The 72089-nt window shown below is 37.0% G+C and overlaps 7 protein-coding genes and 3 pseudogenes across 9 annotated transcripts in view; 4 read left to right on the plus strand and 6 right to left on the minus strand.

Annotated features, from left to right (window-relative positions):
* The first annotated feature begins 23200 nt into the window (after nucleotides 1–23200).
* Nucleotides 23201–25150, plus strand: LOC143547185 (putative glutathione S-transferase). The gene is made up of 2 exons (XM_077038670.1): nucleotides 23201–23802; nucleotides 24647–25150. The coding sequence occupies exons 1-2, from the start codon at nucleotides 23482–23484 to the stop codon at nucleotides 24986–24988; spliced, it is 663 nt and encodes a 220-aa protein (XP_076894785.1). The 5' UTR covers nucleotides 23201–23481; the 3' UTR covers nucleotides 24989–25150.
* A 4802-nt stretch (nucleotides 25151–29952) lies between these two features.
* Nucleotides 29953–30704, plus strand: LOC143547186 (putative glutathione S-transferase parA pseudogene; annotated as a pseudogene). The gene is made up of 2 exons (XR_013137731.1): nucleotides 29953–30067; nucleotides 30263–30704. The product of XR_013137731.1 is annotated as a putative glutathione S-transferase parA pseudogene (transcript).
* A 1076-nt stretch (nucleotides 30705–31780) lies between these two features.
* Nucleotides 31781–33463, plus strand: LOC143547187 (putative glutathione S-transferase parA). Its single transcript, XM_077038671.1, has 2 exons — nucleotides 31781–32137; nucleotides 33011–33463. The coding sequence occupies exons 1-2, from the start codon at nucleotides 31817–31819 to the stop codon at nucleotides 33353–33355; spliced, it is 666 nt and encodes a 221-aa protein (XP_076894786.1). The 5' UTR covers nucleotides 31781–31816; the 3' UTR covers nucleotides 33356–33463.
* A 152-nt stretch (nucleotides 33464–33615) lies between these two features.
* LOC143547189 (plastidial pyruvate kinase 1, chloroplastic-like) lies at nucleotides 33616–38728 on the minus strand (annotated as a pseudogene). Its single transcript, XR_013137732.1, has 5 exons — nucleotides 38620–38728; nucleotides 38340–38530; nucleotides 38129–38244; nucleotides 34164–34630; nucleotides 33616–34079 (listed from the first exon to the last, which is right to left on the minus strand). The product of XR_013137732.1 is annotated as a plastidial pyruvate kinase 1, chloroplastic-like (transcript).
* Nucleotides 38729–48594: 9866 nt separating this feature from the next.
* Nucleotides 48595–49949, plus strand: LOC143547190 (uncharacterized). The gene has a single exon (XM_077038672.1). The coding sequence runs from the start codon at nucleotides 48595–48597 to the stop codon at nucleotides 49810–49812; it is 1218 nt and encodes a 405-aa protein (XP_076894787.1). The 3' UTR covers nucleotides 49813–49949.
* Nucleotides 49950–50576: 627 nt separating this feature from the next.
* Nucleotides 50577–51276, minus strand: LOC143547191 (pathogenesis-related protein 1B-like). Its single transcript, XM_077038673.1, has one exon. The coding sequence runs from the start codon at nucleotides 51160–51162 to the stop codon at nucleotides 50629–50631; it is 534 nt and encodes a 177-aa protein (XP_076894788.1). The 5' UTR covers nucleotides 51163–51276; the 3' UTR covers nucleotides 50577–50628.
* Nucleotides 51277–57616: 6340 nt separating this feature from the next.
* Nucleotides 57617–59762, minus strand: LOC143547192 (putative pectin methylesterase CGR2). Its single transcript, XM_077038675.1, has 7 exons — nucleotides 59666–59762; nucleotides 59348–59496; nucleotides 59231–59270; nucleotides 59093–59125; nucleotides 58158–58532; nucleotides 58031–58086; nucleotides 57617–57959 (listed from the first exon to the last, which is right to left on the minus strand). The coding sequence occupies exons 2-7, from the start codon at nucleotides 59471–59473 to the stop codon at nucleotides 57807–57809; spliced, it is 783 nt and encodes a 260-aa protein (XP_076894790.1). The 5' UTR covers nucleotides 59474–59496; nucleotides 59666–59762; the 3' UTR covers nucleotides 57617–57806.
* A 2821-nt stretch (nucleotides 59763–62583) lies between these two features.
* Nucleotides 62584–65152, minus strand: LOC143547193 (squalene monooxygenase SE1-like). The gene is made up of 7 exons (XM_077038676.1): nucleotides 64648–65152; nucleotides 64353–64464; nucleotides 64097–64271; nucleotides 63641–64028; nucleotides 63277–63552; nucleotides 62920–63198; nucleotides 62584–62757 (listed from the first exon to the last, which is right to left on the minus strand). The coding sequence occupies exons 1-7, from the start codon at nucleotides 64870–64872 to the stop codon at nucleotides 62653–62655; spliced, it is 1560 nt and encodes a 519-aa protein (XP_076894791.1). The 5' UTR covers nucleotides 64873–65152; the 3' UTR covers nucleotides 62584–62652.
* Nucleotides 65153–66734: 1582 nt separating this feature from the next.
* On the minus strand, nucleotides 66735–69215 carry LOC143547194 (L-type lectin-domain containing receptor kinase IX.1 pseudogene; annotated as a pseudogene).
* A 388-nt stretch (nucleotides 69216–69603) lies between these two features.
* The window catches only part of LOC143547212 (oligopeptide transporter 4-like), a 7178-nt gene continuing 4692 nt past the window's right edge, over nucleotides 69604–72089 (minus strand). Inside the window, exons 3-6 of the mRNA XM_077038695.1 lie at nucleotides 71074–71637; nucleotides 70720–70972; nucleotides 70451–70633; nucleotides 69604–70371 (exon numbers count right to left, since the gene is read on the minus strand). Coding sequence (XP_076894810.1) covers nucleotides 69757–70371; nucleotides 70451–70633; nucleotides 70720–70972; nucleotides 71074–71637 — 1615 coding nt within the window. The 3' untranslated portion in view covers nucleotides 69604–69756. The remainder of the gene's footprint in view (nucleotides 70372–70450; nucleotides 70634–70719; nucleotides 70973–71073; nucleotides 71638–72089) is intronic.

A 72089-nucleotide genomic window follows, 5' to 3' on the forward strand; every position in this document is an offset into this window, starting at 1 on the left:
AGAGGATACCTATTTTTGATGGTTAACTTGTTCAATTCCCTGTAGTCAATGCACATTCGAAGGCTTCCGTCCTTCTTTTTCACAAATAGCACAGGTGCACCCCACGGGGAATAGCTGGGACGTATAAATCCCTTATCCAACAATTCCTGCAACTGGTTGGATAATTCTTGCATCTCGGACGGTGCAAGTCTGTAAGGGGCCTTAGCAACAGGGCCGGCTTGAGGTAATAAGTCGATTCTGAATTCGACTTGTCGGGTTGGCGGTAATCCAGGAAGTTCCTCTGGAAAGACTTGTGGAAATTCGCGCACCACGGGAATATCGTCCACCCGTTTTTCCTCAGAATCAGCGGCCGTCAGGCTCGCTAGATACGCCACACATCCCTGACGTATATATTTCAACACCTTGAGGTGGGATATAAATGGTATCATGGTGCCGGATTTTTCTCCCTGCACTAATACCTCCTCGTCATCCGACACCCGGATCTTGACGGTTTTCTTTTCACAGTTTATTTCTACCCTATTACGAGCCAACCAATCCATTCCCACTATCACGTCAAAACTACCCAATTCTACCGGTAACAAGTCAATCCGGAAGGATTGTTCGCTCAGAATAAAAGGGCAATTCCGAACAATCCGATTAACTATCATGGTTTTACCGTTAGCGACCTCTACGGTGTAGGGTTCTATGGTTTCACCAATAGGAAGGTTTGCTATCGAAAGGAACCTAACGGAGACAAAACTTCTATCGGCGCCTGTATCAAATAATACAGAAGCGTAATGATCAGAGACGAGGAAGGTACCTGTCACTACGCTGGGGTCCTGGCGCGCCTCGTTCGCTCCCATCACAAATGCTCGGCCTCGCGCCGGATTGGAAGTCGATGGCTGACCCGCGAGTTGTCTCCCGTTTCCTCCCTGATTCAGTTTCGGGCAGTTCCTTTTGAAGTGATCCGTGCTGCCGCATTCGTAGCAAGCACGGATAGTGGTCACCATCTGGTTTCCTTGCGGGTTCTGCTGTCGGGCTGGTTGAGTTCTAAATGGTTGCGCCCGAATAGGTTGTGGTTGACGGTTCAGGTTGTTCAGATTTGTCTTACAATTTGGTGCGTAGTGTCCAACCCTGCCACACCGGTGGCACACCACCTCCTTGCACACGCCACTATGGTGGTAACCACATTTCCCGCATTTAGGAAACGTTCCCCTCTGCGGTTCTTGCCTTCCGCCCGAACTAGTCATGGCATAGCTCTGGGCAGCGGGCCTAGCTCGTTTGTTTTGCTGCTTCTCTCGGATCCTATTGTCATACGTACCTCGCTTTCCCCCAGCCGACTCTCCCGTCGCCTTTATCGATCCGTTCCTTAAGAAATCATATGTGACAATACCAGCCTGTGTCACTGCACCCTCATACGTCTGGTGCCCTCCCGCGTTAACTATGCTCCTCACTACTGGAGTAAGTCCCCAAATATAACGTTCCACCCTTTTTGACTCTGGGGTGACCAACCACGGCACTAATCGTGACAGTTCATTAAACCGGTTGGTATATCCCAAGTGGTCCGCCCCATGCATCTCTAGGTTCCACAACTCATGTTTCAGTTTCTGCAATTCATTCTTTGGGCAGAAATGTTTCAAAACAAGATCCTTAAGCTCTGCCCAGGTCATGCGGTTTGTCGCCGCCTGACCTCGAGTCTGTACTATGGTGTTCCACCATGTCAAGGCATGGTCTGTGAACGTACAGGTGGCGTACTTAACGACACAATCCTCAGGACAGTTGCTGATATTTACCACTGATTCTATTTTCTCTAACCATTTCACTAACCCATTCGGTCCTTCCGACCCGTTAAATTCTAAAGGCTTGCATAACATAAAATCCTTGATTGAACAACCCCTGGATGGTCCAGTGCGGTTGGTCTCTACAGCAGGGATTGGGCCATTACTGTCGGTAGCGACCACCGTAGGCGGTGCGTCAGTACTCGGCATAGTGTTGTCATTCCTTGGAGGATTAGCGTTATGTTCCCCATCATTATTTATGGGCGTTTGATTGCTCGGAGGGGTTGGATTGGTCGAGTTATTAATACTGGCGGCGATGCGCGATACTATATCCGGTATCGCCGCCTCCAACTGTTGAGCAATCAAACGGCTCACATCTACTTCCGATACTTTCGTTGATCGTTTCGGTGCCATTCTACACAATCATCAAAGAAATACATATAATCAATACCATCTCAAAATATAAAACACAATACATATTTCATTCATTAGTAAACATTGATACATATTACACAACACCAATTTACATACTTTCAGTCAACATTACATAACTAGGTTTTAATACAAAGGGCCTATGTTGGTATCATCCTCGACATAACCCGCAATGGGTCAGTGCTTGAATGATACCCAAAAGTATCGATAATGATGTGCCCTACAAGAGACCCCCTATGGGCCAGTGGTTGTATCATACTAAACAAGATTCACTCCATGTTAGCATCACCACTAACTGCTCACATGGAGTATCAAAAAGCGGTTCAAGATTCTACTATCAACACATCTACACATGGTGATAAACCAACCCCACCATCACCGCCACCAGCGCCACCAACACCGCCACCATAACCCGCATTCGGGTTTCCATCCGCTCGATCAACCAGTGGGAGTATGAGCACTCCCTCTTTAACTGGTTGATAGCATACTGGTGGTCCAGTATGTTGTCCCCTAGGTACGCCCGCCGCTGAACCCCCACGACCAGGGCAGCAGAGTGCTCGTTCACCTGCTCGGTGAGAACACGTAGCCACCCCGTCAAGTCCCGTTCCTGTCTTGGGAGACCCCACACAGGTAGGGTTGCAGGCTCGGGCTGAGGGCGGGAAGACTCGCCCACATGGTAAGTGGATCGGGGTGGGGTAACAGTGGGCGGAATATATGGGGCACTGATCCGCGCCGTGAGGCGAGGACCGTGCCTAAGGGGAATCGGGCCAGTCTGTGGTGCGGGCGGGGTAGGAGACCTGGTAACCCTAACAGGGGAGGGTATACTAGCACTCCTAGCTGGGGTGGTCTGCCTAGAGGCACTAAGACTAGCCTCTGAAGGCTCGGAGCTGGGTACTTCACTTGGGCTTCCAGAGGCCCCGGAACTGACCTCTTCCGGGTCCTCTTCCGTCGACACACTAGGGTTTCTTTCCATTATTACCTGCACACAAGTTAACAAACATATAGTCTTTTCCATAGTGTAATTCATAATTAAATAAATCATGCACTACTTATACAATTTAGCCACATAATAATATTATTATACATTTACACATATGTTGCCAGTTTTACCTATTTAAGTCCCCCGTGACTTCCCCTGAATTCACTCGTGCAGACAAGTCTGTTATTATGTTCCGGACCATAATAACCCACTTGTCCATCCAAGTTCATCCCGATCTTGTCACAATATATTATTAGTTGATATTCAGATCCTATAATACTTGAGCTACTGGTTATATTTTAGGTATCTTTTTCAGACATCCTAATTCTTTATAACCAATGGCTCTGATACCAAGTTCTGTAACACCCCGTAACCGCAGCGGAAACGTACACGGGATGCAACAGACACATCTGATATCAACAGCATTGCTTATAAAGAAAATACCACTACATTAATTTATAACATATTACATTGTTGCGAGTTTCATTACTGTCTAGATGTTACACACATATTTTACCGATAAGACATTAATAAATTCATTACAAAACAAAGAGCAGCAAGCTTCCAACAGGTAGCACAGATAGTTAAGCACACATCAATCAATCCAACTTGGGCATACCTAGAAAACATGTAAAGAAAACGGGTCAACTACGAATAGTTGGTGAGTTTCACTAATTTAAATAAACACTGACAAATCATTTTAATAATCATTTATTAACAATATAATCATGCTGGGAGCTATGTTACCCCAGAACATTTCCATTAACTTCCTGGGAACTATGTTACCCCAGAACAATAATAACCCCTGGGAACTATGTTACCCCAGAACAATAAATACCCCTGGGAACTATGTTACCCCAGAACAATCACAACCTCTGGGAACTATGTTACCCCAGAATAATAATAACCTCTGGGAACTGTGTTACCCCAGAACAATAATAACCCCTGGGAACTATGTTACCCCAGAATAATAATAACCCCTGGGAACTATGTTACCCCAGAACAATAAATACCCCTGGGAACTATGTTACCCCAGAACAATAATAACCCCTGGGAACTATGTTACCCCAGAATAATAATAACCCCTGGGAACTATGTTACCCCAGAACAACAATACATTATAAACATTTTATATATTCTATGCATCAGCCCATATATATATAAATGTACAAGTATTTCCATACGATCGGTATGTACTTAAATACTTTAAATAAGACATGTTTTCCGCCCCGGGAAAATATAATTAAAACAATTCATTAAAAGGGGCTCGTGAAAACTCACCTTGTCGTGAGTTGGTGAGTAATATAAGGAACAGCTACGTGCCTGGATCTGTAATATAATATCTAGTCGTTACTATATAATTCCCATAACTTAAATACATATCAATCGGTACATCTGGGAACATTGTTAACCCAGTACTGTACTCGATTCGGGGACAATGTTAACCCCGTGACACTTCTAAGGACTCAGATTGACATTGCTTAGAGCTTGACAGTCAATTTAGTTAAGGTGATGAAATTATAGCTCGGTTTGACACCCCGTTTGGCCGTGGGGCCCGTTTCCGGTATTTCGGTGCCGGAAACGGTACAATCGGGTAAAATTACCCAAATCATCCGGATTATTTTCGGATGATTTATTTTTACTTAATTTACTTAGATTTATGAAATAGTCTATTTTTAGAGTTTTTCGTGTACCAGTCAGCTCGCTTATGCGAACTTTGCCGGTTTACACGTTTTAAGCTTTAACTAATTGTTTTTATGTTCATTTTAGCACAAATAATTACCCGTTTAGTCTCGGGTCTTGAAATTTTGCTCAAAACTTATTTTGACAGAAAGAACATTTTATAAAATTTTCCAGATTTATTTTCCTATATTTGCATTTATTTACTTATTTTTAAATCTCATTAAAACACTAAAAATATAAAAAAATACCAAAATACTTTAGGAAAATCCCAAGTTTTTCTGGAATGATCCTTGTCATTCTCATAACTCTCTGGAATTTTTCCAGATTTATTTTCGTAAATTTACATATATTTATCTATTTTCAAATCTTATTAAAATACTAAATATATCAAAAATACCAAAACACTTTAGAAAAATACCAAATTTTTCTGGGATGTTCCTTGTCATTCTCATAACTCTCTGGAATTTTTCCAGATTTATTTTCGTAAATTTACATATATTTATCTATTTTCAAATCTTATTAAAATACTAAATATATCAAAAATACCAAAACACTTTAGAAAAATCCCAAGTTTTTCTGGGATGATCTTTATCATCCTCATAACTTTCTGGAATTTTCCCAGATTTATTTTCCTACATTTACATTTATTTATCTATTTTTAAATCTTGTTAAAACACTAAATATATCAAAAATAACAAAACACTTTAGAAAAATCCCAAGTTTTTCTGGGATGATCTTTATCATCCTCATAACTTTCTGGAATTTTCCCAGATTTATTTTTCCTACATTTACATTTATTTATCTATTTTTAAATCTTGTTAAAACACTAAATATATCAAAAATACCAAAACACTTTAGAAAAATCCCAAATTTTTCTGGGATGATCTTTATCATCCTCATAACTTTCTGGAATTTTTCCAGAATTTAAAACTTATTTTTCAAGCCATTTTCACCCAAAACCGAGCTAGAAAGCCCTAGAACTCGTATCACCGAAAAGCCTACTTAGACTTTTCCAACTGAGCTCAAATTTTGTGGGTGACTTTTATATGTTATAAAAAGCTTATCTTAAATTTTCCGGAATTTTTCATCATGTTTTGCTATTTTTCACTATTTTTGGCCAAAACCGAGCATTAAATTCACCAAATATTCATCTTTTATCCAAAAATTACCAAAAATTCACAGATCTCATATTTTCATGTGTAGATCATCTCTGTGAAATTTCGTGACCCAACTCTAAGCACACGGAAATCTGTCCATTTTTCATAAACACCCGAAAACCGAACTATCTTGTGTTTTCTAGCTTTAGATCGCAAGGATCTCGGTTTCTAGCCTTTGCTAGCCGCTAGATACAACACTTTCAAGCACAACAACACCACACCAAGCAAACTATACCAACAATCAAGCCATTTCTTTCCTAGAGTCGGTTAAAACATCAAAACAACGATTTCAACCGTAAAAATTCGTTCTAAACACTTTTAACTAATTACTTGGATCAAGATCCTTTGTATAACTTGTATACATCCTTTGATCACACAAGAACCGGTTCCATCTCGGGTTTTCACCCATATTTCATTTGGAACCTTTTTGTTCTTGCAAAAACAACTCAAACTAAGTAATTAACACCAAAGATCATGTATTATAACATGTTTATACCTTTGTTCTTGATTAGAAATGATGGAAATGGATGGAGGATCAAGGGTTTGTGATGGGTGATGAATTGCTTGAGAGATGGAGAGAGTTTTGAGAGAGTTTGTGTGTGTTTTTGTGTAAAAAAAAGAAAATGAAAGATAATGTTAACCCATGGGGGGTGGCCGGCCCTTTGTGGGTGTGTGTGGGGGCCCCACATCTCCAATATTGTCCACATATCTAGATTACGCAATCTGGATAATGTTGTGGATAATCTGGTTCAGTTCGTTTCTCGTTTAAACTCGTAATTCGGCTTAAAACGAGCTTAAAATGGTTGTTTTTCGGGTTAACACAAAATTTATATAAAACTGATTTAAAAACTTTAAAAACTTAACCCATGACATTAAAACATCATATTATTAATAATTACGCATCTTTTTCGGCTTGATTGATCGTCTCTTGCTTGGTTTGGTGTTAAAGGTTTCGTTTAGCGTACCGACGTACCATTAAATCGAAATCCTTTTTCTGTGCTATAATTCACCTATCCCGAAGCATTAATACTTCGTAAACATCACTAAACATTATATACTTCGTCTATAATGTAATTCCCGATTCGTTCGGGTTTCAATAACCGATCATTGGTTGATCGAAATTCCAATATGATTCACTATATAATTGAGTATGATTCATACTGTGAATCATATATACTCGTATAAACGTACTATAACTCATATAATCAATATTAAACGACACGTAAATAGTATATTCCGGCTAGGGTATACCTGAAGTTGCCGGAATCGTTACAAAAACATACACCTCCGGAAGCTTGGAGTTTAATCCAAACTGATAACCTTCTTGGAAGCCTAGTTGGCGACCGGCCTGTTTAGAAGCTTTGAGGAGGATAGCAACACAATTCCCAAGCTCGTCACTAGCCCGGACATCAGCAATGACCTGTCAAAATTATCACGCATAAATAACTCTAAACACTAAGATTATGTGGCTAGAATAAAATACATACCTTGGGAATAGCTTCCGCCAATAGCCATTTTTGATCCGCCTTGGCCTGAATAAGCTCCATCTTGTGTTTGGCGCATTCCAGGGCTTGATCACGATTTCTGACATTAAGATCAGCCAGGCGCTTGTCCTTGGCTGCTGACTCAGCCTGCAGGGTTTCCAGCAACCTGGTCTGGTCAGCCATCATATTGGATTGTTCATCCAGTTGCTTTTGGAAAGTAATCTTGGCTTCCTCGGCAGCAGATCGGGCAGCCTTCTCCGCCTCCAGGGCCTGGTTGGCTTCCCTAGCTTCATTGATAGCCCTAAGAGCTTCTTCTTTGGCATCGGAAGTAGAGGCCGCCAGTTCGTCCCATTCTTCATTCATCGCCATCCAATCTTTGGTTATCTCATGGGTAGTAGAAATAGAATTTGCCACATAGTAAGTATGGGAGTTCAGCAACTCCTGGCGGACACTGAGGCGGCGTCTTTCCTTTTCACCATGCGGAAGACTCTCCCGCAGAAATTCATAACATGCGTCCACGTCACGGAATGTCGAATCCCGACGTAAGGTCCAATTAGGTTGATGCGGGGTAGGGTCTTCCTCTTCAAGAGTAGGGGAAGTTTGGGAAGCACAAAACGTGCTCATACCCCCTTGATCCCTGTAACGGTAAACATTATAAGAGGGCGACACCTTGGCATGATCAGTCGTGTCGACCCCCTTATCCTTCAAAGGCGAATCATCCGCCACAACTACCGGGTCCTTGGCAGTATTTGGAGGCGGTGGTGGCGGACAAACAGGAGAATCCTTCAAACCGGAAATACTTTCAGAGAGGTTACCCAGGTTCACTGAAAAACATCAACAAATGAGTTAGAAACATTCTAATTCACAACAATAAAGATTTACCTTACCTAACGAAGGATCGTCAACGTCGAGTTGATCCAAACGAGCTCCCAAAGCAGCAGGGTTTGTCTTTTTAGATTTCTTATTCTTTGAAACAATCTTGACTGGATTAACCTTGCGTTTTCCAGCCGCTTTGGAGACGCCCGCCTCACTTGCTTGACGATCACCCTCAGCAGTGACGTCATCAGACATAAGTCTCTTACCTTCTGCTTCAATTGTAGCATCATCTTGATTCGTTGTTTGGCTAGACGCACCCCTCTGGCGAGTAAGACCTGCAGATGAGTCCACAACACTATTAACATCAGTTGAACAAGCTTCTTCACAAAGTGATGACTCCTCGCTAGACGAGAAGAGCACAATCACTCCACTGGAAGTAATAGCAGTCATAGGTTTGGGTTTCAAAATGCCCTCACCTTTCTGGATACAATCTTTAACATATGCCTCACCTTTGGCATACATCGCCTCGGAAACTTTAGGTTCCGGGCGGAAAGCTGTGGGGAATATAAAATTATGACGGGTGCGCTCAAGGAAAGGCGCATCCCTCTTATCGATTGGGTGTCGCACCATCATTCCCCTCTCGCGATCCAACAAAGTACTAAAGGCGTAACCTTCACCTACACAAAGCAAGAAAACAAAGTTAGAAAATACTTAATGACAAAATAGAGATAACAACAAACTTACTCTTGTTGGTCTCCTCGTAGTACGGTTCCAGACTTGGAAACGGCCACAGGCGGCTCATCTTTGCACACACCATCGCCCCTTCATGAATTGGGCGTAGAGGAGTTGGCGTGGAGATCCGTGTTTCATGCTACGCCTGATCCTCGTGAGCGCTGGCAAGAACTAGGGCATGGGAGCGTCCGCCTTACGTTTCGTCATCTTGAACGGAATGACGTCCTCATGAATCCAGAAAAACTTTGGCTTCCAGCCATGAAGGCTACGGAGCCCTTTCGTGCCTATAATCCTCTTCTCGATGGAGGCAAAACTGTACCATCCATCACGAAAGGTCATCTTATAAAAAACGGCAAACATGCCAACAGTCGGTTCTAGGTTATGAGTTTGGCAACAAAATTCGAAATGTCGAATCCTCAACATCCCAAAGGGATGGATCTGGGATAGATGAATCCCATAAGTTGTTAAGATTGATTCGACAAATTCGGTAATCGGAACCCGGAAGTTCCCAGTGGTAAAATGGTCCACGTAGACAGCCATTTTATTCGGAGGAGGACTAGTGGCAATAGAACCACTAGCAGGACGTTCCGGTTTCCACTCCGTCGTTAATCCGTAAACATTAACAACGTAATTATAATCTTCTTCTTTAAGGCAGACGACAACGTCGTTGATGGTGGGGGTATTCTTCTTCTCTTTAGCCATTTCAGTTTCAAGATAATTAAAGAATCTCAGAAAGTTGCAGAAAAGATTCAAGTGTTTGGGAGAAATTTGAAAGCGATAAAGATTAAGTGGAAATCGCAAGGGCTATATTTATACCCATCGCAATTAATGCGATTCATAAAGTGACAGAGGAGAGAAAAACGGCAGACCGCCAGATGGTTGACACGTCAGGCGGGAATTTCAAGATAATGCAAACAGGCTGTCACTGGCGTTCTCCACGTCTTGTCAGTTGTTCTCAAAGAGTTTCTCTCTCCGCCACGTCGTCATAGTTATCCAAACGTTTAAACATTTCAAATAAGCTGTAAATTTCAAAAATATCTTTTAGAGATATTTTCTCCAAACAGTTGATTGTCCACAAAATTCAAAGAGGTTTTCTCATTAATTATTTAAAAGATAATTACAAAATGAGAAAGAAAAATTACAAGTGATAAAAACCTAAGAATATCCTAAGGGTTCGCGCCTGATGGATCTTCCGGAGCCTTCTGCGAAGTATCCTCTGAGGAATCATCCTCAGATTCCTCCCCAAGGTAACTCTTCAAAAGTTGTACGCCGTCGTATACGGAAGCAAACTCCGGAAGCGCATCTTGTAAAGGAAACACTAGAGTGTCATGCTCCTTGACCCGGTCCGCACGATCTTGTTTGACTTTTACACCATATAGCGGATGGTCTTGAAATGTGCGATTGCTTCGAGTATAACTCACTCCTTCATGGAAGCCCGCCACACGCCCAAGTGAAGAAGAGGCAGCCATCACATTGGCAAAGCTATCGTTCAGCTCCTTACTTCCTTTAATATGGCGGACGACCTGTTGAGACAAAAACATAAGTTCTCAATATCAAAGAATAAGAGCGAAATAATAAACGATAAAGATTAACTTACAGCATCAACTCCCCGAGTAAGGAACCACTGACGGTCCTGCTCTGCACGCTCTGCCCGCGCTTGAAATTCCTTCGATTCCGCGATAGCTTCCTCATGAGCTCGAAGAAGAGAGTCATAGCCAGTCTGAATTTCAGCAGCACTCTGGTCTTTGAGTTGGACTCGCTCCTTCTGCAACTTTAGCTCCGCCTCGAGATCATGGATACGTGCACCTTGAAGGGCCACTTGATCTCCCAAGGAAGAATTGGCTTCTTGAGCGCGGGCTAAGTCATCCTTTTCCTTTTGGGTCTTCGCCCGAGTAGCTTCAAAAAGGGAATTTTGTTTCTCACAAGCTTCCTTCCATCGGCGAGCAGCAGCAGCATTACGATCTTGTTCACTTTTGAGGACATTCTCCTCATCGATCTGCTTCCACTTAGCAGTTTGGGCAGCAATACGTTGCTCGTCAGCTTCTTTCTTGGCAGCCTCAGTGGCCCGCCGGGCCTCTCCCACTTTCCCCCCTAAGGTACGCCATTCACTTTCCCGTCGGGCCTCTACCGGCTAAAGCATTAGCCAGGTGGTAAGCCACGTTGGTATGTAGGTCATGGCGGGAAAGGTCTCGTTTAACTGCCATCTCAGTGGGTGGCGTACAATGTTCGCCCGTATCCCCATAGTAACGAGAACCCGAAGGTTTAAGGCGAGTTGGGGTTGAAAAAAGTTGTTGAGGATGAGGCTGAGGAGGAGACTCCTCAGTCCTGTAACCCTCCTCATTAACAGCAGGATTGTCCTGCTAACCACCAGTACCACCCCCAGCCTCAAAAAGATAGTTAAAATGATCATCAGTCTCAGACTAGACGTTAGCCCCTCTATATTGGCAGTATCAATCGGAGGGGTTGGCACTCTCTCCTCTACCAAAGGTGAGGATGGTTGATCCTCCGTGTTAATATTGCTAGGAGGAGTCGGAGGCTCATCCTCCATATTCTTCTCTGGAGAAGGAGATGGTTGCTGTTCAGTTTGAGGAGTTGGTGTAGGCAACTTCTCAGAGACATCTTCACTAAAGATCAGTGGGTCTACAAAAACAAAAGCTATCTTTAGCTACACATCTTATGAAAGTATAGTACTTAAAAAAGATTAATATGTACCTTCAACAGTGTCAATACGGTCAGCAAGGCTGTATTGTGGCTTCTTAGGACGGCGAATTTTTCGTTTCTTCTTCGAAGGTCCCGCCTCAACATCTGCAGTCTCGACGCCCACTTGTCTTGCTTGAGAAGCCATAAAGGCTCTCTTTTTCTCCAATTCTGCCAACAAATGAGAGACAGAAGAAGGTTCAGGTGTGTCATCATCAGATTCCCTCTCTCCATGGGAGATCGAGAAGTCAGAACTATCGCCGTCATCGTCATTCGACAATAAAGTGGCAGTCGTCCCGTCAGAAGTAATAGCAAAAAGCGGATGAGGGTTTAGAACATACGCACCTGTCTCAAAGGTGGCGTTCGAGACAATGGGCTCAGCCCGCACCTTCTTTGGAAAAAGGAAGCGGGACTTAGTTTTCTCGAGAATAGGCATGCTACTAGCATCCCGGATGCCATGTCGGACACAACTCCTATCTTCAAAAAGGGCATTGAGCATTGAACCCCGACCTGAGGAGATAAAAAATTTAATTATAGAATACATCGAAAAAAGAAGAAAAAACAGTAAGAATAACTTACGTTCATATAAGTCAACAAAAATAGGCTCCATAAATTCTGAGGCCCATAAGCGACTCATGCCTGCCCACACCAAGGCTTCTTCTGGCAGTGCCCGCATTGGTGTTGGTTCCATCGTGAGTACGCGATACCATTCTTGACCTTCATAATTAGCGGTCACAATGTCCGGAATGGCAGAATTCACCGAACGGCGAACCATGTTTAACGACACCACGTCCTCAGAAATCTAAAAGAACTTATTCCGCCAATCTTTAGATACCTTTTCAACTTCATATCCGATGCTTCGGTCAGAAAACCCCTGACACGTATACCAACCATCACGAATGGAAAGACGATAAAAAACTGGAAATCGATCAATATGTGGCACCATGTCACGTGCTATGCATACGAATTCATAATGACGAATTTGCATCATAGCACGAGGATGCAATTGAGATAAATGGATTCCATAGGCAGTTAACACCTTCTGAAGGAATCTCGTTATGGGTAAACGGAAGTTCCATGAACAAAATAATCGGTATACAAAGCCATTTTCCCAGGCGGTGGGAAACTGGCTATAGAACCGATAGAAGGAAACTCTGGTTCCCACTCGGGTGGAATACCATACGTTTCCAATAACTTTTCATATTCTGAGTAGCCCCATGCAATTTCTATCTCATCAACTTCAGTCTGAACATTCGACATTTTAGGAAGATTTAAGGAAGACATATAAGAAAAATTCGATACTTTATCAGAGAGAAAATAAGAAGATAATCAGAGGAAAAGAGCAACGTTGCAAAATTCGCTAGGCGGACCCTAGGCGGTCGACTAGGGAGTTGGGAGTACTCGGCCTTAGTCGGTGAGTACTCGGCCTTAGTCGGAGAGTACTCGGGGATGGCTCACCGACAACTCGTCCTAGGCGGGGATTACTCGGGGATTACTCGTTGAGTACTCGGCGCCTAGGCGCGATTTTTACAACCATGGAAAAGAGTGATAAAACCTCAAAAGAAAGGAGTCTCTCCTTATTTATACCCATCGCAATTAATGCGATGGGATATGAACATTAGAGAGAGAAAAACATCACCCAACCAGCGACTGAAACGTCACGCGGGAAATTCGAAAAAGAGAAAAAGTTGTACAGTAGGGTACAGTGACAGCCGTTAAAAACGTTCCATCACCTGTTCACGTGCCTGCGAGTGAGCAACTTGTTCTTTTTCATGATTATCCATAACATCAGAAGATATTTCCTACATAACTTCTGAACAATAAAAATCCCCAATACGCATTAAGTCCAGAATTTCACCCGCATAAAGGTTTAACACGGAAGAAACACTGGACTGGGGGGACTTGTAGAGGTAGGGTACCAAAAAGACCCAAATACCCTTAAGTACCACCCGCGGGTCACAGAGAATCCTCTTATAAGCCACCCGCGGGACACATGGACCACCCGCATATAACGTATGAGGAGGAACGTCCTCACAACACGCGCGGAAGCATCCTGGCATCCTCAAAAGTCATCCGCGGGACGGGATATCTGTCCGCCTAAACATCCGGAAGACAATGCCAGTAGGACAGCTGTCATCACTCAAATACTCTCTAGAAGAAGGTTCATGACTCTTACTTGGGGAATACGTGACTGAACAGCCAATAAATAAAGGACACCTGGCCAGTTTGTTATAACCGTGCACATGGCCAGGGTGCAATCCATCCTATCATTGGGCGACGCGTGTCCAGGTTGTTATACCCATGCACATGGGACGTATTGCTCAACCTATCACAAGAGGACACGCGTCCAGGCAGTTATCAAAGATCTTCTGGAAGAGGACAGCTGGCCCAATCATCTTCCTACATCCTTCGGCTATAAATACCTTGTCAAACGGTATGAGGTATTCATTCACTCACTTGCATTCTGACTACACTTAGTCTGTCTACTTCAGTACTTTCTCCATTTACGAACGTTACTGATTCTCACGCCGGAGGGTGGTTACAGGAAGACCCCCCCTCTTGTCCTTCCTGTAGCGAGACTCACGGTGTCTGTTTTGCAGGTTCCGGTCATTGGACTTCGGGAAGTCATACTCATAATTATCATACTTTACCCTGTGGACTCATTGGATCCAGGACCCATACCCGGGGATTGGATCCATGTTTCTTCAATCTTGTATCTATATATGGTAAACTAATTTTTTACATGTGAAATCAAGCTTTATATTATTTTCTTACATTTAAAAGAAGGTGTTCCCCGCTTTTTTTGATTTCTCTCTGGAACATGTTCCACAAGTTGTTCGAGAAATTGCATGAATCGCAGGTCTTCCTGTTTACGAATCCTCCATGTAGCTCGCCAAATTCAAGCATAACCAAGTGGAAAGAAGCCAGCATAGAAACTTTTAGCCCGGGGGAGAGCTAGCTAGGCCCTCACTAAACATATTAATAGTCCATTAACTTTTGTTTAATATATACGCGGCCATATGCGCTTCGAACGGATACGGGGATTGAGGGACGGAGACTGTAGGCATCGGGACGGTAGATGGGTTTAGTTGTGGATTATTCGGGCCGCGATTATTTGCGTTGCCTTGTCGGGCATATTGACCGAAACCGAGACCATTTTGGTTGTTAAACGAAAATATTTTGGTAGTAGTAGAATTGTGTGAAAAATATGTGATAGAGAAGTAGTAGAATTGTGTAAAAAAATTGAGGTTTGTGTTTGTTTTTATAGTATATTTGTGTTAATATTTGTTTTTTTTTAATTCAAACGGCTATATCCTCAACGGATATATTTTATGAAACATGTGCCATTTCTCGTGTTACACACAAAACGTCAATAGATAAAAAATACCCAAAACACAGGGGGAGGGGGCGGTGTGCCCCGGCATTATCACTCAAAATACCATAAAAACGTCGGCACTACGCTTGGTCTTAGGCCCTCACTCAACATATTAATAGTCCATTAATTTTTGTTTAAAAGTAAGCCCATAACAAGAGATGACCCATGCAAAACCCCGATGCCCCATATATGTATTTCCAAAACTATTTTTTTTTAAATGACTTTCTTGTATTTAGGCTACTACACTCTTTAAATCTTACTAACCTACTAACAAATAACCAGTGACCCTCGTCAGTCTCCTCAATTCAATACCATCAAATAACATTATTTTGTGAAAATCTAGCTTGCAAATCGCCATCGGTAATTCATAATTCTTTTCTATTTTCTAATAGAGGTTCTTTTCCAATTTTGATCAAAATTAATAGGTAAATTGGAAATTAATAATCTCTCGCCTATTTTGTATTGGTTGAAACATTTAAAATCTCTGCCAATGGCCAACCTTTCGACTATGTTTCTCTCAATAGACCTCGTTAAAAAACAATTAAAGTCATTAACTTTTTTCCAAATTTCAAAACGATGCTTTAGGTCTTTTGATCGGAAGAGGGATACGAGTCGACTGATGTAAAACTTATCGCGAAACAGTGATATGGGTGTTTGAATATCCAATTAACAAAAATTAAGTCATTTGAATCACCGTTTCAAGATAAGTTTTAGATCAGTCAACTCTTATCTTTCTTCCGATCAAAACATCAGTTTAAAATTCGTAAAAACATTTAATGACGTTGGGTATTTTTTATTGGAGGTCAATTGAGTGAAAAATAGTCGAAAGTGAGATTATGTTAGTGATTTTAGTGTAATTAGGGATTAACTTGTTGATCAAGTTAATTGTAATATTAATCTAAATAAGTCGGGTGCGGGGTGTACACTTAATTAATCTTATATTAAAAATGCATTAGAAATTTAATTAGTATTAAATTTCATAGATATATTATATGTCAAATTAAGGAGCGTATTTTGATTTTGAATTCAAAATATGATAACTGATTTATAACTACAAAGCAATTTTCATGAATTCTAACCCTAATAACCATAACTTGATCATACGATGTTTTCTCCTGGTTCATAAAAACTCTCTCAATCTCCATTATAATTCTTGCACTCAATTTGAGGTAATTTTATCTGGTCAAAACATTTGAAAACCAATAAATAATTTTGATCTGAAAGTATTTCACGACTCTCAAATTTTTCAAAGATATACAATTTGCAAAAGTTTCCAACCGATTATTATCGGTCAATACATAAAAGGTGGTGTCATGTATTTCTAATTTGCCAGATTAATAAACACATACAACTATTGGCCTATTGCATGTTCTGTGCATTCTAATATACATCATACATCAACATTTTATGTTTTTCAGTTTGTTCATCATATAGGTTTTGATATTGACTTGAATATTTAACTAATGTTTTCTGAAAATTCATTAATGTCTTGCTATTAGACCATGTGTGATGGGAGAGTTAGACCACCCGTAGTGGCAACGTTGCCACCAACGTTGAGGACGAAAACGCGGGGGGTACACCGCCCCCCTGCGTTATATGAAATTGATTTTTGGCTGCGTTGTATACAAAACGCGGGGGTTAGCACACAAATCAAAAAAAATAGCCGTTGGGTGGGTGGGTCTTGGAGCCGGTTTATGTTATTGTTATGGTGGTGGTGGGTGAGTTACAGATCGGAGAAGAAGGAGAAAAATGGTGGTGTTGGGTGGTAACGGGATCGCCGGTTAAATGCCAGTCGTCGGAGTTAGTGGCCGGCGAATTGAAGAAGACGAGATGAGGAGTGGTGTATTATATATTTTTATTTTAATTTATAACCCACACCATTTTGTTATTGTAATTTTAAACACATAATATATTTTTTATTGCAATTTTAACCCCACACAATTTATAGGTAAATAAGTTTCAAAATCTCCATATTGGTAAACACTTTTTACCCAAACCCCTTTGGTAAAAAAAACTTGGTTTATGCTTATGTTTATGTTACTAATATCATAACTATATCAAATATTCATCGTAAAAATAATAATAATATTAGATTACTACATCCGTTTAATGTATTTTTTAATTTTAATGTAGTGTTTTAATTATATATTTAATTATTTAAATGAATTATTATTTAAAAAAACAAATAAAATTAATAATGACTGGGCGCCACGTGACGCATAACCCCTGGTAGTGGAGAGTTATGACTACAGCCTGTTTTTGTACAAAACCATAACTCTGACTGGGCGCCACGTGTCGTATAACCCCTGGTAGTGGAGCTTTATGACTACACATGGTCTTATGGGTAAAGTTATGGCCTATAACTCTCCCTTACACCGCCCCCCTCAAAGTTATGAGGTAAAGTTATAGGTTCAAAGTTATGTACATAACGCGCATGGAAGACAAAAAAAATAATAAAATAATAAAGTTGTGGCTTTATGGAGGCTTTATGACTACACTTACGGCTTTATGGAGACTTTATGACTACACTCTATTTTTGTATAAAACCATAACTCTGACTGGGCGCCACGTGTCCCATAATGTCTGGGAGTGGGGCTTTATGACTACACATGGTCTTAGTTTAGTGGGTAAAAATTTGATTCATGCTTACCAAGTTACCATCTGTTTGGACTTGGATAATGGACTCGAATGCTATATTAATTAGTTACTACTCCAATGGTTAGTTTTGGGAATTTATAAATTTGGCGTGTTTGATCGGTCTATTTTTGGCATACTTGACTCAGTTTGACCGATCTATATTTGGTAAGTTTTAACTCAGGTTAAACATTCGCCCTTTCCCTCCATTGTAAAAAAAAAATCTTGAAACCGTCACAACTTCTATACCGATACACAAATTTGCCACACGCAGATTTGGTCAAAGGATCAGATAGATACCAAAATTGAAACAATTAATATTAGTGCGTGTTTTGTCGGTATTTCTCCATATTTGTCAAATGCCATATGTTATATTATATAAACTAGATTAGTACCCGTGTTACACACGGTGGAACATATTTAAAATCATAATATATATGTAACATCATATAAATTTAATTAAATATAAATGTTGTACTTGTAAACAAATGATAATTTTACATGAATTATAAGATATTATAATTTATTGAATCATATATAAAAACATACAAAGAATAACAAAGATAATAAAAGTTAAATTATTTTATAACTTATACCATTAGTACAATAATAAGCAAAAAAAAGTAAATTAGTCTCCAAATCAATAAAACGATTTTACAATGTCGATTCAACAAAACTACTATCTCAATGTTGATTCAAAAGATGAACTCTCTGTAAGACATTTATTACACACCAATAACCTTAATGTTTATTACTCTAAAATAGTATCCGTGTTTATTTACACATCAATTTAAAACATTTATTACACATCAATGTTAAAATGTGTTAAAAGATGAATAATATTTAAGACATTTCTTTTTATAAGTATATTATAAAATTATGTTACAAAACAAATTGTTATGACAATCAAAAATCTAAATTTAGTTTTTCATAATACAATAATTAATTGATCTTTAACATGAAGTCTTAATCAATATTCAATAACATATTAAGTTTCATTCAAGTGTAGTTGACATATAGTTGATTCCTAATAAATATCATTCATGAAAGACAAAATGGCAAAACTCGTCCTTTATGTTTTTACGTTTTTTCAGTGGTCGTCCTTTAGCAAACTTAATGATAGAAAACATCCTTTATGTTCAAAAAATCTTGCACGGTTCGTCCTTTTCACTAACGATGGTTAGTTTTTCTCGTAAAATCCAGTCATGTGCACCTCATGTGAGGGCAATTTAGTCTTTTTACCCATTCAGGGGTTAATTGTGTAATTGACTTGATTTTTGTTCTTTAAATAAATAAAAGTTTTTCTCATCTTAACCCATCTTCTTCCCCAAATATTCACCATCAACACCACAACTAAACACCAACCAATGCACCACCCACCACCCATCATCATCATCATCATCATCATCATCTCAACGAGAATTGAAACGGGCTATGAACCCTACAAACCTTAGCTCCGGTACCGACTAAACCATGGCGGTTACGGTACCGGCGACCACTAGTCTGTACGACGGCGTGATGGAAATGACGAAATTTGCTCAAAGCAAAAACGTCGATCCGTTGATGTGGGCCGTTGAGCTCTCTTCGAGCTTGTTATCAGCTGGTGTGTCCATGCCGTAAACTACGGTGGCTGAATTGCTGGTGGGGCATATCTGTTGGGCGAATAATATGCAGATTGTGTGGAAGTTTTTGGAGAAGGAATTGTCGATTAGAATTGTTCCGCCTATGCTCATTCTTGCGTTGTTGTCGAACAGGTTTTGTTTTGTTTGTGGTTATACTGATTCAATTGATTTTGTAATTATTGGTTAATTGTTTATAGGTGTGTAATTAGTTCATGTTTAATTGCTGATGATGGGTGGTGGGTGGTGCATTGGTTGGTGTTTAGTTGTGGTGTTGATGGTGAATATTTGGGGAAGAAGATGGGTTAAGATGAGGAAAACTATTATTTATTTAAAGACCAAAATTTCAAGTCAATTACACAATTAACCCCTGAATGGGTAAAAAGACTAAATTGCCCTCACATGAGGTGCACATGACTGGATTTAACGAGAAAAACCAACCATCGTTAGTGAAAAGGACGAACCGTGCAAGATTTTTTGAACATAAAGGATGTTTTCTATCATTAAGTTTGCTAAAGGACGGCCACTGAAAAAACGTAAAAACATAAAGGACGAGTTTTGCCATTTTTTCTTCATGAAATATAAAAAAGCTTTTTCATTCAATTCTTTATACTATTTTGTAGATAAATTGTGTTAAATAATCATTGAATACATATAATAATAATCTTATATTGTTTTAATAGATTGTGCTCTTTAGCTTTATGTTTCTTTCAATATGTACCCATTTAATCTGTTTCCTTTATAGCTATATTTTTTTTACCCATTTAGAGATAATGTAATTTGAAATGGTTGATGACTATCTATGAAATTTGAAATAAATGATCAACTGTGTATTGTAAGTCTCTTAGACTTGCTTGGTTGCTGCAAATTTGAATTATTTCTAACAAATGTTAGACTGGTATATATATATATATATATATAGTTAGTAAATTTTCATATTAAAAAATCAACTTTTGAATTAAAGAGTGACCCGTGTAATACATGAGCGGGAATTATAGACAATGTAAAATATACATATTTGTTCTGAATTTAAATGAATTGTAAATGTTATATTTATAAGAACAGATTATTTTAGATACTTATTTTCAAATTAACTTGTACCAAAAATATACAAAATTAACTTATTTACTTGATGGTCATAAAACATTCAAATTAAGTTTAATTTGAAAATAGGAAAATTTTCAAATACCAAATTAACACTCTTCAATCTCGTTTAATTTTAAATTTTCGAATACCAAATTAAGATATTCACGTTGACTATCAAGTAATTAATTTCAAATAATTCAAATTAACTTTAAAATCGGTTTGTTTATAAATTATGGAAAGTCAAAGTATATAAAATGTGTTAATGGCACTCGACAAGTGAAACCTTTCGTTAATATTAATATTAATATTAATATTTTGTAAGTAATTTTTGATATATTTATTATTATCTAAATTTATGATAAAAATTTTCAAATTAACTTATACCAAAAATAAATATAAGAATAATATTTTTTAAATCATTTTAGTCAACATATACCAAAAATATATGGATACTTATTTTTCAAATTAAATTTAATATTTTCAAACAACTTACCATAATTCGACTAATTATTTACATATTATTTACTTTAATAATAACGTTTTAAAATTAATATTTGAAGTAACGGTATAACATTTGTAACAAAAAATTTGTAATTTAATTTGTACCACGAAGTATGATTATATACCAAAAAAATTATTGTTATAATAAAAATAATTAATTAATATTAACGTTAAGTATAAAGTAATCAACTTGTAATTGGTAATTTGTACCACGAAGTATGGTTATATACCAAAAAAATTATTGTAACTATAAAAATAATTAATTAATATTCACTTTGACTATAAAGAATTAATTTGTAATTTGTAATTTGTACCAAAAGTATGATTATATACCAAAAATATATGGATTATCTTAATTCAAACGAATTTAAATATATTATTCAAAATATATGGATTACCTTAATTACCAAGAAGTAATTAATTTAATGTATTTAAATTTAATATTCAAACGAATTACCTTAATTCGTATAATGATTTACATATTTCCTTATTTAATTATCTTTAATATTAACGTTTAAACTTTAATATTTGAACTAACAATATAACATTTTAATTATTTTATTGTTATTATAAAAATAATTAATTAATATTCATGTTGACTATAAAATAATTAATTTGAAATAATTCAAATATACTTTAAAATCGATTTGTTTATAAATTAAGGCAAGTCAAAGAATATAAAATGTTTTAATGGGATAATTAATTACAATATTTATGTTAATGAAGTTATTTAAAACAATAAGGAAAGTCAAACAAAATAAATGGTATTAATAAGATAATTCATATAATATTTGAACTAACAATAAAACATTTTAATTAATTTATTGTTATTATAAAAATAATTAATTAGTATTCACGTTGACTATAAAATAATTAATTTGAAATAATTCAAATTAACTTTAAAATCGGTTTGTTTATAAAAAGAAAAGTCAAAGAATATAAAATGTTTTAATGGGATAATTAAATTACAATATTTATGTTAATGAAGTTATTTAAAAACAATAAGGAAAGTCAAACAAAATAAATGGTATTAATGAGATAATTCATATCGAATAGACTACAACACGCCGGAAAAAAAATATAGATCAAACTTATCTCGGATCTCCGATATACAATGGTATTTTATTTTTTGTAAATACAATAAGATGAATATACATGAATATTAACAAAATAACAAAATAAAATATACATCAACATTAAAATTAAAATCTATACATACTATAAACTTATAATCATTCTGTGAAATTAAATTATATGAGTCGGCAATTACCTGAAATAATAAAAAAGAATATTAATATTAATATTATGGATTATTTTAATTATAACTAATAACAGGAAAATTTTAAAGGTGTTAACGAAAAAATAAAATTTAAAGATGTTACCGGAAAAAAGATTGTATAAGCTGTGACACTCACCGGAAAATGTTACCGGAAAATGTTACCTGAAATAATAAAAAAGAATATTAATGTTGATATACGGAAAATGTTACCGAAAAAACTTACCGGAAATACTTACCGGAAAAACGTAACAATGGAATATAAGATTTTGATTAACAAACTAAAATGAAATCCTCAGCAAATTAAACGGGTAAATAACCTGAAATAATGTAAAACAACCGTTGTTATAGGTATAAAACATAGCCGGAAAAAATTTAACGGAAAATCTTGCCGAAAATACTTACCGGAAAAAACGTAAAGCATCCACATATCACCTTCATAACCGTTCACCTAAACTGATTTTAATAAAATCAGTTAACAATGAGAATAAACATAAAAATGTTAGCAGAAACAATAACCGGGAAAAAAAGGTTGCCGAAAAAAATAGATACACGGTAGGAAGTTTATTATAAAATACAAACTTACCGGAAAATTGATACAAATGTTGAATGATATTCACCGGAATATATTAATAGGTGAAAGAGAGAAAAATGTTGAATATGGTAAAAAAATTAAGAAATGTTATGGTTTAAATATAGGTTAGTGAATGAGTTGGAATGCTTAAGAAAAGTAATTTGTGACATGGCAATGATGTGACATCCTATATGGACACCCTAGAATGGTGACATGTGGAAATTGCTCGTTGCTTTAATAATATATACAGATGGTTGAGGCCGCTTAGAAATTTATCCAACACTGATTATTATGTAGAATCCGTTTTTGAAAGATTTTACAAATTAATTACACTTCTTTTTGAGTAAAAACTATAAAGTTCTTTTACTAAAATTTGGTTGAACACATCTTGATTACAATATACGTTTTGTTTTTGTCCCGCAAGTTTAAAATAGCGTAAGCAATGATTCATTTAAAGTTAGATGCCGTAAGCAGTGACATCAACTTGTACATATAATATAGTGGATGCCTTGAGAACCTTCATCAAAATTCTTTAGAACACCAGAGTTTCACTTGATACCCCACTATCCATACACATATAAATACCAATTGACACCACCCGATCACTTCACATTCAATCCATCATAAATATTATCCGCTTTTAACACGTACATACACACATAATATTTCTTACTTGAAATGGCTGGTTCAGATGTGATCCTGCTAGACCTATGGATCAGTGTGTTCGGCGCGAGGGTGAGAATTGCTCTGGCTGAGAAGGGGGTTAAGTATGAGTACCGAGAAGAAAAGCTGGATGATAAAAGCCCACTTCTTCTTGAGATGAACCCGGTTCACAAGAAGATCCCGGTCCTTATTCACCATGGCAAACCCGTATGTGAATCCAACATCATTGTTCAGTACATCAACGAGGCGTGGCACGCTAACTCTCCTCCATTGATGCCTTCTGATCCTTATCTCCGAGCTCAGGCTAGATTCTGGGCTGACTTTGTTGACAAGAAGGTACAATCTAAACTAATTTAGTGCATGCACATGCATATGTTAAGTAGCGGTAGTGGTAATAATAATAATAATAATAATAATGGAAAATCACCAAAATAGTCTCATTGACCAAAAAAGAGAACGTTATGAAATTAGACTTTTAACTTTTTAAAATTAACAAAATAGTCAACCTTATATTTTTGTAGCTTGCGCCAACCCTCCATGTCCTGCCCCAAATTTTATGCCTCTTGCATTCAGGGCTGACTCTTTGAATATGGATGTCTAAATCGAAACAAGATTTTGTGGTCTTTTCATAATAATTGTTATTGAAAAAAAATTGTTAATTATAAGTTTTGAACTCATAACAAGTACTTTAGTAACAATCAAGTCTACTACCAAACCAATAAATTACTTTGAGTTAATGTTCTTTTTTACTTGGAGGCCTTAGTTAAGTGTGCGCGGGGTTAAAGTCCTAACTTGTTTTCGTTGTCCCACGAGCCACCCCTGCCGCCTGCATCACTATTTTCCTTCTCCTGCGCCATATGGTGCAACATATCACCTCATATATCTCGTGCTTCAACCTTAAACTCTGGCGCCATCCTCTCATGCGTCACCATTTCTCTTGCACCATTATTTGTTCTCCTGGGTCAATATGATTAACTGATAATTTAACAAATTCCATGGCTGTTTTGATATTTTCTTTAATAAAATGTATATTTTTTGTGGTTTCCTCTAATAATAATAATAATAATAATCACAAGTATTTATACATGATCTAATTAATAATAATAATCACAAGTATATATACATCTAATGCATGCATGTATGCAAATGCTAAATGATAACTTTTGTTTGTGTTATGAAGATATATGAAGGTGCTAAGAAGATATGGACGACAAAAGGTGAAGAACAAGAAGCGGCAAAGAAGGAATTCATGGATGTGTTGAAGGTGTTAGAAGGGCAGCTTGGTGAGAAGCCATACTTGGTCGGGGAAAGGTTTGGGTTTGCGGATATCGCAATGATTCCGTTCAGCGTTTGGTTCTATACGTTGAACAAGATTGGGAATATGAACATAGAGAAAGAATGCCCAAAACTGGCTGCTTGGGTGAAACGCTGCATGGAAAGAGAAAGCGTCTCAAAATCTCTTCCAGATGCTCATAAATTTTATGAGCTCTTCCTAGAAATGCAGAAGAAAAAGGGCCAGTAGTTTGTTAATACTATATAATTATCATATAGTTTGATGAAGTAATAAGAGAATAATGTGATAATTGTACTACTATTAATATATAAAAGATGACACTCCGGTGTGTCTTGTGTTTTTAATATCGTGTCGATGTATTTATTAGTTTCATTATGTTAAATATCTCATGTATTACATAAGTTGAATGACAAAATAATACATTTTTATAAATATGTAAACGATATAATTCATAAAACATGGGTTAAATAATGAAAAGTATGTCCATTTAATAATCATCTTTGTGAATAAACTTAGGAGTTGTTTGGTTCATTTAAGTTATGGAGTATACTCTAACCCTTGCATATGTTAAAGTGACATGACATTTTAAAGGTAGATTAAATTACTCCTCACTTGTGTTAAGTGTGTTAAAAATGCCCATGAGTTATGCTTTTAATGGGTTAAAAGGAACCATATGCATTAATTATGTATTAAATACTTATTGATTTGTTAGTTTAAGTCATGAGGTATACTCTAACCCATCTTAATTTCACATAAGCTCCACATCACTTATTTTTTCTTTCACTCCATGTCATCCAAAGGAAATGATTTAACTCATTTAACTTCATCTCTCTCATATTAATATTTAATTTAAAATCAAACATTTAGTTTAATTACCAAAATAAATAATAACAAATCAATTAGTAATTAATACATATTTAATGCATATTGTTCCTTTTAACACGTTAGAAGCATAATTCATGGGTCATTTTAACACACTTAACACAAGTGGGAAGTGGTTTAATCCATCTTTAAAATGTCATGTCATGTCAACTCATGTAGAGGTTAGAGTATACCCCATAGCCTTATATATGTATTAATTATAATTGACTTGTATTTAACGGCTATTTTGCTTTTTTTTTTCTTTTTTTGTAAATTAAAAATTTAGTATTATATAAACTCACATTTTATTATGGTTTCAAACCAAATAACCAAATAATCTTTATCATCATCAACACTTTCTAAAATTTTTAAACAATGTCTTCTTCATATTATTCTTCTTCTTCTTCATCATCATCATCCGACTCCGACACCGGGATGAGTTTTTTTTTTTAAAAAAGTTGTAGTCGCGGCCCAATCTTTTCTTCAACAACCACAAGCACCGCCATGAACCCGAAAAGCTGCACTCAATCGCAATCGGCTACGCGCTAATTCGATGCTTAATGATGACTATTTTAAAGAAGTGGATCCCACATATACGAGCGATATATTTAAGTGTCGTTTTCGTATGCAGCGACCACTATTCTTAAGAATACTTGAAGATGTGGAAAGAGTGAACCCATGGTTCCGACAAGGGTATGATGAAAGATTATTACTATTATTATTATTATTATTTATTTTTGTAATTAAACTAAATATTGATTTTAAATTAAATATTGATATGAGAGAGATGGAGTTAAATGAGTTAAACCATTTCCTTTAGATGACATGAAGTGAAAGAGAAAAAATGAGTGATGTGGAGCTTATGTGGAGTTAAGATGGGTTAGAGTATACATCATGACCTTAGATCTGAATGAGTTAGATCTGAATGAGCATCTGTCCTATTCAGCAACAACAGTCAGTCTGAATGATTCAGACCTAATTTTAACCATTCAGATGTTTTTATGTTTGAACCAAACAGTCTGAAGTCTGAATGAATCAGATATTTATATCTGAATGGTTCCATTCAGATGTAAACAAACAACTCCTTAGTTTTTTTTGTTAAAATAAAAAAAAAACTCTTATAAAACTGAAAATAAGAATTTATAAAAAGTAATTTAAAAATGTGTATAATTAATTTAATAGGAGAGAGGTAAGTGTGAATCGAATTCGTGAAGATATAACACGACGATTGATAGAATAAAATGAGGAGCAAATCAATCTAAAGTCAAAGAACGAACCTTGGAGGATGAGAATATCTTGATTCTTGAGCACAATGGTTGACATCCCAGAGCAACAACGTAAGAAGTACGAAATGAGACACGAGTAGACTTTAGAAGATGGCTTGCAAAGTTTTCATGTGAATCGGTCTTATAAGTTATAACCATCATTTTTCCCTTTCCATCCTCCATCACCACCACCTCTGCCATCGCCACCACCTCTCACGTCTATAAGGTTTAAAACGTAACCTTAATTTTGTAATTGGTGGTGGAATTTTTGAACGGCTGTCAACGGTGGTGGTACTGTGTATTATAATGATGGCAGGGGTGTGGTCTAAGCGGTGGTGGTGGAGCCCGTTGGGAGTGTGGAGTGGGTGGGGGTCGTGGCTGGCGGTGTGGCCGAGTGGGTAAGGGTGGTGAATGATTGTGGTGATGTCGGCTGAGAAGACAAAGGAGTACAATTAATAGTGTGATTGGGTGAGATTCTCAAAGTTGCTTATTTGCTTATTATATATATATTAAAAGGTTAGTGTTAGTTAACACACAAAAACTTCTACTATTCATAAGTTTGTTGTTGTTATTTAGCCACGCTACTACTATTTCTAATAAAAAAATATTTGACAGTTATCTCGGGAACAATACTCACAGAGGTTTCTTTAGCAAGAAAGTACAATATCTTATGCATATGATACATGTATCCATCTACATAAAGTTTTTTCAACGTATATCACACGTGTTTGATTTTAGGCTTTTCTTTTTATTTTTTTGTTCTTTGCATCATCAATCTGCTGCATCATCTCCCCATGGATCCACGTCTGAATCTCACCGTACGAGTACGAATCGATGAGCAAGAAAGATATCTCTATCGTTACCATCCATTTGAGCACCGTCGACGGTGATATCCCTATATCCATGACAATCCGATTGCGACGAGGGCTGTGCTTATGCTTCACGGTGTTCTTCGACAGTTGCGGGAAGACGACCGACGTGAGATGACGATTCTCTTGCAGATCTTCTGTGTACTGCTCAGCCCTTCATAAACATGGTCAATGGTAGAAAATTACAAGGTTCAGATTTTTGCCCTTTTTATTACTTGAAGTTAATCAATTAGCTCAATTCCATTTTATATAAGGTTTAGTGTTTTTCTAATGCAATGTGGCTCAGTAATTAATATAACTAATATAACTATTACATTAAAATTTCTTAGTTAGGTTTTATTCCCTGTAGTTTACATTGGCCTTGGTTATGATTTTTAGTTAGTTTGTTTCTAACATACATTTTACCTTTTTTTCTTTTTCTAAGTTCTAAGTTGTGTCTTTGTGAATAGGAATCAAGATTTTGCTCATACTTTTCATGGGTTGTAATCTGGGAAATGACTACCAGTAAAGGAGCAGGGAAGGTGACTGGTGTAGTGAGGCTAAGGCTTTTTCATTGTATCTTCTTTAAATCTCGATTGTTTAAATCTTTCGGTACTTACTTTTAGCTCTAAAAGTAAATATGCCTTATCTACAAAGCAAATATTATATAGGTTGCTTATGGGGTTCTCAATAAACATAAATACTTTTCAATTAAGAGTTGCCTAAGTTATTTCTATTGCTTTACTATAATTTATATCCTAAAATGGAATACATAAACTTAATTTTTTTTTACATATACGCTACTTTGGAGTTTGCAAGGGCCAATTTGGGGTCTTGAATAGCAATGATCGGGGGCCAAGGGGATTGAAACGTGAGTATGAAAGAGATCGAGTATACATAAAAGTTCATCATTCTTTAACTTGATAGGTATGTGTTGATCAATTGGTTATGTGATTTTGTTTTTCTGTTAGAAATATGAGTATATGATAGTACCTCATGGTTTAATTGACAGCGAAAACAGATAGCAACAACACCCAACCTAAAAAAGCCACCCGAAGACAAGAACTAGAGCAAACACCGGGTAATTTAAAAACGCTCATTACACGCACCATTATCTTAATACGATGAATAACCACATAGCTAATACACATCAACAAAAAAAGGAGACTCAAGCAAAAGGATGAAGACGGATACAAAGAAAACCCTAAGGCTGCACAAACGTTTTGAGCAACAACAACTTAAATATCTAATCAGCAACAAACGGTTTGATGACAATCTTCAAGATTGTAAAGGCACTTTTTAGAAACCAAAGACTGTGGCCAACACGAAGCCTGTTTATGATAAACATTAAATGGCTGATGTATTAGTTATGTATATGTAGTCAATTATATGGGAAATATTTTGCATCATAGTGAAAAATATCTTCCCTCCATAACATAATAAAAAAACAGTTATCATTAATAACACGAACCACAATTATCATTAAAAACATAGACCCGCGCAGCGAAGCGCGGGCAAATTTACTAGTTAAATAGCAAATAAGCAAACAATCATGTTTGGCTATATATCATAAACGCACTTCTATGTTTTGCCTTTGTTATGTGTTAAAAAGATGGCTTCCACAAGCAAGCAATAAGTTTTCTGTTTGGTTTTTTGCTTTTGGATTACCAAATTACAAATATACTCACCATTTTATTATCTATTAAACTACTAAATATATAGAACGCCCTCTTTGGTCATTTTAACTACTTTTTGGTTTTTTTCAACCACAAAAGCTAATCTAAACGCTTTTCTTAAGAACTAATTTTGAAAAAGGCAAAAATAAATAAACAATTATGCCGAAAGCACTTTTGAATTTAAACAAGCTTAGCCAAACATCCTCTAAAGACGTTATATATTATTATTAAAATTTACTTTATGTTATATGTGATAAGACGATTTTTCGCATGGCCTCATCATTTGTTTAACGGAATAATATAACGAGTTAGATGACTTAACTCAAAGTGTATCAGTGTGTAGACATCGGGCGGTGGGTTAATTTTGAAAATGAGGTTGCAAATTTCGGTGAACCATGTACATGGGTGAAAAATGTGTTGAACACTAAAAAGGAATCAAAGTATCTTTAGTGGATGGAGACAGAAAGTCAGCTATAAAATAAATAAAAACATGTATACACGTAACTTTTAAAAAAAAAAATAAAATATAAGTATATATCCAACGTCATTGTTCAGTACATCGATGAGACGTGGCTCACCAACTCTCCGCCCTTGTTGCCTTCCGATCCTCATCTTCGAGCTCAGGCCAGGTTCTTGGCTGATTTCATCGACAAGAAGGTACCTTAAGTCCTTAACTAATCTCATGATTAGTCATTCATGTAAATGAACCAAACGTTTAGTGAACTGTTTGTCAGGAAGCTCATTTATGTTCATTCATTTAATGAATAGCCAAAAATGAACAAAAAGTTAATTATTTCTTAAATAATAATAATAATAATAATAATAATAATAGTTTGTTTTTGTGTTTTGAAGGTATATGATAGTGGGATGAAGATATGGAAGACAAAAGGAGAAGACGGTGAAGAAGAGTTCATAGATGTGTTGAAGGTATTAGAGGGACAGCTTGGTGAAAAGCCGTATTTGGTTGGGGAAAGCTTTGGGTTTGCGGATATCGCATTGATTCCCTTCAGCACATGGTTCTATTCGTTGAACAAGGTTGCGAAGAATATGAAGGTAGAGGAAGCATGCCCAAAACTAGCGGTTTGGGTGAACCCGTGTAAGGAAAGAGAGAGCGTCTCCAAAACTCTTGTTGATCCTCTTAAGCTTTATGAGCTCCTCATGGAAAGGGAAAAGAAAAAAGGCCAGTAGTTAATTAATTAATAATATATCATGTGATTTAAGTTAATAATTGCAAATAATTGTGATAATATATGATAATGTTGCAATTTGTAAAAGATGACACTTGGGTGTGACTTGTGTTTTTTTATATGGTGCCGGTGTATTTGTTTGAATTAGTGTTTTAAATTCAAAGAGATGCTGTTGACTGTGATTGGATTTACAAATTTTCTTAGCTTAAAACAACTTACAAGTTACAACTACATTACAAATTAAAAATTTTTAAAACATTAACTTCAAACTAGAATATCTTAGCTAGTGAGATCATAGTTCAAAACATTAGGTTAATTTAGCTAGTGAGATCATAGTTCAAAAAATTTGACAAGATACGCTTAACTTAGCTTACTATGTTATACCATATCAGACATTGTCACATATATACATTTATTAGTTTATAAACACTTATCAAACATCAAACACTTGTCAACATTAACTTTACATCCTTGCTCATAATATTTACAAACTAGCTAGATGGGAATGAATATGTATGAGTTATGAACACGAAACAGTGGCCGTGGAAGAAGACAGTCTTCGCAAAAAGACTAAAATGAGGGGCACATGAGCTTTTTATATTGAAAAATGCAACTATGTTTGTTCTATAACCCAAAATGATTATAGAATTTAAACCCCAGCCCTAACTTGTTAAAAAGTTATTTTCTTGACTAAAACAGTTTGAAGAAGGCAAATCACATGACCAAAACCAATATAACACACTCAAATGAAATAAGTAACTAGATTAGATTACTAAGCCATAAATGACCAGTATCAGAACTTTTATTTTTAACTTCTAACATCACAAAAATCACAATATTGGCAGCCGTGTTAACCTTTAGGTTACACCATGGTCAGTGGTGCTAAATTATTATCTTGATAATGTATCTTTAGTGTATTTTAATAACAGTTTAATCAACTCCTAATAATACAATACCAATTAATATATATCTATTACTACCAATATATACCAGCAGCTGAAACGCATGTTGTTGATGATGTTGATACCCATAATGTTAGTCAAAAAGAACGTATATTGAAGGTTAAGATGGCGTAAGCAGTGACATTATATACCTTGTTGACTTCTTCAAATTTCTTCTAAACACCACACTTTCAGATGATGCTCCACTTTCCCTACATATATAAATACCAATCGCCTCATTTCACATTCATCACATCTAACATATAATATCAACAAAAATGGATGGTTCCGATGTCATACTGCTAGATGTCTGGGTTAGTGTGTTCGGTGCGAGGGTGAGAGTTGCTCTGGCTGAGAAGGGGGTTAAGTATGAGTACCGAGAAGTAAACCTGGGCGACAAAAGCCCACTTCTTCTTCAGATGAACCCAGTTCACAAGAAAATCCCGGTCCTCATCCACAATGGAAGATCCATATGCGAATCCAACGTCATTGTTCAGTACATCGATGACGCATGGCACGCTAACTCTCCGCCATTGTTGCCTTCTGATCCTCATCTCCGAGCCCAAGCAAGATTCTGGGCTGACTTCATTGACAAGAAGGTATAACCTAAACTAATCTAGCTAGCTAGTGCATGCATGTATGCAAATGTTAAGTGATAAAATAATAATAACAGTAATAACTTATTGTAATCAACTCGCGCATTGAGGTGTGGACGCAATGGGAACCAGCTAGTTCGGTACTGGTTCGCTTTATTAATAGCTAGGCAAGTAAAGAAACCGAAACGACTTGAATAATATTTATATCAAAATGTATATAAAAATATTCTTGAACTGCCTCATTGTATCAAAACTAATAAAACATGCCCAAAATTTTTATTGAAATTAAATGGATATAAATAAAACGTCATCCTTTATTAGAATAAAAGTTACAAGGCTATGCGTAATGGGGCGCAAGTTTGGGCGAGAAAGGGCGACAAAGGGAGAGCACACCGCCCCCTGGGCGATATTTGGGTGAAATGGGGCGGGGGTGAGGAGAAGATGTCGCCCAAGAAGAAGAAAAAAATATTATTATATTAATATGTGTGTGTTATATATTCATATATGTATATATTATTATTATTATATTACTATTGTAGCCCCTACACCATTACACCCCAAAAACAAATTTTCACCGCTTGCTGACTGGGCGCCACACGGCGCAAAACGCCATAATTTATAGCTCCTCCACTACGCATAGCCTAATGGAATAATTAATATGACCAATTTTTTTAAAAATACAAATAAAAACAAATTAGTAGTCAACACTACATTGAAAATTGAGTATTATGTTTTAATATATGCGTTGAATGGTCTGTGTTTATAAAACAAATAATTTAAACCAACTTGCTGTGTTACCTTAAAGAAATAGCAATATTGATTAATAGGTGATATTGTGTATACGTAATAAGCTTTGTTGGTTTTGGTGTTCTGAAGATGTATGATGGTGGAATAAAGATATGGAAGACAAGAGGCGAAGACGGTGAAGAGGCTGCAAAAAAGGAATTCATGGATGTGTTGAAGGTGTTAGAAGGTCAACTTGGTGAAAAGCCATATTTGGTCGGAGAAAGCTTTGGGTTTGCAGATATTGCACTCATTCCCTTTAGCTTCTGGTTCTATACGTTGAACAAGGTTGCGAATATGAACATAGAGAAAGATTGCCCGAAACTGGCCGATTGGGTCAAACGGTGCATGGATAGAGAGAGCGTCTCCAAATCTCTTCCTCATCCTCATGAGTTTTATGAGCGCGCAATGGAAAGATCGAAGCAAAAGGGGCAGTAGTTCGTTAATACTTTTATCATATACTTTGAGCTAATTAATAACAATAATGTATTGGTAAAAGATGACACTTCTTGTGTTTCTCTTATATTGTGTCTGCGTTGATGTATTGCAGATTGATATATTATAAAATTTCGAATTGCGAAAGGTGTTTAATTATAGAGAAAATCACCAAGGATATGTGGCTTCGATTAACCGAGACAATGAAAGATGCCCGCGTGTGTGAAACAAAGGTTGTGTGACCAAAAACTCGAAATCTGTAGAAGAAACAACACAAATAAAATTAACTAAACTCATGTCACATTCGTTTTACGTTAAATAGGGATGTTTTACCAAAAAGTCAAATGTAGAAGTGTAACAAGAACTTCAATCATCATCATTTATGGATTTGTAAAATCTCATGGAATAACTTTGACTTGGAGCGATTGGTAAACAGTCCGATTCGTACGAGTTGGAATAACATCTGAAACTATTAAGACCGTGTCCCCTTGTTTCAACATTCCTTTCGACTTTATAAGCTCGGTCGTTCTGTGAATATTAACATCCATGTCATCACATAGGTCAACCAAAACAGGCACCACTACCCACTGCAAATTCAAAGCCATTTGTGTGTTTTGTTCATCTGTAAATGCAAATATAGGCGGGTTTGGTCGGTTACGCGACAATAGTGACGCCATCTGTCCATGCCTTGTATACACAAGAATTGCATCCACTCCAAGATTATTTGCTGCATATATTATTATATAACAATTGTAATAAATATATATTACATTTCTTGAATTGTTTAAAATTTAGAGGATGAATTAATTACCCATTTGGGCAGCGCAATTGCAGGTTTGCTCAGCTATCTGATCAGGCAATGAGAAACCAAGCTCACGCTGAAGGACGGGTGGCTGTTGATTCTCCTCACGGCTCCATAGTTCCATTCGGGCACTAGCCGTTCTTAAAACCGAAAGAGCCTTGTCTCCATATGATCCAACCGCTGACTCCCCAGATAGCATCAACGCGTCAGCATACTGTCTAACCACCTCAGAAACATCTGCAACCTTTGCCACATCAAACACAACAATGTGTCATAAGTTCTTAGACAAGTGTCAATACAGATAAATTTGTACAAAATCCATTTATTAAAAAAATTGATTTTGAGGTTTCGGTTAAGTTAAGAAAGTAATACCAAGATCCCCTCTTGCAACCATTATTCCATCAGACGCCTCCACAATCTCTTCTAGTTTGTGTAGAGATTCCGAACTCTCAATCGTAGCCAAAACCTTAATGAATCTGCACATAAAAACATTCATGTTTTACATCTATTGGGAAACTGTAGGGGTATGGTACTAAACCCGGTTTTACGACCCTAAATTTATTATGTTTGACTTATTTTATTATATAGACTAATACAATGTTATTGGGCTGAGGGGGTTTTGTGGAGGTAACCCTAACTGGGCTAGGCCCATTAGGGTACCATGATGGTGGCCATGAGGCTCCCTATATAAGGAGGTCTCCACCTCCTTATTAGGGGTTGGTCATTCTCAATAAGAGCCACCACCATATTTTTGTGTCTGTGAACAAGAGATCCTGGAGATTTCTTAGCGGTCACCTCCACACCCCCAAAAAGTCATTGCAGATCCCAACCAGCCGGAGAAGAAGATCAAGACGTGGTTCGTTCATCTCGAAATCCGTGGAAACATCGTCATGGATCAGGTCAGATTCATCTCGTGCTTCGACATTGGCGCCATCCGTGGGACGGCAATGAACCACGCTTCGCTTCTCGTCTCGGCCCTCCGATCTGTTCATCAATATCTCGGGTCTACGGTTTCTTCTTTCAGATATGTTCTATGGAAATCCAAAAATCCGTAGATCTAAAAAATACTTCCAGATCTGGAAATACACAGGAAGAAATACCACCGAACTTTTGGGGAAAACCCTTAGATCTGTGTTTTTTCTAAGTGAAATATACCAAATCTAGTTATGATTTTTTCAGATCTGGGTTCGTTTGAGCAACAGTCACACTTCATATTCATAGATCTAGAAATCCTATTAGATCTGTTGATTTTACATAAAAACCTACTTGATGTGGATATTCAAAATCTCTAGATCGTGCGCGCCACCGCGGATCAAAATCGCTCCCTGTGGATCAACTTCGGATTCCGCATGCGCGCTCCCGGCGATCACTCTACGCCACAGCGGGTCGCATGCGCGCTCCCGGCGATCACTACACGCCACAGCGGGCCGCATGCGCGCTCCCGGCGATCACTCTACGCCACAGCGGGTCGCATGCGCGCGCTCCCGGCGATCACTCTACGCCACAGCGGGCCGCATGCGCGCCCCCGGCGATCACTCTACGCCACAGCGGGCCGCATGCGCGCCCCCGGCGATCACTCTACGCCACAGCGGGCCGCATGCGCGCCCCCGGCGATCACTCTACGCCACAGCGGGCCGCATGCGCGCGCCCGGCGATCACTCTACGCCACAGCGGGTCGCATGCGCGCCCCCGGCGATCACTCTACGCCACAGCGGGTCGCATGCGCGCTCCCGGCGATCACTCTAGGTCACAGCGGGTCGCATGCGCGCTCCTGGCGATCACTCAACGCCACAGCGGGTCGCATGCGCGCTCCCGGCGATCACTCTACGCCACAGCGGGTCGCATGCACGCTCCCGGCGATCACTCTACGCCACAGCTCACGCATATCACATGCTCATGAAGACAGCCAAAACCTATGCTCGTGGCGCATATCACATGCTCACGCATCACGCATGCTCACGCGTATCACGTATGCTCACGCATACCACATATGCTCACGCATCACGTATGCTCACGCATCACGTATGCTCACGCATATCACATGCTCACGCATCTCATATGCTCACGCATCACATATGTTATTGGGCTTCACGTACGCTCATGCATATTAGATGCTCACGCATCACGCATGCTCACGCGTATCACGTATGCTCACGCATCACGTATGCTCACGCATCACGTATGCTCACGCATATCACATGCTCACGCATCTCATATGCTCACGCATCACATATGTTATTGGGCTTCACATACGCTCATGCATATTAGATGCCCACGCATCATGCACGCTCACGCACCACATCTGCGCGTGAGAATAAAGGAGACATTGCGCAGGCCGCGCGTAAGCGACATAACAAATGAACAGTCTAATCCAAATCAGGATAAGAACAACCATGATTGTACTCATATGGCTACGCGCCATACTTAAAGGTTGGGAATCCTCATTATATCCCATATGGCTACGCGCCATACTTTAAGGTTGGGAATCCTCATAATATCTCATATGGCTACGCGCCATACTTAAAGGTTGGGAATCCTCATAATATCCCATATGGCTACGCGCCATACTTAAAGGTTGGGAATCCTCATAATATCCCATATGGCTACGCGCCATACTTAAAGGTTGGGAATCCTCATAATATCCCATATGGCTACGCGCCATACTTAAAGGTTGGGAATCCTCATAATATCCCATATGGCTACGCGCCAAACTTAAAGGTTGGGAATCCTCATAAACCCATAGGCCACGCGCCAAGCTTAAAGGTTGGGCACACCTCATAATTTGCCCGAGGATGGGAACCATGCAATACATCCACTTTTAGTTGACATGTTTTTTGCAGGTTCGGCTACGAGCCGCACAAACACCTATGACATCATTATTATTATCTGGCCATTTGTGCCTCCATTATTATTTTGAAAACAGGCCGGGATATTCATCCTGCGCGGAGGAGGCCCTTGTGGGCCAGTCATTATCATCATTTTATAGCTCGTAAGTCGCCTCGCGCGCAAGCTTTTATTATTCTTATAGCTCGTAAGACGCCTCGCGCGCAAGCTTTTATTATTCTGATAGCTCGTAAGACGCCACGCGCGCAGGCTTCATTATTCTCGTAGATCCGTAAGTCGCCTCGCGCGCAGGCTTCATTATTTTTACAGCTCGTAAGTCGCCTCACGCGCGCAAGCTTTTATTATTCATATAGCTCGTAAGACGCCTCGCGCGCAAGCTTTTATTATTCTTATAGCTCGTAAGACGCCTCGCGCGCAAGCTTTTATTATTCTTATAGCTCGTAAGAAGCCACGTGCGCAGGCTTCATTATTCTCATAGATCCATAAGTCGCCTCGCGCGCAGGCTTCATTATTTTTACAGCTCGTCACCATCATGAAGAAAACCTCTCAAAACTCAAAGACAATAAAGACAAGGCCAAAGAACAGGGAAAAAACATCCTCATAGCCTAACACACCTCATAAAGTCCAGCGCTCCACCTAGACGCTTGCGCGCCCTGGAGCAACGCTGGACTTGGGGGGGCTTGTAGGGGTATGGTACTAAACCCGGTTTTACGACCCTAAATTTATTATGTTTGGCTTATTTTATTATATGGACTAATACAATGTTATTGGGCTGAGGGGGTTTTGTGGAGGTAACCCTAACTGGGCTAGGCCCATTAGGGTACCATGATGGTGGCCATGAGGCTCCCTATATAAGGAGGTCTCCACCTCCTTATTAGGGGTTGGTCATTCTCAATAAGAGCCACCACCATATTTTTGTGTCTGTGAACAAGAGATCCTGGAGATTTCTTAGCGATCACCTCCACACCCCCAAAAAGTCATTGCAGATCCCAACCAGCCGGAGAAGAAGATCAAGACGTGGTTCGTTCATCTCGAAATCCGTGGAAACATCGTCATGGATCAGGTCAGATTCATCTCGTGCTTCGACAAAAACAACTGTTTATTAGTTGGTTCCTACTTTGTGCACTTACTTATTTTTGGTAGATAAGTAATTCTTTAAATGCTTCACACCATCCGCATCTTTAACGAATGACAAGGCAATAAAATCTACTCCTTCAGATATTCCAAACTCAATATCCGACCAATCCTGTTTATCATGATATCATATTTACGCTTTCAAAACACTAATAATATCATATTTACTAAATTAAAGCGAATAAAATGACAAAAACATATTCAAACCTTTGTTGACAACGTCGGTAGCTCATGATGTTTTTCAACAAGCTTTCCATCTCTCCAAAAGCTTAACTTTGCCCTTGGCAAAAGTAGACCCGAGTCAATACACTTGCAACGTAAGTCATTCCCGATTCGTTCAATCACTTCAAATGTTGCCATTCCTCCATCAACCACAAGCTCATCACCCTCTTTAATTCCTGAAACAAGAATATGTGGCATTAAGCCAATAATAATGATAATAATCCAATAATATTAAACTATTTACTAAAAAAACAACTTATTTCACCTTGAGCAAAACCCTCATAGCTTGCCTGAATTGTGAACGGTCGACAACCGTCAAATTTTTCAGTAGTGAAATACCATATTGATCCATCCTGTTATGCAACGAAAGTACGATTATAAGTAAACATTTACTAGTTTAATAATAATACACAAATTTAAAAAACAAGAATATTATCAATTATTAACTATCAATTATCACTAGGAACTGTTTAACCAAACCCGACAGTACTTGTATCCATGGAACCTGTACCCGACATGCTACCCAAACCAAAGCCTACTAGTTCGGTTCGGTTACTAGTCACGTGTTTCTGGGTTTTGGGTCAACCTGAAAAACCCCTTCCGTGTTTTATACCTAATACTAAGGGCTGTTCAAAAAGACTCCGGCTCGTGACTCGCTCGATAAAAGCTCAAATAAAACTAGCCGAGCCAAAATCAACCTAAGCTCAGCTCGGCTCGTTTAACTTCAAAATTGAGCACGAGCCTAGCTGAGCTGCCTCGTTTAATTTCGAGCTCAAGCTCAAAACCACACTGGCTCGACTCGGGCTCGTATACATCTATGTTCTCAATACTTGAACAAGTAGTTACTTTTTATGACACATGTTCAGCCGAGCCACATTCATCCCTCCCAGTGCCAGTTTCTCCAATTCGTCATAAGAACAACACGCGGGTCCCACCGTGCACACCAGTTTGGTCTTCCTGACTCCTGAGGCCCAAAAAGCCCTTTTGTGAGAGCTCTGTTCCCGTCACGATATCGAGACCCAACCGATCCTCTGTTTTGGAGTCCGTACTGACCTGCATTACGGCCCTGGTGGCCAAAGGTTTACGGGTTCTGACATTTGTTGGAGGTGATACGGAAACATTAAGGAATTTGTGAGAAGGAATATTAATATTAATATTAATGGAGTAAGGTTTGGTGATCGGGTAATGGGGCAAGAGGGCAGCCATTGAAGGTCGAGTGTGATTATGGTGACAAGAGTGAGAGGTTACGGATAGGTAATATAATATTATAGGTTACTCCGCCGGGAAAAACGGCAGGGTTTGTATTTAAAGGAACAAACGAATATTTTATTTAGGGTTTTATAACGTGGAAGAAGAATTATTATTATTAAGGTTGTATGACAGAAGCATGTTGTAAAAACCGTTAGTCGCTAGCAAGGCAGTGAGGAGAGCCTAGAGATTAATTGTGATTAATTTGATCGAACTTTAATGTATATTTTTTAGTTTTATATAATACGCACACATTTTTATATGTAATTTTCAGTTTTATTCATACAAAAACATAATTTGGCTTTAAATTGACGGAAATCTCAGTGGAAAACCATGGTTTTTGCTGGAATATCGCAAGAAAGCGCTTATTTTGGTCGGATCTTGCCAAAATTCACTGATTTTGGCCGGATTTGACTATCGACCGATTAATTGGCTGACTAGCCAAAATCAATTAGTGAAATGGAGACTAGCGATTAATCGGGGATTAATTGGTGTCCAGACGGGATTTTTGCTACACTGACCATAAGTGGTTAAGGAGCACACGGAGCGGCATCCGTGACATCATTGGAGAAGTGCAAATCTCGGGCGGCCCCATATGGTGTGTTCCTCGGATTTCCAAGATTTGTTAAGTCAAATCAAGTTCAAAATGGAGATATTAGATATTCTGTAGCCTTGTTTGCAACCTATTTGGCCCCCCAAGAAGCCGAACAAAAGTTTTTATTAAAGTTTTCGTTAGTAACCAAACTAACCAAAATGTTTTTATTAAATAAAACTTAGCTTAGGGCCTAATGCTGACCCATAACACACTTTAAACTGTTTTGGGCCAAGCAAGAAAAGACATGTTCAAAAGCAACTTGCTCAAGATTTAACTAAGTTATATTTAACCCAAAATATATTTTACGAAAAACATACCTACTGGGCCTAGACACAGCCCAATATGGTTTATAAAAAAACTCATGTTTTCCTAAGGTTGGGTTTGTTTTTGCTTATAAGGTCTGCAAGGAGTCTATGTCTGCGGGCGCGCAGACATAAGCTTTTGAAGACTATTTTTTTTTTTAAAGATCTGAAAACTGCTTTTATTGTCTGAAAAAATAAGCTTTCTTCACACATCTTCACACTTCTTAACATCATACCAAGTACCAACACCCAATGTCCACCACCACGCATCGTCCGCCACCACCACCACCATCCACCGTCCGCCGCCACCACCACCCACCACCCACCACCACCTTCCGCCGCCACCACCACCACCCACCGTCCGCCACCACCACCCCCGTCGGCCACAACTACCGTCCACTGCCACCACCATCCACCGTTCGTCGCCACCACCACCCGCCACCACTATCCACCAACACCGCCAACACCCACCGTCCGCCGCCACCACCGTCCACCACCACCACCCCGCCACCACCACCACCCGCCACAACCATCCACTACCACCATAGTCCACCACCCACCACCACCGTTCATCACTACCACCACCCATTGTCGGCCACCATCACCGTCCACCACCACCACCCACCGTTCACCGCCTACCACAATCGTCTACCACCACCTACTTCCATAGTTCGTACACCACTACCAATTATTTTAGCAGTCTACAAACGTTAAATGACTTTTATCTACTGTAATATTTATGATATGTAACTAATTTTCAGCTTATGCGAATGAACTTTATCAAATAGGGGCGGCTCGAAGGGTGTGCGAGCCGCACCATCAGCCGGGTAACATAAGTTTTTGGGGCACAAACCTTTTTATACATTTTACATATATATGTTTTTTGTTGTTAAAAATAAAGTTATTTGCAATAGGTTATGAGATAATTATATGCTCAGAATGGTTTCTGCTTATAATAATTAGGCTGATAAAAGTTTTATCCATATGACCATATACGCTAGCGGATAAAAACATTTCGTTAAAACCTACAGGCCTTTTTATATTGACTCGGTTGGAGTATTTAAATTATCAGAGACGAACCAGTTACCAAACACCATCTACCAACAATTTATTCACATTATGTGATAGTAAATGCATCGTCAACATTACTAGCAGTCATGTATTACCTTTACTTGTGTATATTGTGAATTTTAATGAAAGTTATTGACGTACGATTAAAGATTAAAGTTTCGTTATAGAAAGCTCATTGATATGATATTGGCATGTAAATGACTGAAGGTGATTCCAAAGGTTTTCAAATCACCTGATCAATCACTATTAATAGTTGGTTTTTATGTCTGGACCAACTAGTCATGCGAGTCATGAACTCATGATAAATATGATTTTCTAACTTAGCACTGATTAAGTCATAAATATACGTTAATATTAGACGATAAGTGTTACAATTTGATCTATAAATCTTTTGAAGCACAGTACTTTGACCAGGTTATATTAATGAAGGTCGATATAGAGAAAAAAAACACGAAGAAACTAGCAAATGTGGCGCTGGTCAGCTCCGTCGTTGCATGACTTTGGACACTTGGACTCAGTTGTCATTATGATTAGCTATATGTCATTATGATTAGTAGCATCTAGCGGCAAATACGTTTTGTCTACTAGCTAGGGTGTTGGCCAACTTCGAACTCAAAAACTTTAAAGAGTTTTTCGACAGTTTGGAACACAATCAATAGTACTTTTTGGAAAGGTGAAATAGTTAAGAAACATCGAAAACTAGATTATTGTTACCTAATTGTCATTTATTGGATCGTAGCATCCGAAATTGTTGTAATCTTTGTATAAAACATTAGTAGTTATGCACTATAAAAACACTGAGTATAAATGTATAAACAATCCCAACAGAAAATATTTAGAAAATGATGTGAGTTGCAAGACTTGTCTAGTTCTGGTAACTGGGAATGCCTATTGTAATATAATCATTAAAGCATTATAAATATGAAATATGCAAAAAGGTGTAGTGTTCCAAGACTTAGGTCAAGCCCTATATATGTTTCTTGTAAGTAAAGGCATTAAGCCTAACAAAAGTTCTAACACTTGCCACTTAGTTGCTTAAAATGGAAAGTTTTTAATTAAAGAAACTTTATTGTCACTCAACATGGATGGTAAATAAACCCATTTAAGCTAGTAATCCACATAAACACATAAGGTATGCTTATACAAGTAATATAAGGTTAACTAAGGTGTTGTTTGTTTTTTAAGACAAAATATGTCTACAATCTGATTTCATCTTATTTAATGTCTGCAACTGAAGATATAGTCTGAAGGTCTGCAATATGAAAATATAATACTGTTCGTTTTATAAACTGGAAATCGTCTAAAAAGTCTCAAAATGAAATTTTTCAAAAGTTTTTGTTTTTTTAAAGAGCAAATCTAAAAGTTCACATAAACACCCCTAGTAACCTACACTTTAAAAACTATTTTTTATCAATCATGTTACTAAATTTAGTGATTTGTGTAACTTTCACTTTTTCATTTATCAAATTACTAAAACTATAATTTTTAAGCAGTTAATTCATTAAAGTTAGTTGTGTTTGTTAATACATGTGTGTGAAACCATGAATAAGAAACACAAGAAACTATAAGTTTTATGACTCATTTACATAAACTGATAAAAGGCTATCACCACTGTAGTAGGGGTGGTGATAATGGAGGTTTTTCTTACGAGTTTCCTTCCCTAAGATGATCATACATGACTCATAGATCCGAATCCTGAAAGGGAAATTTTTGAGAGTATTATTTGTTTAATAGAAAAGTTAAAAAGAAAAAAGAAATGATAAAAAGGACACAGTTTGATGGTAAAGTGAGAAAATATATACCGGTCAATTACTCTTCGTTGACCCATTATACGTTTATTTATTAGAATAAAAATAAAAGTTATAATAAAAAAGGAGAGAAAATAAAGTGGGGATGGTACAGGTAACTTGTGGTGGTGAGAAGAGAAGACATGGAGCTGGAACAACCAACTCTTGTAATCATTGCTTGCTTACCCAACTCCCCCTACCACCCAATCACCCTTTTCTCTTCTTATGTTATTTTATTTGACTCTTATTGCTTACAACTTAAGTATTCAATGGTGAAACAAATCTTTGTTAAAAAATATTCTCATACAAGTAATGATGTTTACTGATTTACACTTTTCTCAACAAAGGAATAGGTTGAGGGAAATATCGAAGACAATCAGCTGTTTATACATTGTTAAACGCTTACTTCACGTTTTCTATCACGTACATATCATATGAAGGTCTTATTGTTTCGTTTAAATCAATCGCTAAATTAATAGGTTCAGATTAATTTCTATACTCTACCAACATAACATAAGACGACAACATTTGGTTGCTAATGACATGGTTTAATGTAAAATGTTGTTGGTGTCTACTTAGAAATTAACGTAATTAAACATGTAACCAAAGCTAACTTAAGATGAAAAGAATATGCTATGTAGTATTGTAGTTCATGGTAGTTCACCTATCTCCCAATATCGTATTATCGATTATTAGGTAATACAGTTTACTTACCTCAAGGTAGTTGAAAGATGTTGTCGTCATTTAAGTTAAGTTGTAATTTTTTGTTGAACAAATATGTTATATGTTACGTATTTTTTTAAAAGTTTAGCTGTTATGGATTATCTTCATTATATCACGTAACACTTTATAGTATGCGAGTGAAGGTGACTCACAAATGTTGATTAGTGTATAGTATACAACCTAACAAAATGTAAATCACACATGGCACAACATGTATACTAATGAGATATGAGCTCACATAAAGGGAGAATGTATTTGTTATTATGAATCGTGTATCTTATCGCTATGCATAAATGTTTTATGACGCAACTATAATTATATAAAACATCAAGAAAAATATAACTTGGTTTTCTCTTTGTTTTAAACAACATTAAAGGTTTGTTACATGTTTGTTACATGTTTAGAACAAAAAGTGGTCATTCTTCTTCAACTATATATAAATTAAATTGCCATAATTCCTGATCAAGATTATTTATTCTATGAAAATCTCGTACTAACACCCCGTTCAGACTTCAAATTTTAAAAATTTAGGCTTCAACGACTAAAATCGGTCATATATATTCAAAAAGGTCCTGAAACCAAGTTAAACTACATTAAACTTGTCTAGCCCTAAGACTCACCCTTTACGCATTACTTAACACCCCCTGCTTTAGAATTGTTCTATGGCTAGGCCCAAGGTTCACCCTTTACTCCTTGAATATGTTAAGCGTCTTTGACTACCTAGGTTACAACACATATATATTAGGTGTCATGTTCTTTGAGTAATCAAATGATTATAACGAACCTTATCAGTGACATATTTGCATTAAGTGTAACATTCGTTACTTTTCAAATCCGAATCCCGACTCGTTTAAATTTATTATTATTATTTATTTATTGGATTTTAGGTATAAGATTGTACAAAATCAACCCTTAGCCACTTTTGATTAACTTTTGTACCCACCACCATAGAACAGGGACCAGTTATGCCAACTTACCAACTCTCTTTCTTCTTCCCTATTACACATCGTCACCCCCTCACGATTTTGACCAAGTCAACACACTCTAAATTAGCCGGATAATCTGGGATTTGACGAAATTGATTATTCAAAATCATTCTTTGATCCATAAACGCGTTAACCGACAGTCTAATTGTAGTAAACCATAACGATTTGACAGCTAATTACAACCTAATCAACCCGCGGCCCAGTTGACCCCGAAGCCATATAAATACTTGTCTATAGTACAATTAAATTGACACACACCATCCATTTACCATCGCCATCATAACCCTTCTAATCAATTGAATTAAACTCGCCGTTTCCTTGTCTTTTCGTCACCAAACCCGCCGGCCAGGTCCAGCTTCTGTTCACCCACATCTAGACTTCGTTAGAGGTAATTGAACACATGTGTAGGTTCGCAATTTGATGCTTATCAGAAGCCCTAACATATATTAAAACAACATCAATCGGATTAACCGATTTATGTTGTTAGGGTTTGATTATGAACCTGGTATGATCTGTCTGTGTTCTTTTATTTACAGAAACTGTTTTCTTAAACATATGTCGCTGTAGGGAAACTGGTTAAGACACTTGAATACCGGGGTGGAGGTCACAGGTTCGGCCCCCTGTCACCCGTTTTGCCTTCTTTTTTTTGGTAGTTTGCTAAAATAAGAAATTTCAATGATTTAAAACCTTAATAATTGATAAATAATTTATGTTTTATTAAAACCATCTTATTAACTCGTTGTTTTCCGAAACTCGGTTAAAACTATATATATATGTATATATATATGTATATATATATATATTATATATATATGTAAATTAATTATTAAAAGTTTATAAGAGCTTTTGTAATATATATTATATTTTTTATTTAGAATACATAAATTAAGGTGTATAATATTATTTTATATTTTGGCTAAGTAATTTATAACAAATGGTATTTTTATAAATATTGTTATCGCGGTAATACTAGAAGTACGAATATTTTATAAACAATTATATTTTATGCAATATTAATTTATAAGTAATCTTTATTAATTATAAACTATAAATAAAATATGCTATACTCTCGATACCAGTTCATCTCTCGTTTCTCTCTTAGTCCCTTTGTTAATTTGTAGTATTTCCGTTATTACACTTGTTAGGATTTGACCTTGCTACCTCTTGAGCGCGGCGCCTATTCTCCTACCAATCTTAACGTATATTATTCAGTTGCTTATTCTCTAAGGTGAGTTTACATATCCCCATTTTTCTATCTTTTATATTTTGGGGGTAGCATGTATACCATATTCAAGTTTACTTATGTTTTATTCCAACAATATTCAAAAAGCAATTCAATATATGTTTATGTGTGATTATTGCATGTTATATGATAAATGCTCTATGTGCTTAAATGTTTATTTTATGTTTGGTGGTTGATATATCATCCTCATCTAGTATGATCATACATTTACCCAAGTACTTTGATTTCGTATCAATAAGAACGGGTCCACATCTATTTAGTTGTTTACATTTTCATAAGAATTGTAATACTCATCATTTACATATGCATTGTGATTCATCTATATATAAATCTCAACTAAAACTTATGTATTCTCACCAACATTCGTGTTGACAAAATTTATTTTTATACATGCTACAGGTACAAGTAATTTACAGTGTTCAAGATAGAAGAATTTAGTTTTACCTTAGGATATTTATCCAAACAATAAATATGATGTAATTGTTTTGATTATTATAATTGTGCCCTTGTTTTAATATTAATGAATTAAATAATTATTGTCACTTTAATTAGTGTCTTCTGAGCTACTGTCCAATCAATACGTTACGCCCCGGCATGTTCCGCATTTGATCGAGGTGTGACATTAAGAGTGGAACATTTATTCTTAAATTTACGTGACCAAATAAGAAATGTAGAGGTCATATATTACTTATTGTGAACTCATTGCTTAGACATGATATAAAGGATGCTTTCAAAGGATAAACACAAGGAATGATAGCATCTACGTAATCCCTCAACGGTACTATACATATAATTAGAGCATCTTCATTGTTTGAATGATCTATACATTAGATACCATAGCATTAAGACCATTTCCAATGGTTACTTTCTCTAGGTTCAAACCAAGCTAAAAACCATCTAAACCATTGAAGTGGTTGGTTCAAATCAAAAACCAAGGTTTGAGGTTTGGTTTCTCAAACAAACAAAAACCAACAATTGTGGGGCCTCAAACATCACATCTTTCATTTCACTCTCTCTCTCACACACACACATATATATACACATATTTATATTTATAAAATAATTAAAATATTATACATATATACATATTTTTATATTTATTTCAAAAATCATGTCTCTTTGTTTGTGTATTTTATTATCGATTTTACAACGCTTAATTTGATTTTATTATTTATTTTTTAACGATTTTATTATCGATTTATTAATTGACATTTTAAATTATGTAATTTTTTTGTTTATCTATTTGTTATATTTTAGTTAATCTACTTTTTCCTAAAATTTTATTATATTGCTATTTATTTAAATAAAAATTATAAAAAATAAGTATTATATAGCATTGTGAAATTTTTTTATAAAATAAATGTAAAAGTAAGTGATGATGTGGATATGTAAACATGGTTTGAAAAGATGTATTGTTGGAGTAAAAAAGATGGTTTTTAAAAAGCTGATGTGGCAGTGATGTGGTTGTTTGAACCAAAAACTGTTGGAGATGGTCTAACATCACTCACCCTCTCTCCTCTCTCATCCATCGACTTCCATTCTTCACCGGCCCGTGTTTAAAGTCTCGTCCACTTAGATATCAACTATATTTCAGAAAAAAAATTAAATAGCGTGATGCTATAAGTATGCAATAAATCAACAAACTCACCAAACCAATAAGGTTATAGCAAATGCCTAATTGCTTATTTACTTCAATGAATTAGAATAATCACCCCTAAAAACAATCTCGATAACATCAAGGACTCTTATAAATAAAAGCATCTAACAAATATGCCCATAATTTGGATCATACGCTAATCAAGTGTTGTTTTGACAACTAATTAAAAAAAAGTCAATGATGAGGTAACATACTAACATATACAAGAACGTTGTATTAAACTTGACTATCTAATATATTATTAAGTTCTCTGAATCTTAAAATTAGATATGATTTATTTAACTATAAATCCAAATTGAAAACATTGAATAGTTGGCTTGATAGTAACTTATTCTTAGTTGGAGGATATATAAATTAATAGATTCCATCACATCGCTGGCATCTCTGTTTGCATACGTGCACTCAGCCTATTCTTGCACGCATGTCCATGCATTCCATTATTCTTCCCCGCTATTTCCAGCTGTTTTCTCTCTCTCTCTCTCTCTCTCTCTCTCTCTCTCTCTCTCACACACACACCCTGTATCTATTCTATTATATAATTGTATATATAAAAAACCACCTTCCTAGCTTTCTAGTAAACATAACACAACCCAGTAATCGTGGAGGAAATAATATAACGAAAGGTGTCATGGATCCATGTCCTTTCGTAAGACTTGTAGTCGGAAACTTAGCTTTGAAGTCTTCCGGTAGTAGTAACCCTCCGTTGACAAGCTGTTACTGTAAGATTAAACTCAAGAACTTGGCAACCCAGATCGCTGATGTTGCGTACTGTGTAGATGGTTATGTGAATCAAGTAACCGATCAGGTTCAAGCCTGCTTCAACTTCAAGAAATCGGAGTTTGATAAACTGATTGAGAAGTCAAACGGGTTGAAGATCGAAGTCTTTTCGGGTCGGAAACGTAACCCGGTTTGTGGGTTTGGATCTGGTAAGCTTATCGGAGTTGTATCGATTGGTTTGGATTCAAAGGTGATTGATGATGCTGGTAACCGCGGTTTGGTAGTGGTTCAGAACGGGTGGGTATCGGTGAACGACCGGAGCTCCAAGAAACCGGTTCAGTTACATTTAAATGTTTGGGTTGAACCCGACCCAAGATTTGTTTTCGAGTTTGACGGTGAACCCGAGTGCAGCCCGCAAGTTTTTCAAGTTAATGGAAACATCCGTCAGGCGGTTTTCACTTGCAAGTTCGGTTTCAGAGGTTCTGGTGACGACCGGAAAGAGCGGAAAGGATGGTCGGTTACGATCCATGACCTTTCCGGCTCACCTGTCGCCATGGCTTCCATGGTGACGCCGTTTGTGCCGTCTAACGGGACAAACGGCGTCAGTAAGTCGAACCCTGGCGCATGGCTTATCCTGCGCCCGGGTTACAACACATGGAAGCCATGGGGCCGGCTGGAGGCATGGAGAGAGTCCACCCATGCCTCCAGCCGGGCCCGGGACAGTATCGGGTACCGTTTCGAGCTGTTACCCGATGCTGCGACCCCTGGGCTTGACCCGATCACTTTATCAAACTCCACCATTAGCTCCAAACATGGCGGGAAGTTTACTATAGACATCGGTAACGGTGGGTCGCCGATGACGACACCGACGGGTAGTTTTGATTCCGGGTCGGGTTGTGGGTCGGATATATGGTCAGGGTCGTGGACGCATGTAATGTACCAGGGGTTTGTGATGTCGTCAAAGGTGGCGGGTAGTAAAGCGGAGGTGGAGATTGGGGTTCAGCAGGTGACGTGTACGGAAGATGCTGCGGCGTTTGTGGCGTTAGCTGCGGCGGTGGATTTGAGCGTGGACGCGTGTCAGTCGTTTTCTAAGAAGCTACGGAAGGAGCTGAGGCATGACGGCGAGTAGTCGCCGGAGTTGATTGTTAATTTTAGTAGAGGATCTTTTTTATTATTATTTTTTTTATTTTTATAATTTCCAGAGGAGCAGAGTGTACAGTGAGATTGCATAATGAGTGTTTTTGATTAAAATGTGATTTTGGGTGATTAATGTTGTTTATTACGATATCGGATCCGGTCGTATTTTTCACATGGGTAATTAATTGTCCTAGCAGTTGTGGTACTAATTTTTAATAATGAAAAAAATACTGTGGGATATATATGAAAATCTAAATACATTCCTGATGAAATAGAAAATCACTTGATAAGCTAAAGACGATCCGTTCTTTAACATTCGTATGTATGAACCAAAAACCGAACTCCACGATGGTGAAGAACGGCCTAGTCATAGAAAGACGACCCCGAAACCATCACATTCGGGACGCTCTAATTCTTTTATCCTTTACTTTCAAGATCTAGAACAAAGTTCAAAGTAAGTTCTACTTATACAAACACAGCTCTTGTTTGGAAAGTTAGAGAGTAGCCATGATCACGATGTAGTTATAAAACCCGATTAGTATATATCTAATAGAAAACGGCTTGACTCAAGTAAAAGTTTTGGGTAAAAGTCTTATCTTTAGTATGGTTCGATTCGGGTTCTACAAGTCGTGCAACTAGAGTACTAGACTACTAACTGGCATTTTTGAATATGTATTTTCGCCCTTTTAATTACTCTATATGATACTGTGTTTTTATTCCTTAATTATCACACAACAATGAATATTCATAATTTATTTATATACTTTTAACCAACAACGAAAACACGAAACACCCTATTCACCAATCACTAGTATGGAACTTGACCGATATAATTTCCACGAGGATAATAGCTGCAAATAACAAACCACCAACCATTATTATTGCACTGAACCCTTGCACAACCAAGTTGAACAGAACTACGCCACACCACCTGAGTATAGTGTCCACAAACTTGTCCCCTAGCACATGTATTAGTAATATAATCATAATAACGTTTCTCATCTACCCACAAGTTCACAGCGTTGACACCGGTGAAGGCACCACTACCCTCGGCAAGGTTCTCACCATAAGGTCCACCAGAGTGCACCAAATTGCAGTCTCCTATTCTCTGGTTAGCATAGTTTTGAGCATAGGCAGCCACAGTAGCGTTCCATACCATGTTTCCAACTCCCACTTGGGCACGAGCCGCATTGTGGGCATCTAAGTAATCTTGTTGGGAGTTTTGTGCATGGGTGATGGTGGAAAGAGTGGTTAAGAAACAAATTAGAGCAAATGAGAGTTCGAGTGACCCCATTTGGTATGTCGATAACTTGTCCGTAGGTGTTTGATGATGGGTAGACATGAACTAAGGCTAGCTATTTATAGATGATTGGTATTATACAAATGGCTACTTGATTAGTTAAAAGATTATAAAAAACATACCAATCAAAGCAAAATCAACAAGAAAACTTTCCCTTTGTGCATAACGGCATTTGCTTCAAATCTTAAAACACACCAATTCATGCCTCATTTGGGCTTACACCATCCAATCCCATGTAAACAACTCATTGTTATTATATTTTTTCTTAACCATTATACTATTTTCAAACCGTGTTAGAGGTGATAACATGACGTGTATATAAATTAAATCACATTTGTTTTGTATGTTCTTTAATTTCAATAGAAAGTATGTTATGGTACTAAAAAGATTTCGGGTTACTCGCGTCCCCTAAGTTATCTTACTCATCTCCATCATCTGGATCAAGCTGATCGAGAGCGATACGGGGTACTCATCTAGTTTCTAAAGGTGCCTAGTTTTGACATTTTGCGTGTGAAGTTATATATTCTTCAAAATAAAATAATAAGATTCAATACATATGGAATGTTGATGATGTCTTCATTTACCACGTCAATAGCTACATAACGTCACCGTTAACATATGGTGTTATAATAATAGTGGCCTTTGGCAATGACATATAGATAGATTAGCTTAAACTTCCTATCTAGAATAATAAAACATGAGTTAATTTGTTTAGAGGATTGCCGCATTTAAAAAGTTATTACGTACCAGGCGTGCTTCGTCGTACCCTGACTACTTGGCTTATTTGTACCCAACTACATGATGACACTCCCCTTGATGGACCAATCCTCAATCGACAACAACTCCGTCCTAGTGAATCTATATCACCTGGGTCTCTTTCTCTTAGGTTAGTTTCAGCAAAAAATACAAAAAAAAGTAAGGGAGCCCAGTCAAGATCCTCTTTCAATCATCAACAATTCACATATACAATAATACTAGCAAAAGTGCCCGCGCGTTGCTGCGGGTTTGCACAAGTTATCTTCTTGTATTAGTTTGTAGTGTTTGACGTGGTGTGTAACGGGTTACCAGTGCGAGCGCGTTCCCGCATGTGCATTTGATTGAGTGATTTGTGTGTGGGTGTGGGTGGGATGGGGGGAGGGTGCGCCCTAAAATATTAACGAGTGCATATATTTTGGATATATCGTGGTTTGTGAAATATTTGTTGATATTCTTGCTTGTTAGATTGTAAGGCATCAAATACAAACTTTTTGTTTTTGACAAGTTAAGTACCCGTTACTTTATAACATCATCAATCCAATACCAGTATGCATGTACACAACCAACTCACATATGTCCACCCATTTACCTTTTTTACCATTTGTTAACCGACAACTTACCCGCCAATCCAATACCATTTTTACCATTTGTTAACCGGTTACTTTATAACATCATCAATCCAATACCAGTATGCATGTACACAACCAACTCACATATGTCCACCCATTTACCCTTTTTACCATTTGTTAACCGACAACTAACCCGCCTTAATTTGAGAATCTCTTTCATCTCGCAGATAAATTTCAACTCTAGTTACTCACCAATTATCACACATTCAAACCTTTATGTTGATTAGAATTCACAAAACCCACCATCAGTAATTATTTTACCTGCTTAAATTAAATAATTTGATTTAAAAATTAAAAGAAAAAAGATATCAGACATTACAAGTACTTAAAGTGACAAGGTATAACAGTCCAAGAAGATTTGGTAATTCTTGGCATGTTTTTAACTTTACAACTTTTATAGGGTTGGTGAACAAAGTAACAAAAGCACCATAAAAATATCATATGCAATTTTCATGAAGTTGTTAGTGGATAATTCACATAATTTTTACAAGACCTGAGGTCCTTTTTTAACAACTTGAACAAACGCTTGTCCCTGATGCAAGAATGGTTTTATAAGATCTTCGGTAGCAACAAGTGAATGCATATCGAATGAGTTCCCCTCAAGCGGCAAAAAAAAAAACAACATACAAGTAGTTTCCGCTTTTTCATTGAATTTTCTAACTAATCGAACCATCATTGACATATAAAAATAACATACTCACCTTCACTTGTGAGTCTGTGACAAGAAAAAGTTACCTTTTACCAAGAAAAAGTCAAAACATAAACAAAAAGTCTAATATCAAAAGATATCATATATATCAAAAAGATAACTTGGGCCACCCTGTCCTGCATTTCCATGTTATTCTTGAAACCTTGATACATGAAACATGTCACAATATCCTAATTTTTGAGAAGAGAGTTGATCGATTGAAGGAACTATCAGGACCCAGCACACTGGGATATTCTAGTATTCGTTCCAAAAGTGGCCTTTTGATATTCAAAACAAGAGATGTGTTCTTTGCAAGGAGATATTATTGTCATCTTGTGCATATCTTGAAATTGATTTATCCACTAAAAGAACATTAGGCTTGAATAATAAGTTCATTGCTACAACCATCTTTAAATGATCCATTTCCTTAGAATAATAAATTACCATATATATAAAGATAAGTTTCATGTTTAATTATGTTAAAACTTAAAAAGTAATTGGTTGCTATAATGGGTAACTCTGGTAAACTTCTGTCCCATCCAAATGATGCCCAGAAGCTAAACATTTTATCTTAGACATATCCGCCATGGTCCATCCCGCCACCTTTGCTTGTGTATGGTTTCAGCAATGATGCAGCTTCCCATGACAAAGATGTATTTATTTCTAACCAACTATCTTTATCATCTTCTTCCTCGTTAGCAACAAGGTTATCAACCTGTAACATCTGTTAACAAGGTTATCAACGTACCAACAAAAATCTTTCCAACCATAACAGCTAACAGTTTGACTATTATACCCTTTAAGTAAAACTATAACAAAGAATAAGTGTGATAAACGAGCCGAGCACGTCTTGGCTTACGAGGGCTCGAGCTCAAGCTCAAATCGGGATCGACTTGTTAACTAATTATTAATTAAATGTATATACATTTTTCAATTGTTTTAGATATTTAGAGAAAAACCTTAAGCATGCCTAAGCTTGGCTCAAGCTCGTTTGGTACCGTAAACGGGCCAAAGAAGACCCGTAAAACCAAAACAAAGAATAAGTGTGATAAACGAGCCGAGCACGTCTTGGCTTACCTTTTTTTTAAATTCGAGCTCGACTCGTGAGTTGTTTTCTCAAGATTGGGCTCGACTTGTTGACTAATTATTGATTAATTTATATACACTTTTTAATTGTTTTAAATATTTAGAGAAAAAACTTAAACGGGCCTAAGCTCAGCTGAAGCTCGCTTGATACTGTAAACAGGCCAAAGAAGACATGTGATTAACAAAATATAATATTTTAATATATTATACATATAAGCCAGCAATCTGTGCAAAACAAAATATAATATTTTAATAGCTGACAAGATAACACGCATTTAAAGTATATAACAATATAACTGCCCAGTTGGTTTATCAACAGGTGTTGCAGTATGTGAAGTTGAAGGTTCATTTTGGCTAGATGAAGCTAAATGTGTTGGCCCGTCTTTTTCAGTAACCGTAAGACCAAATTGAGCAACATCAATGTACCTACATGAGTTATGAGTAAGTGTACATATATTATACATATAAGCCAGCAAGTTACAAGAAGCAACAAAACTATCTGCTGAGTAAAACCAAAAAGAAATTATGCATCATTAACTAAAGGGAGTAAGCCTGTAAATGAACCGAACGTTCAGTGAACCGTTCAACTGGAAGTTCAATTAAGTTCATTTATATAATAAACAAACAAACATGAACACATTCTCGTTCGTTCATTTATGTTTGGAAACGTTCGCTCATGTTCGTTTACGTTAATTTATGTACATTAATTTAATTATTTTATTGATAGGCCCATTAAAACTTTTTCTAGTTTAACAAAATTAAAAAAAACACCCATTACAATTTAGTCTACTTTTATTACATCTTTTGGCCTGGCATATTAATATTCATGTTTACTTTTAACTGGTGTTGGCTATGTAAACGTTATGTTCGTTTATATTCGCTCATCTATGTTCAGTTATGTTCGTCCGTTTACGTCCGTAAGTCGTTCATTTATACTATCAACAAATGAACATGAACAAGTTCAATTTCTTAATGAACGTACATGAAGTCATGAAAAATAAATCCAAGTTCTTTTAAAAGTTCATGTTCAACCGCTTGTTCAGTTAAAGTTGAGCAAACAAACACAAACGGGTCAATTTTGTCTAAATATCAAAGTACAATTAAGTATGATAATAAAGACGTAGGATTAGTCATAGTATAAAAGGTTTCTGTTTTTTATTTCATTTTAAAGGATTCTGAATACTCTTTTTCACCTACAAAACAAACTGTGTAACATAGATAAATATACTAACTGTGCTAAGCACTTTTAAAACATTGATTATAAACATAGTTAGCAACAAAAGATTGTAGGAAACATGACGATTCACATTTCAAGAACTGTATATGATTGTTTGTAAGCATCTTATGCTATACAATGTTTTAAAGGCAACAACTTTCCTGTCATATACTCACATAAATAAGTTGCAAGTCCAAGTCATAAGGAGGCATACAATTCTATAGGCATCTCCGATACACACAGTTCTTGATAACCATCAGGGGCTCCAAATGGTAATATCCATTCTAGCGCTAGAAGGATAACCGATCTTAGAATAAAAATACTGCAGAGTAATACAAATTTAAGTCACTTTACATAGCAGATGATAAAATATCGTATTAAGCTCTTTTTCTAAAATTCGAGCTCGACTTGTGAGTTGTTTTCTCAAGATCAGGCTCGACTTAATAACTAATTATTATTTATTAATTAATTTATATACTATTGCAAATGAGAGCACTAAAATGCCAAGAATCAAATTTTACCCAAACAAACTAAAACAATGTTATTATTTAAAAGGATAAACCCATGAATGATGATCAAAATCTACTAATAACTTTTGAACCTACTGCATATCAAATTATCAATAGACAAAAGTATCATAAGTGTTTGATTCATGACTCATAATTAAATAATAAAATCAATATTTCATTCATTCATGTTTGATTCAAATCCGTTTTTTATTACGTTGTATACACCTGTAAAATCACAATACCAAAGATGCTGAAATCAATGTTAGAATCCTAACCCAAATCAGATTGGGTTGAAAACATACAGACAATTAAATGAAACCCTATAATCAACTGAACCTAAAGGAAACAGGAGAAGATGAATACATCCCTTGTTTTTGTGACGCGACGGTGGGTGGCTGCAAACGATTGTCCATACGAGCATTGATTGACCACTTATTACAGAGTAACCATGACGGTTTCATTGGAGAATTAAGGGTTGGGAGGATGCTTAATTGCAATTAAACATTGCTGGGAAGGTTAATTGCAAGGTCGTATGACGGTTTCATTGATTGGGAAGGTTTAATTGCAAGTAATAACATCAATTTAAAGGCGCCGGAGATAACTATGAAAAGACGCCGGAGGTTAGGCTATTAAATTTAGCGGCGTCTCATCCATTAAGTTTAATGGTGTCTTAAAAATGTAAAATTACCACTATATCCATCTAAAATGTTTTATATGTAATATAGATATAGATGATGGAACATCTTGGTTGTTATAATGATCAATCTCAATTTCAGAAGGACTAATATGAGTATTTAAAAGCTAATGAATGATATGTTGTTGATATCATACCTTATAAGTTGCTTAATTTCTACTTAAATCTAAATAAGCTAGCCAATCTCAAAAGACAAAAAGATATTGAGACCCAGGAAGGGAAAATCCATACTATTATGTTTTGCAAACAATCGTGGGCAGCTTATAAATAAGCTTTTGAACTTTTTTCGCGAAAGTGAATATAGGTGTCGTAAGGTGTCTAAGTTTGGACACGAAACCCACCAAAAAAACGTTGTATTGAAAAATAACCCGTTAAAAACATAATTCGCTCATTTGTCTCTCCTATGCTCAATGCCTTTGTTCGTCCCCATCACTTACTGATAGGGCTGGAATTAGAAGACATGTTAGCCTTTTGCGTATTATATACTGGTTTTGTTTTTGGTTTTTCAAGTAAGGACAAGCTTGTCGTTTTTCATATCGACTTGACACATTATTTAACCTATTTTAGCGAAAAGTATGAAACGTGTTACATTAAATGACCAAAATTGCAATATGTAATGTAATGCAATCAACTCAAACTTTGATTCATATGGCACTAACGTGGGTTTGATTGGTATTTGTGATTCATAGACAATTTATAATAGCAAAATGGAGAACCTTATATTGATTGAAGCAGAGCTCATAAGTATACAAAAGCATCATATAATTAACAATCTACATCGCGTCTTCAATCCACAAATATCAAACTTATCTTCTTTTTGGGAACATATATGTAATGTAACCTCTGTTATTGCAAAATGGAGAACCTTATATTGATAGCAAAATGGAGAACATATATGTACAATTTATAATAGCAAAATGGAGAACCTTATATTGATTGAAGCAGAGCTCATAAGTATACAAAAGCATCATATAATTAACAATCTACATCGCGTCTTCAATCCACAAATATCAAACTTATCTTCTTTTTGGGAACATATATGTAATGTAACCTCTGTTACCTCTATAACTTAACTCCAAAAGAATCAAAGAACACGTACTGGTATGCTTCAAATAAGCGATTTAAGGTGGAAAATCTGGCAGCTCGACCGGTATCGTTTCTTGGCTGCAGCTAATTCAAACTTCTTGATTGCGTCTTCATTCTCGTCTATCTTGCTTTGAACAAAAAACCGAATCCACCAAGTTGCACTTCGCAGTTTCGCCTATAGACAAACGAAAAACATAAATAAAAATCACAACTTTTAAAAAATAGATTTAAAAAAAGAGGACTTACAGGGCGACCAAACTTTGACATCTCATCAACTTTAAATGTACGCTGCCCAGGATAACCTATTTCCAAAAAGAACAATAAAATTAGAAATGCTATTTATACAACGCAAAAACATTATCTGGAAATTTACCTGAGAATATAATAAATCCATCAGAAGATACTCTTGCTAATTCGGGAAGTGTCTTGTTGAGATACTTTGGGGACAAATAATCGAGTGCATCCGAGACTATGACAAGTGAAAAAGATTTTGATCTATATGGTAAAGGAAACTTAATGTCGGATACACGAACAACGCCTTTTCTTACAAGACGGTTGCATTTAGCATCAGCCTCATCTAAATCATACGGCTCTACACCCCATGCTTCAGTCTCATCTTCTTTTAATAATTTAGAGACCACTGTACACGTGTCGGGGCCCACGTGCAAGATTTTATGCATACTATCTCCATACGCTTTCTTTAAATATGGCAATGCTTGAAAAATTTCAGATGTGCATGAAGAACCAGCTACATATAAATTACATAATAGTTTAGATTCGTGGTGTTTCAATAAATTAATTAAACTGTTTATATTTCAGTAATACGGGTGTAACAAGCCAAGCTGTTTGTGAGCTACTTGACACCAGCTCGCTAAAAGTTTTAATCAAGCTGAGATAAACTGAGTTTGAGCCCGAGCTCGAGCTTAAAATAAGCTTGTTTAATAAATGAGTCTAAGCCCGATCCGGCTCATGAGCCTAAAGTCCAAAACAAGCCTATTATTTGTATAGCTTTTATTTAACACGTTTAATATATATTTATTTAAAAATTCTTATTATATACAAACTTATGAAAAAATAATTACTAAATAATATAACTTATGTTATATGTAAAATCATACTTAAAAAATATAAAAATAATTATAAATATATAGAAACTAAGTAAATAGATAATAAACAAGGCGAGCTTGAAAAACTACTCACGAGCCGAATTCAAGCTTTAGAAATAGAGCTTGGGCCCAGCTAAGCTCATTTACACCCCTAGTATGTAAAAAGATATAAAGTTGTTTAGTTATAACTTAAATGGTTTACCTTGAAGCCTAGTTAAATCAGCTTTATCAAAACCTGTGAGAAACAAAATTTGTGTTTAGATTGATTAACAGAGATAAGAGATATTTAGGTATTAACTAACAAATGATGCATAATTGCATATTATATATACTAACTAACCTGAACCAGTATAAAGATATCCAATAATGAGAAAAGCTCCCTGAAAGATGGATGCAAAGGATATATAAAATTACACAAATGACAATATAATATATGTGTGTAAATAAATGAGTATACCAATAATAGTAGGGCGATGGATGATAAGTAAGGAGAGGAGCGTGACTTGGGGTGTAATGACGTCATAAATGGAGCGGTGGCTCCATCGCCCAATCGTCTAGATAAGCCAGAAGGTCTCCTTGACATAATAATAATTTATTATGATTTGCCTGTATGTTATTATTTGTAAACATATAAACTACCAGCAGAAACAGAAATTAATCTTTTACAATAATAAATAAAGTAAACCTAAGTTGTTAATTTGGGGTGGCAATCAATTTATAATTTATAGTTTAGCGAAATGGACATTTGAGGCAGTGTTTGTTATAAGAGAGATACCTGAATGAAATGAGATTGGGGTTCAGATCTGGATCTGTGTTTCTGGTGAAAGAAGAAAGAAAGGAATGTGCGTTTCTGTATATATATATATTATATATTATTATGCTACTTTACTCTTCTTACTTATTATTATCTTTCACACACACACACACACAAAAACAGTGAGAGTTGAGTGTTGTATTTTAGTTTGATTTCTCTCTCTCTCTCTCTTGGGATCGTAGCAACTCAGCAGTTAGGAACGCTTTGTTGTCTTTGTCTGTGTTCGAATTTGGGCTATTGGGCTGGGCTCACAAGCATAATCATGACAAACTCAAATAGGGCCCTTATTTATCCCCCACTTCAAATATAAGATTTTAACTTTATTTTTCACCTGTTATCTTTTATTTTAATAAATAATAATATAATATGTTGCAATATATTTTTAGGCTATGTGTAGTGGAGGAATTACAAAATTGGACGTTTTGCGTCATGTGTCGTCCAGTCAGCAAATTGTAAGTTTTTGTTTTTGGGGTGTAATGGTGTTGTAGTCTTATATATATATATATATATATATATATATATATATATATATATATATATATATATATATATATATATATACACACCCAATTTCTTAAACAATTGGATTCTTGGAGTTATCGTGTGATTACACTAAGCATAGCAATTTTATCAAAAGATTCATTTAATTTTTATTAAACTCTATAGAATTATAATTGTTCGTTTATATATATATATATATATGTGTGTGTGTGTGTGTGTGTGTGTGTATTGGATCATTTCAAAAGTATTTTTACAGCGAGAATTGAAAGTGTAACTTCATTAATCCCTAATTTCACTCACTTTCTTATTGTGTAGGTGCGTATGTACGTGTGGGTACGTATTTTTGTATATGTGTGTGTATGTATGTTTGTATGTGTGTAGGAATGTAGGTTTGAATGCGGCTCGGTACGTTTTTATGTGTGCAGGTAGGTTTGAATGTGTGTAGCTAAGACATAAATACAACCAAACTACATACATGTAGGTAACATCATAAGAAATGGAGTAAAATTAGGGATTAATGGAGTTACAACTTCACTTCTCGCTGTAATATCACTTCTCGCAAGATCCATCCTATATATATATATATACCACACACAAACAATTATCATAATAATAATAATAAACAAAAGAAAGCTGGGCGAGAAGAATTCGTCGCAACCCCCCCCCCCCCCCCAACATTTCGCTCCCTTTGTCGGCGGGGGGGGGGGGTGTTTAAAAGCAAAATCTCCCCATTTTCTCGCCCACTACGGGCAGTCTTAGGAGGTGTTTGGGATTCCTGATTTTACCACCTTATAACTTATTAATAAGTTAATAAGTTACAATATTGTAACTTGTGGAATTTTTTCTATCACAATATAAGAAATCCCAAACACCTTATTAGTTTTCACAAAATTAATAAGTTATAAGTTAATGAAAATAAGCAATCCCAAATACTAACCTCTTAGAGAACATATTATATATATATATATATATTAAAAACCAACTTCTTCATCACTCACAAATATCACTATTTATCAACTTTGAACAGCGGACTCATATTGTTATCAACCATATATATTTTGTCATTTTCCAATGCATATCATTTTATTGTTTACCATTTTATTATTTTTATATGCAAGTTCTTCACAATTGTGTTCATTTTGGCGTTAGGTTTTCTATACCAAGTTAAAATTCATTTTTCTGTTATTGATAAAGACGGTTATTTTTGCATATCTTTTATTAAACTTTTCCTACTGTGTGTTTGAACTCAATAAATAGAATTTAATTCCTAAGATGGAGTATGAACTTTGAAATATTTGATTTTTATATTTAAGTAACTTATGAGTTATTAACTTTTAAAAAAGTTAAAAGGTGTTTGATATTGTGTTTTATTGCAAGGAATCCTAAACACCCCCTTACATAAAAATCTATAAAACCACTCTCATTTTGTATACCGACTATGTGTAAATACACAAGCACGTCCGCAAGTGGGTATAAGACATTTTTAGTATTTAAAGGCTAAGTGTGTATACACTACACAAATGAAATAAATATCAAAAGAAATCAAGTTAACTATACTATAAACATTGTTCTTGTTTTTCTGTTAATTTTTTTTTACCATGTTCACAAGTATTAATTATTTTCCAAGAATTAAAAAACTATTTAGATTGCGCTGAGAGCCTCACGCGCTGGCTCTCACGCCCAATTTAGCGTCTGGTTGACTTGGCGGCGATGGATCATGCTGAGTCAGCCGGAGTTGTGCCCTTATTCCACGCCTCGTAACACATGGCTTAGCATCTGTTAGTTAAAAATATAAAGTATGACACATATATGAATGATTTTGTTGTTTCTTTAGTTTAATGAAACGTAAGACACAGGATAAGTAATGAAATTCGATACAAACATAAAGCAGGATATTCCGTCCTTATAAGTGTAACTGGTTACCATGTTTGAAAATGATATCTGATTGTTACCATGGATTGAGTTAAAGATGCCACTAGCATCTGTTTATAAACTGATGCCAGTTACTGATCAGTTTAGCAACTGGCTGAAACCTGTTTTTTTTATCCCTCTGATAATTGTAAGTTGTAACATCCTTGCATCTATATATACTTGTAAAACTCGGCATCGACAACATAGAAACAGTTGTAACTATAATTCCAAACCTTAGAATACTGTAAGAAGATCCTTGCATTTGTAACCTACCTTTAGCTAAACGTGGAAAACAGGAATGTTATTCGCCTTTTTATCGTATTAATGTGATTTATCAAACTCTTTTGACACTGATTAACCATCTAAATTTTATTTAATTAATAGACATAAACCAAAAATTGTTGACCAAAATCGACATTATTAACATATACGGCCTCTAAATTCATTACATGAAGAAACTAAAAAAAATTAACTAGAAAAGAGATTCACTGAAAAAAACTACAAACTAGATAAGTGTGTTTACATTTTAAACAGACTTAATGCAGAAAAGGCGATTTATAATATGTTGCACTTGAAGACGATAATAGCATTGGTGCAGCTCCTTCGGATTTTAGGATGGGGAAAATAATACTCGATGCATCCTGCCAATCAAAACATAAACATTCATCAAACATTTGGAAAATCTATACTTAACCAACATGACAATATGGTTTCACAAACTACTTATCAACATCAAGCTTATATAAACAACTTAATTATGATTATACCAAAACTATATATATAGATGTATAGTAGATAATTACCAAGATCAATCTAACACCTAGCCAAACGCGTGGTGGTGAAGGAAATGGAAGTAATAAGCGACCGACTCCAAAGACAGCAACTGAAAAGAAATGAAGCACCAAGCTCCATGGCTTAGGATTTAGACCGGATAAGAGTGCAATGGGCCCGCTTGAGAACACACCACCAAGGGTCAAGTAGTCAAAACATGCTTGACGTAGCTCGGTTCTCGCTTGGTCATGTGATGCAGAAAACACCTTGTACAAGGCTCCAGCCAGTGTGTTGATCGTAGACGCTAATGGCTGTAAAAAAAACAAAATGCACCTTCAGTTTCTTGAAAATCTGACTGTAACTAATTTAACACCAGGTTAGATGATGACCTTGCGCAAAGTGTAAAACGAGTCAAGATGATCACAGAGGGCAAATGAGTCATTCATATTCCCAATAGGTCGTAGAAGATCACGAACAATAACAACATCCGATAAGGCCACGGTCATTCCTCCACCTGTCAAAGGATGTCTCATATTGAATGAGTCCCCGAGTAAAACTGCACCCGGGGTGGGTTGTGGGGCAGCTGGCATGCTTCTATTAGCCATTGTTTTTATGCCTCCTTCGTCCACCGCATCAATGAAGCTAGGTCGCAGCTCATGAGGGATCTAAAACCACAAAATATGATTAGCCAAAAAGCGATCTTGCATAGAATAATCCTTTTTAGATATAGTAAGTATATAACTAATGAAATACCTGCGGAGCGACTTTGGTCTTCAAATAAAGGGCCATGTCACCATTGCCAACAGAAGGGATTTTCTTTCCAGGAATATCAACTAAACACCGAATCTCGGTGCTGCTGATACGATAACACAGTATTGGTGAAGGGTCTGCTAGAATAACATGTCCATGATTCGGGTATGGAGCCTCACAGTTCTTCAAAAGCAATGCAGCAAAAGAGGATGGGATATCTACTTCAGGTTTGCATAGGCCGCGTCTTAGATTCGAAAAACAGCCGTCACAGACGATGGTCAGGGGGGCATTAGCGGTAATATCTTGACCAGCTCTGGTCTTATAGCGCACGCCTGTCACAGACCCCTTTTCTTCAATTAGGGATGTCACTGTTCCTTGTTCAAGCCTCACACTGAAATAATATATACTTAAGATTTTTGAATATGTACATGCAAAATGGATTTTAGTGAAGCTGATTACTTTGGGACCGTGGCAGCCTTGTCACGCATGCGTTGAACAAACCGCCCGTTGTGGAAACTTCTACCTGAAACATCTCTTGTGAACTTCTCCAATGGGTATGCGAGTTTAGTGCTTTTACCATCCATGAACAAAGCATACCCAAACACCCTTTGAGCATCTATTTCCTCTACACAATCTGAAACAAATACAATTGAACTATTAATATTATCACCTTATAATAGATGAGCATTTATGCATGTGTTGGTAACTGACATACCTTCTAAATCCAGTTGGATCAATTTCATGTAGCCACCAGGTTGGAGCAATTCACCAACTATTCGGTCTTGCAATCCGAGGTCTCTTTCTATGACAAGAACACGTCGCCCATCCTATAATATATAGAACTATTAAGAAGTTTAATTATTTAATAGTATACGCAACACAAATTTTGTTAGGGTTCATCGTCGTATAGTACGGATAAGGAACTAGGAGCAATAAGATGGCAAAGATGAATGATATTTTTTTAATTTTGAGAGAAATTCAAAGACAAAAAATAAAAGATGATAGCATGCCTTGCCAAGACTATAGGCAAGGGCTGCACCAGCAACACCAGCACCAACTATGATGACATCAGTGGCTCCATCGTGAGTCTGAACTAATTGGTTGGTCCGTTTATGAAAATCCAAATCATGCTCCGGTTTGTTCTTTTTCACACCTAAGAAGTATATGAGAGCAAAACCTAACCAAGTAGCTATAATTCCTCCCAATATGTATAGCTGCAGTATCTTCAACTCCATCTTCAAGAAAACTGATATTATGAATCTGAATGAGTTGTCCGCATTATATATAAACAAGACCAGGTTTCATAGCATACAATGACAAGAATGAGTTCAAAATGAATACACAAGTCTAAGGGAAGATTGGTACCAGGCCAATTATTCTCTCTTTTAGTAACTTTGCCAAAAGCAAAACGTTAAACATTGACAAGATCAAAGAGGTATTTGTCTTGTGCAGTTGGAACAAATATAAGGATCTCACCCACTGCTTGAGGAGACAGATTTTTGCACGCGGTTTACGTTTTTTGATTTATCAATGGGATATTATTTAAAATTTCTTAAAAATTAAAAAGTTGTTACTTTATGTTGAGAGGAAAGTGGTTTGGCAGAGCATTGTGTGTTAAAAGTTAAAACATAATTTTACATTTGATGTATGATTGGAATGGCATATATATTTTTGTGATAGTTATTTGTTTGACTTTACATGGATATGATACAAATGTTAGGAATATATTTCTTTTTTTTACAAGGATAGATTGCTAAATGCTAAATGATCATGTTAGGATCCAAGAATGATTCTTTAGTTACTTGAAATTGTACTCAGTAGTTCAATCAGGAAGTGAAGTATTGATATATAAGAGATTTAACATACGCTGCTTCATTGTATATTGAGAAGTTACTCGCCACAAAACCTTATGCACAACTTTAACTGCAGGGCGAATTTGTTTTAAGGATAGAGAGTACTCGTCTTGAAGCAATAAGTAGTGGACTACTGATTGTTGTTTTTTATGTTTAATCTTATAACCTAAAAGCAACTACCTAGCTTGTTTATAGAAATTGCATTTAAGCGAAACACGGGCTAGAATTATAGGGGATCTAGTAGAAGAGGAAGACGCCGAAAAGTGTATATCCTTACTTACTGCAAGCATCCTTACTTGCATGCTAAAATTAAGGTTAATAGAATTTAATTAAGATATTTTTTTAAATTAGGTTAATATAATAAAAAGATCCAATTACAATAAAGAGGCAGGTAAGCGGGCAACAAGCTGCGCCGCCACCCCCTTTTGAATGGCAAAACCGATCCTACTGAAAATAAAATTAATGTTTTTTGGCGTCGTTGAGTTACTGTGCACGACCCGCTGAACTCTTTTTAGAAACTTAGCAGCATCGGGAGCAAGAGACCCAAATGTATCAAAAGCAAAATGAATGAAGACGTGTTGATTCTCCACACACGCCTTCTCGTGCTTAACAATTTTTCCTGCTTCTGCCTTTAACACGGCCTGCCTAGCAACAAATCCGGTGTCCCTAAGCCCGACAAGAGGGGACACCCCAGTAAGGTCCACACAAGCATGCTTCCCCCCCCCCCCCCCCCGGCCCATCCAAACACAAGAATGTCCGCTGGTCGGAGAGTAGACCTTCCTTCACGCGGATCCGACAAGAAATTCACAGGAGCCTCTTTTCTTGCCGAGATTCCCGCTCGTTTTAACACGTCAAAAAGGACATCCCTGACCAAATCATGTCTATATTTAAATCCCGGGAGTTCTTTGCAATGAACCGCATGTTCACCAAAATTGTCTAAACACGCCTTACGATAAACCGGGCATTGCTCATCAACTGGGAACAGGGGGATCATTAACCGATATTTAAGAATGGCTCGGTACTCCACTGCTGACATGTGCTGGCCTAACCCTTCGATGGGGGTGACAGTCAAAAAGTCTTGAGCATGAGGAGCCTGAAGACATTCTAACACCGCGCTCTCTGACGAGAGGACACGCCAAACTTTTCTCCCAAACTTTGGACATGCCAAATTAAGATTGATATTTACTAGATGGATGCAAAACAAGCTGAGTTATATTTTGGAAAGATCCATCACTCAATCATAGCAGGATTGCATTCCATTAAAGCCTATATCTTTACTTACTGCAAGCATGTGCTACACCTAGAAAATAATTTAATAAACTTATTACAGGATTTTATAAATACAAAATCTCATAATTTCAAGCTGGTTACAGAAAACAAATGTTAAACTTCTTGAAAAATGCTTCACTGCATGCATTTTTTTCTTGAAACAAAAAGAGACAACAAAATAAAAAACTTCCAAACTGAATTACTTATTGTGTCTCACAGATTAAAGATGCTGTTGAAGAAGCAGAAGATGAACCAGTAAGCTTGGATGAAGCGGTATCATCACTCCCAGAACCCGTGAGATCAATGGATGGTGAAGACCAGAATGCAGACATTTTAATTACGGGTGCTGCAAACACAGCTGGTGGCACTGTTTTTGAAAGGTTGGGAAGTGGTGCTTCAAAGTTCAGAACTTGAATTGCTTGCCTTATTGAGGGCCGAGCATTGGGATCCGTGTGAGCGCACCAAAGTCCCACGGCGATCAAACGTTCCATCTCCGCTTCATCAAAATCTCCATTAAGATTCAAATCAGCTACTTCACTAATCTCCCCTCTTCCATAAAGGTCCCAAACATGGTCAACCAATCTTACATGACCGTCTTTAGCCATTGGATCAAGCGGTTTCTTACCACTAGCTATTTCAAGAGCCACTACTCCAAAGCTATAAACATCTGACACCTTGCCAGTTTTCCCGGTTAGGATACATTCAGGAGCCATGTAACCCATCGTACCCGCCAATATTGTGGTCTGTGCCCTTTTCTCATGGTCAACAAGCCTGGCCAAACCAAAATCTCCAAGCTTGGCGTTAAAATTGGAGTCGAGCATAATATTACTTGATTTAATATCTCTATGCAAAACACATTGCTCCCATTCTTCTTGAAGATAAAGCAATGCGGAGGCTAATCCTCGAACAATATTATACCTAATTGACCAAGTCAACAAACAACTTCCTTTGAAGAGATGAGAATCCAAGCTACCGTTTGACATGAACTCGTAAACAAGCAGTAGTTCTTTACCTTCATGGCACCAACCGATGAGGTTAACCAAGTTTCTATGTCTTAACCGGCTAATGGTCTTCACTTCGGCCGCATACTCTTTAATTCCTTGTTTGGATCCGCTTGAAATCTTCTTGACCGCCACATAAGATTGAATTTCCTTCAAGAAACCTTTATAAACACCACCAAAACCACCTTGTCCTATCTTCTCTTCTTCTGCAAAGTCCTTTGTTACAAGAGCCAGTTGTTTGTATGTGAACTTCTTCGGTCCAGTCTCAATCCCAAATTCTTGTGTAGCATCAGTCGCGTCTTCGTTTTTCTTTTCATACATAATCTTTCTCTTTTTCAAGGAACAACGTATGAAAAATCCAGTAATTAACGCGCATACGGAGACACCTAGACCGAGACCAACACCCAACACTACCTTGGTTCGTACACGTTTAGGACCAGGGACTGTCTCTGTGGTTGATGGGGTTGGTGCAGAACCATTGGTACTCTTCGTATCTGAACCGATTGGACCGATGCTTCGTTCATCAATTGGTAAACTTGAATCGAAATCCCACGAATGAAGAGTGTGAATCTCAAAATAGTCACCAGTAGAAGCCGAAAACCCGATGCTAACATTTTCTGGTAGATAATCTCTTAGATCAATTTGTGTGCTAAGTCTTTGCGTGAAAACCTGATCGCCATCGAAGCCTGTAAACGCAACACTTAGCCTTTTTGCACTAGAGTTGTAAGTTACCCTTGCTGCGTTCATTTGACCTTCGGAAACAAGATTTGACCATGTCACATTTGTAACCGATATCATGGAGTTTATGTTGATGCCTACATGATCACCAACCGGATCCCAACCATTCTGAAAAGTATCAAACTCTACTGCTACAAACGGGTTCAAAGTCGAGTTAAGCACCTGGTCACCACCAGCAAGGCCAATGCCACCACCTTCTTGTTTAGAGGGAATTTGAAACCCGTCTGGTGCAAGAAAGAACGCGAGTCCATCACCATACAACTCCTGCTCGCCAGCATTTATGATAAATGTAAACAGGGTGGTGAAATCGGCTAACTCGCCTGAACTTTTGTCCCAAAGATGGAATAGTTTCTGATATGTGACTCGGCCGGTGCTATAATGCATTTCTTTATCCTGTTGGTTTCTAGTGAGTTGGATGACTGGACTAGAAGGTGCAGCATCTCCAGAGTAGTTTAAGTCGTGATTATTAGGGTCGAAACTTGTGAAATTAAACGATAGCTTTGCCGAAGAGGGAAGTGCTAGGAAAAGCAAGTATAAGATTATAATCATGGGAGAACGCGGATGATTGTGGAAATTATTGTTCATAGAGTTACACGTCGGCATTTCTTTGTTATGGAACTATAGATCTTACATTTGGCGTTAAAGAGCATATTCATATCATATGAATCAGATGAACAATGAAACATACAATGAGACAAGATGGTTATTTTATATTTGGCCTGCAGTTTAGACATACTTGCCTGTCTCATAACTCTGATTTGTTGATGCATTAGAAACTGTAGTTGATATATTAATATAGAATTGTTGAAATTAACGAAAACTATTTAGTATACCAGATGAGCCGTCTATACAGGGGCAGGATATTAAAAACAATGAATTTTTGAGTGTGACACGCATAGTTTAGGACGTGATCGTACATTTCGTTCATGCGTCATACCTGGACAACCTTGGACACAATGTTTCGTAATTGGTTTTTACACACCGATATCAATACTAAACAATGGTAAATTATCGATGGAAACCATGCCCGATATTGATATTTACCAAAAGCCTGAGAGCAGTGAAACATTAAACATAATATATATAACAAACTCTAGTATACATGTATTTATGCATCATAAACTCAATTCATACAAACCTTATGTAACATAAATTCATCTTGCCTAACCTTCTGAAAACACACCTTTATGCCATCCATAGTTTTACATATGGTTTAACATCACACAATTTGACAACCTAAAGCAATATACAAGTGTTGCTAGTTAACGGGACAACCATCGACATTGACTCCTTTGGCGGTGGGACAAGTCGCCAACGGGCAATGCTCGCCATCAGTACCCCACCAAGTCACACCTTTTTCCTCAACACCCACGAAGAAATAAAGCAACACCGCCATGAACGCCACACCAGCATCCAACGCAGCCGAGAGGACATAATTATACCTCTGCCACCACTGTTTCCTGTACCGAAAAACAAAGAAGTTGAAAACTGTCCCTATAATAATCCAGGCATTGTAGTTCACAGCGGTGGCTGGTGGCATGGCGCCGGTTGCTCCTAAAATAACCGGAAGGTTTATGAGAGGAAGCCAAGTTTGTTTAGGGAATGCCTTGTAAAACATCCAAATAATAATGGGTCCTAATGCACCCCCAAGGAAGAACCAGTTCATAGAACTGTAGTTTCCAAGACTACCGAATATTCGCTTTGGTCCAACCAAACCCCAAATGACCGATGCATCGAAAAAGACTCGATCTCCTGGACACGTCCATGGGCTGTCCGGTGGAAGAAGCTCGTCTTGACAGATGTTTTCAATAGAGTCTAGTAACCATACTGCCACAACAAGGTTTACTGTTCCAGCCAAAATGGTTCCTATAAACTGGTTTAAAAGTACACATTAACAATCTAGCTACCAAATTAGTTTTAGCATAAAAAATTACAACATATAAGTAATGTACCTGAACCAAGAACATTGATCTTGGAGGAATCTTCATATAATGTCCGAGCTTGAAGTCACTTAGGAACGAAATGGCTTGTGTCATACTCATGTAACCGTAAACCTTAAAGCATACATTTGCTATCGGTCTTCCTGGAAGTATAACTCCCATAATGTACTCGGTGATTATGTTTAGCCCCGGTGTCTGCAAGCATTCATATTGTTCACAAACTTATTTCACACTTGTTAATTAAGTGGATAACTTTTTTTAACATGTAATTTTAAAATTACCTGATTTGTTGTGGCAGTGATGATGCTTATTGGAAGTGTAAAAAAAAAGGCAATAACCGAAGCAAAGATTAACCCCCACCACGGCATCTGAATTTGATCGTTTAGCACAGTGCATAGTACAAGAGATATCGCGAGTGTTACAGCTAGCAATAAATGGAACCACCAGTTGGGTATGTCTTTGTATCTCTTCATGAGTCTCGTGTGTATATCCTCTTTCTCGTTGTATGAGGCTCGGAATCTATCATAAATTTCCCTGAAATTCAACGCAAAACGATTATAAATCACGCATGTTCTTCGTCTTAATTAAAAGAATCAGAAATTATGTATGATTTGGACATATTAATATTATATCACCTTCCATGAAAGAAGGCCACATGAGTTAGAGTTGATGCAATGGCTGCAAATCCAAAACCATAAGTGAGAGCGAAAAATGTACTTAAATGAATCCTTCCTTGTTCTTCATAGTTCACCATATCTATTTGAAACTTGTCGTTAACAATTGCGGATATGTTATACTTGTGACCCTCCTTTGTGAACAAGTGTGATGAGAATATTGGAAACCTACTAGCTCCATACAAGTCCAACCCCCAATAAGACAATGGCATAACTATGTAGATTATCATTGCATACCCCAAGAACACATTGACAATGGCGAAAAACGGGCTGATTAGTGGGCTAAACAAGAAGGATGCTGCAACGGACCAGTCAAGTGTTATGGCTCCAAGCCCAAGACCTTTCATGCCCGACCCAAGTTGTTGGGCCTTGACGGATCCGGAGAAGGCCCAACAAACCCATGAGATGCTTGAGAGTGTAGAGAAGAGGTATCCTGGGACTAAGTACCATGAGAAGCTACAGATTAGTGCGATTAGAAAGAACTTCGCACGTGTCATCCGTTGCTCGTCCTTTTCATGCAGAGCCCTGCAATTCATGAATATAGATACTTTGATAAAAGTTGGAAAAATTATAGAATAGGCTCGTAGATCATCGTAAAAATATTCAAAATAGGCATGACGATATTCTCTCTTTTCTAAACTAGTCATCGAACAAATGGACCAATCAAATGAAGACACATAAGCTGGTTAGGCACTTTTCGAGCGGGCGCTGAAATCCTTGCAAATCTGACATAGCAGAACCTTTACTTGACACATGTCGTGACTCGTGAGCATTACATAGGAGCTCAAGGAAGAATGATTAGACTAGGAAGGTATCTACTGTACTTAGGCTTAAGAGGAGACTACACGCTGAAGGAACGATTCCAATTTACGTGACATTGTTTAGCCTACAGTGGATGCGTTCCTTCATCATTTAGTCTTCTATTAGCCTATAAAAATTCGAAACATTTTTACCTAATCATTCCTCCAATCTAAAGG

The sequence above is a fragment of the Bidens hawaiensis genome, unplaced genomic scaffold (assembly GCF_021521415.1).
Source record: "Bidens hawaiensis isolate Kalapana, Puna unplaced genomic scaffold, B.hawaiensis_p1.1 tig00014658_1, whole genome shotgun sequence".
Lineage (NCBI taxonomy): Eukaryota > Viridiplantae > Streptophyta > Magnoliopsida > Asterales > Asteraceae > Bidens > Bidens hawaiensis.

Coding starts and splice junctions, on each gene's coding strand:
- LOC143547193 (XM_077038676.1), bottom strand. CDS start 64,872: ATGGAGTTGAAGATACTGCAGCTATACATATTGGGAGGAATTATAGCT. Junction 64,465..64,647: donor TTGCCTATAGTCTTGGCAAG/GCATGCTATCAT, acceptor TATATATTATAG/GATGGGCGACGTGTTCTTGT. Junction 62,758..62,919: donor TAGGTGTTAGATTGATCTTG/GTAATTATCTAC, acceptor TTTGATTGGCAG/GATGCATCGAGTATTATTTT.
- LOC143547187 (XM_077038671.1), top strand. CDS start 31,817: ATGGATGGTTCCGATGTCATACTGCTAGATGTCTGGGTTAGTGTGTTC. Junction 32,138..33,010: donor CTGACTTCATTGACAAGAAG/GTATAACCTAAA, acceptor GGTGTTCTGAAG/ATGTATGATGGTGGAATAAA.
- LOC143547191 (XM_077038673.1), bottom strand. CDS start 51,162: ATGTCTACCCATCATCAAACACCTACGGACAAGTTATCGACATACCAA.
- LOC143547185 (XM_077038670.1), top strand. CDS start 23,482: ATGGCTGGTTCAGATGTGATCCTGCTAGACCTATGGATCAGTGTGTTC. Junction 23,803..24,646: donor CTGACTTTGTTGACAAGAAG/GTACAATCTAAA, acceptor TGTGTTATGAAG/ATATATGAAGGTGCTAAGAA.
- LOC143547192 (XM_077038675.1), bottom strand. CDS start 59,473: ATGTCAAGGAGACCTTCTGGCTTATCTAGACGATTGGGCGATGGAGCC. Junction 59,126..59,230: donor ATATCTTTATACTGGTTCAG/GTTAGTTAGTAT, acceptor TGTTTCTCACAG/GTTTTGATAAAGCTGATTTA. Junction 57,960..58,030: donor TGTCAAAGTTTGGTCGCCCT/GTAAGTCCTCTT, acceptor GTTTGTCTATAG/GCGAAACTGCGAAGTGCAAC.
- LOC143547190 (XM_077038672.1), top strand. CDS start 48,595: ATGGATCCATGTCCTTTCGTAAGACTTGTAGTCGGAAACTTAGCTTTG.